The sequence below is a fragment of the Callospermophilus lateralis genome, unplaced genomic scaffold, assembly GCF_048772815.1.
Source record: "Callospermophilus lateralis isolate mCalLat2 unplaced genomic scaffold, mCalLat2.hap1 Scaffold_512, whole genome shotgun sequence".
In the NCBI taxonomy this organism is placed as follows: domain Eukaryota; kingdom Metazoa; phylum Chordata; class Mammalia; order Rodentia; family Sciuridae; genus Callospermophilus; species Callospermophilus lateralis.
In genome coordinates this window covers 704,498-776,586 of record NW_027514448.1, presented here as the reverse complement: position 1 = coordinate 776,586, position 72,089 = coordinate 704,498, and positions in this window count along the sequence as shown.

Genomic DNA, 72,089 nt, shown 5'->3' with positions numbered 1-72,089 from the left:
CTTAATTATGGCAAGGGTCTTTTGGTTGAGAGTATCTGGTGTGCTTCAGATACACATATCTTCAGACCACACATCAATCAGTATCACCCAAAAAGCAATCACACAAACACTCCCTCAGTAACTGAATGGAGCAAACAAATTACTTATTAAAATGACAACAATTTTTATTCTCAAATGAAAACATTTAAAATCACCTCTATGTTGCAAACATGCACATACACAGAATGCCTCAGAATATGAAGTTCAACAACAAATCTCAGATGTACAGACACTGCTAACTCCTCCTACATACTCATAAAAGACACCCCTCCATTCCCAAGAATAACATGATCATCTCAAAGCCCTAAACAAAAAAATACACAGCAGTCCACTTGAGACATTATCAACAGAATCTATACACATCTATGTTCCACATATACATAATTCCAAACACCCCAACATACCCCATGATTCCATTCTCTCCAAATCTCTGAACACCAAAGATTATGTCCCTAAATTCTGACCTAGACATCATGAACATACACATAAATTCTAAAATCTGAAAATGCACAGATCCAACACATAATAGTAAGACAACATCCTAACTCCTCTCAAATGCATTCACAATAGTCCACAATGCAAACAACACCTACAGATGCACCACTAAAACCCTAAACACATGTCCTGCCAGAAAGGTACTCAGCCAACAAAGACCAAAGAAATCACTCAGAAAATATTTACACATGACAACCAAACAGTCCCACACAGAAGAAATTATTGTGTCTTGTTTCATATGCTTTCCATACCTATACACATGAAACACATGAAAGCACAAAGTCCTGCTGCTAGAGGGACAAGTTCTTGTGTTCTCTCTCTCTCTCTCTGTCTCTCTCTCTGTCTCTCTCTCTCTCTCTCTCTCTCTCTCTCTCTCTCTCTCTGTGTGTCACACACACACACACACACACACACACACACACACACACAAACAAACACACACACACACACATACAGAACATTACATACATAATCTGAACACTGAAACACCCAGTTCAAGGATTTATCTTGTGGGCCCTGCACACAGAGGTAGAGGGATGAAGATGCAGATTTCAGGCACATACCTTGCTGTTGAAAATGTAAGAAAATATAAAAGTGCAAAGGAGAGAGCACATTCCCTCCTATAAAACTGAAAGGTACTTGCCAGCCACTCAATGACTCCTCAAAAAAGAGAAAACTCTTCAAATAATAAGAGATTACTCTCAGAAAATGCTTCTGGAGATGAAGGTACTCTGGGACATTTAAGAGGTTTCTAAAAGAGAGAATAACAACAAATAGATTCTTTTGAGTATCCACCATCAGTCCATATGGATTTCTTCTAGCTGGAAAGCCAGACCATTGTGCAATATGTGTTCAAATGTCAGGGCTGGGCTTGTTCACCTGGGCTCCCCCCGAAGCCACATCAGCTCCAATTTCTGAATAGGGTCTGCAGTGTTCTCACACAAGAGACCTTTGGCATCATTACATGCCCAAATTCTAACCTGAAGATATTACTGGCATGTTTGTTGGTCAAAAAATTAGTGAGTAAATTCTCAGCTTTTCTGTGTTACATTCAGACAGAAGAGGTGAATCTGGTTAGAGAAATGTCTGGGGCCTCTTATAGTTTGGACAGCAGCTGTCCTAATCACTTTCCAAACCTGTGATAATATACCTGAGATCACCACATTCAAAGGTGCAGTGACTTACTTTGGCTCATGGTTTCAGAGATTAGAGTCCATGGTCACTTGGCCCTCTTACCTCTGGACCTGTAGCAAAGCAGAACATCTGGCCAAGAGTGTATGGCATAGGAAAACTGACCACCTCATGGGTGCTAGGAGGCAGAGAGAGACAGAGACAGAAGTGCATTAGGGTCCCAGTACCCCATCAGTGGCACATCCTCAATGAGGTAATTTTCATCAAATGGGCCCCAATTTCCACAAGCTTCCAACACCTCCCAATAATGACTTCAGCTGGGAACCAGATGTTTAAGAGGTGAGCTTTTGAGGAACACCACATGTTAATGCCAGAACATCTATCCCTTGTCCCCAAAAGCTCATGTCTGTCTCACAGCAATAAATAATTAAAAATAAATACATAAACAAGCATTTGGACTCCAAGAGTCCACAAATATCAAGAGTGCATTCTCAATAGTTTTTGCCCAAAGTCTCTTCTGAGACTCAAGGGAACACAGTGACGCTGAACCCTGATTTGAACGTGTTTTTTTTCTGCCATTCTCTTCTTTTTAATTCATGAGTATAGCTTTCTTTTCTCCCCACACCCTCAACCCTATCTTAATGACTAACCATAGAGTCAGTTAAAAGCACGAAAGTCAGTTAAAAGGGCCCTTGCACTGGGCACTCCACCTTACTATGTCACAGGAAATGTCCAAATTAAAAGGTATTGGCAGAAGTGAACAGAAGACACTGACTAGGAGGGAAACCAGACACACACACCTTCAGAATTGCAAGCATATAAAAAATTACATTATCTTAGAGTCACAGGTCTGGGATGTGTCAGGGTCCACTGGACCCAGATATAACCCACAGAATCCCAACTTCTTTAAATAACAGTTTTTTAAGAGAGAGAGAGAAAGAGAGAGAGAGAGAGAGAGAGAGAGAGAGAGAGAGAGAGAGAGAGAGAGAGAATTTTCTAATATTTATTTATTAGTGTTGGGCAGACACAACATCTTCATTTTTATGTGGTGCTGAGGATCAAACCTAGCACTGCACACATGCCAGTCGAGTGCGCTACCACTTGAGCCACATCCCCAGCTCCTTAGTGACATCTATTTTTACTTGTCTATCAATATTTATTGATTTATATATGGTTCTAAGAATTGACCCCTGTGCCTCACACATGCCAGGCAAGCTCTCTACCACTGAGCAATGCCTCCAGACCCCTCTGAAGTAGAGTCTGTCAACACTAGTAAACTGTGCTTGTGTCCACCTGCCCAAGACTGCGAGAACAATTCCACATTACACACTGTATACACTTTCACTCAGGAGTACTAAGCAAGATGAAACCAGGAGCTAGCCATTCATCTCTGAAATGCTGAATTGTTGCCAATGAAGCGTTTTCCTCTCCCACTGAAGCCTTTTCCTCTCCCACCTCTCTGCCTCTTCAGTAACTGACTTTCATGAGTGGAAGCAGAGCAGCAGAATCAAAACTTTTGTAGCTGCATTGGCTGCAATCCTCATTAATAATAAAAAAAGTTAACACATTTCAAAGATACATCTACGCAGGGGAAACACAACTAACCCCAAAGGGAAGAGGAGGACAGCAGTAAAGAGAAGACTGAAAAAGCACAGCAGGGCACACGTTAAGTCTAGTGCTCCATTAAGTCTAGTGCTCCAGGTGTGAAACTAGGGCACCTGATGGTGTAATATGGGTGCCCTAAAACTTGAGCATCCTTACCCCTCCAGCTTGGTCTGATGTGGGACCACTCCCTAGAGCTTCTGTGCTCACTGACTTTCACTTACCTGAGCAGGTGTTCATAGGCCTGCCACTGCTAACCTCCACCACAACACTGGCTCCACTCTTATAGTTTGATAAATCACTGTTTCTGGGGTTACTGGGTTGCACTCTGAATGTGATATGCACATCCGGGTCACCAGCATTTCCTCTGAAGTATGAATGCAAACCTTCACAACCCCTCAACTCTTCACTCTGTAAGCCTGATAACTAGCATCAAATGGACAATAACAAGGTCAGCTGAGAATGAAGACAGTAGCCAGATCCACCTAGACCATGGCCTCTGTGAGCCCATATGATGTTAGTTACACAGCAAAATGAATCTGGACATAGGATTCTGAGGCTGCCTTTTGCATGCAGGGCACCCTGATAATCTCTCCACAAGTCATTGAGCCTGCTAAGGGTGGTGTCCTTCCCATTCCCAGAAGGTGGCTTCTGTGTAATGGAACTAATCTCTTTACCAACCACACCATCCTTGGCCCCAACATTACAAAGTTTTCATTTCTGGAAAACCTACAAGTATTTTAAATCTTTCTACCCTGGCTTTTGCTCCTGATCCCCATGGTATATCAGGCTGAAAGCAGCTAAATATACCCAGGCCATATCTCAAATGCTGTACTGCCTTTAATATTCCCTGCTGGATAAATTATTCTGTGTTTTAGTTGCCTTTTACATCACCGTGACCAAAAAAATCTAACAACAACAATTAGAGCAGGACAAATTTATGTAGCTCATAGTTTCAGTTCTCACTCCACTGACCACCAACTGCATAGCTCTGGGGCCAAGGTGAGGCAGAACATAGTGGGGGAAGTGTAGGGAGTGGGAAAGCAGCTCAGCATATGGCAATGAAGAAGCAGAGAGAGAACTCTGCTCACCAGGGACAAACTATGAACCCTGGATCTGTTTCCTCCACTTGATCCTCCTCTTTGTCCTCAGCCTTGGTGGGTTTATCTATCTGCCTGTGGTTGACTGGGAAGGCCAGAACAGGCCGATGGTGTGGCTTAACCTTTGTATTAGACCGCCTTGGGCCAGCTTGGGTTGACTCTCTGCCTAAGGCTAATGAGCGGAGCTCAGAGTCAAGGGATCTTAATTCTTTTAAAAATTGGATCTGTTCCCGTCTATGTTGGAGAGACTTGCGAAAGGGAGTCAGGTTAGGCAAGGTAAGTGGAGAAAAAATATCTGATGGGGCAGTTGGCCCCTGAAGGGCCAGAGCACAAAAGGCAGGAGGGATATAGGAGGGAGGTGGATGGGTAAGTCCTATAGGCTGTGGCAGGGTCCTGAGAGGTGGCGGGTCATCTGAATGGTAGCGAGCTGCTTCCTTCTCCAAGGTAGCCTCCTCCCCAGGTGTCAATGTGTCTCTGGGATTTAAAACTGGATAAAGGCGGTTGATAGCTGTTGGAGCCTTATTCATTAGGGTGGGATTTTGAGTGAGTCCAGGAAGGTTCCCAGCGTCCTGGGGAGACTGAGAAGGATCTATGTCTATACTAACTGAAGGGCATGCTGAGGGGGGACGAGAGGGATGAGAGGTCTTTTGCATAGCCTCTTCTCCAATCCTGACAAGTTTTAAGGTACCATTGTCAAAGGGTGAACTTTTAAGAATTTCATTTTTTTCCAGTAAGAAAAGGTGGGAAAAGGCACCTTTTCTTGGCCAAAGGATTCATAATAATCTTTTAAACAGTCTCCTACTCTAAGCCATCTTTTACTATCAATGGTCCCTTCAAGGGGAAACCACGGACACAATTCTCCTATGTATGAAAAGAATAATTTTAAGTCCTTTTTCTTAACAGGTGCCACTCGTGTCTTGAGGGCCTCCTTGAGGCCTGACAAAAACAAATCATGTGACAAAACTGCTTGTCCCATGGTGGGTCATTCACTGTGCGTTGTCCCCACTCTCCTCCTAGATCTGTTTCTCCATCGTGTCTGCCAAGACGATCGCGAGCTCCGCTTGGCCAAGTCTCCCCGGAGGACGGCGTTCCTTCTCAGTCAAAGGCTCGAGCCCCAATTTTTGGGCGCCAAATGTTCTGACCTGCAGGACACATCAACGTGGGCGGTGAACCTAGGTGGGGAGGAATGAAGGGACAAGAGACATGAAGGATGACAGCAAGACAGGTGTTCTGATCAAGCTGCAAACTTTTATTTTTCACACAGGGGTATTTATATGCTGGGGATGGGGAAGCTCTCTAAACAGCAATTGCTGGATGTGGGTGGTAAAACTGCCAGCTGCAAGATTTCTGATGATCCTGATAACCACAGGATGTTCAGGGAGATAGGTAGCTGCAGGATGTGTCCCAGGCAGGATGTCACCCAGGGGTCTGTTTCTTGTAAATGTCAGGCTATTCTTTGAAGGAGAATTTCCTTCTAGCCCCTGACACCATACCTCCCACAAAAACGAAAATGCATGAACAGAAAAGAGTTCACACTGATCCTTCCTGAATTCCCCACCCCACTCCACCCACAACATCCAAAAATGGCCTTAATAGTCATTGCAGCCACGTTGATGCAGCACCTCCTATGTGCTAGGGACTGCTCTGCATAAATAAACCCCAGGAGACACACCAGTGTCTCCATTTAAGAAAGAAACTGAGGCAAAGGGAGATTTATTAACTTACCAATGATCACACAGCTCAAAAGAGGTCCATAGGTGTTTTAAACCTGGGCCATTTGGTTTTACTCCAGACCCCTCAGACCAAAGATGCAGTAAATGGGAGGAGAACATCAGACATATGATCCACCTATGGCAGGAGGAGACTTGGGTGAGTGGAGCCTTCTGTGACACAGACAGTGTCCCCTCTCGGGGGATGCCTCACCTGGTCCTGAGAGGCCCACTCAGCCTGGGGGAGAAGAGAGCACCCTGCCAGCCTTTTGGTTTAAGAAAATGTTCACTTACCTGAGCTGCAATGTCTCCACTGCTCTCAGGCGGTGGGGGCCACGTCCTGTCAGAGATCGTTAAAGGTGACCTCATTTTAAGGAAACAAGCCTGTGGCCAATTGTCCGAGATTGATTAAGTCAGGGGCCAGCACAGGCAGCCAGCAGAGGGGACACCATTGAAGAGATGAGCTGGAGCAGGGTCCAGGGGCCTGGAGCACGGCCTGGGCATGGCCCAGTGGCTCCCAGCTGACATCCTCCCTGTCTGGGAATTCCTGGAAACTGCCTTCATGGTGATTTTCAGGTGCATGCCTGGGAGGCCCTGCTTGCTCCAGCTTCAGGGTAGGATAGGGAAGATTTCAGGCCCCATCAGATTATGGGCATGAGCAGGATGGTGGCCAGCAGGGGAAGACATCAAGGGCCTCCATCTCACAGCAGTTTATGCATTGTTTGTTGAGCCACTACCATGCATCATATGGATGTAGCTGGAAAGTGGATTTTTAGCATGTGTAAAGGACCTGAGGCAGCAGTGGGCTTGGTACATTTGAGGCTGTGTGGGGAGTTGAGGATGGCCTGAGCCAGGATGTGCCTGGGGATAGCTGCACCAGATGAGGCAGTTTGGGAACTGATTGACTTCTTTCCCTTGTGCTCCACCTGTCGAACAAGCAAGGCACAGAGATGAAGATCTTTCACATGACAGATGAAGAGTCTGAAGGTCAGAGTGGTAAAGGCATTTTCAGGTCCCGAAGGTAACACATGGCGGAGTTGGAATTCTCACCCAGATCTGCCTCTAGAGCAGTTTACGTGTCCCTTTTAGCATGACGTTCTGACAAGTCCAGACGCACCCAAACTCAACCTCCTGTATCTGGTTTGAAGAGTCTCAGGTACATGAGTCATATAAGGCCCTGATAAGTCCTTCTGCAAAGGAAGTTTCTAATATTTCTTTAACCCAGCACTTGCAACGTTCATTTGAACATAAGATCCTTATTAATGTGACTAGAATGAAGACATTTCAGAAGTGACCTTGGGAGACACTGGTCTTGGTAACCCACAGAAGTCTCAATTGGTCTTCCTGATCTTGGGGAAGAGAATTTTGGGTATATTTTGGAGACTCAGTAAGATTGTGAAGGGATGGAGAGAGATTCAAAGGACTAATGGGGGTATTTCAGAGCGGGAAGGGATCCCTAGGAGGACCCTAAGTGGGACTCTGGAGAGATTTCCTCCCTCGCTTCAGAGAACAGTACCAGGGCCCGTGAGGGTAGGATAGGAGTTGGAGACTGTACCTGAGGTGGGCCATCTTGGTCGGGAGTGAGCTCCCCACCACCAGCAGTGTGCAATTAGAAACTGTTGCATTACACTGCTGAAGGTCACTTCCTCTAGGATTCTGGGCTTCGGGGTAAAGAAAGCCACCCCACCTGGGCCATGCTCAGTCCCCCCTTCTCTCCAGAGTGGGCACAAAGAAGCCAGGCATGGCACATTCATGACATTAGGAAAATCCTTATAAATAAAATAGTTACTATGAAAGCTGATGAGCTCTCCACAGTCCATCTCCTCTCAACAGGAATAATGCCAAGCCCGTGACTCCAGTGTCACCTCCCGCCATCGACTAGAGGAAACTCTCATTTTAAGAAGTATAACAAGAAAAGTGAGTGACAGTCTATTGACATTTTAAAAAGTGTGTGAGCAGTGGGGGCATGACTGGCTGGAGAGACCCAGAGACAGGAGGAGAGAGGAGCCACACCAGTCCCTTCCATCTCCGCTCAACCTGGAGGGCTCAGGCACCTCTATCGCCCAAGGGCTGAAGCTCGGTGTTTTTTTCACCAAGAAAAAGGTCGAGGTGGGAAGGGGTGGGTGTGGGCCAGGGCCACGAGCCTGCTGTGCCCCAACTCCTAGGTCAGGGTCCCCCCTGGAGGGGCTCTGGTGGCTCTGTGGGACTGTCCTGGAAGGGCAGGCAGGGAATCTGGCCAATGGAGACCAGGGATCAGGTCCCCTCAGCTTTCCATCCAGGCTGCGGCTCAGGGACACACACGGACCTGCCTCGTGCTGGCACCACTGCCACCTGCCCCCACCGACACCTGCACCTCTGGAGTGAGCGCAGCCCGGGGTGGGGTGCAGAGGCATGGGACGGATGTCCACGGAGACCGTTCTAGGGAGGACATGGGGCCACCTCTACACCCTTTCCAAGGTGAGGGGCGAAGGTGATGGGCCTGGGGACTCGCTGGGCACCTACAGGGACAATGCCCTGGGGATTCGTGGGCTCCAGGACTAAAGCCAGCCTCGGGCCTCCACCGTGTCGGCCTGTCACACTGCGCTCCTAGTGCAGCACGCATACACACATGCATGCATGTGGGCCAGCGCACGCTCACTAGCGTGGATGTCACACCCCTGCACCAGCATCACTGCCCGAGCAGAAGGGACCGGCAGGGTCGGTCCACCTGCACATGCACAGACCATACGCACCTACTCCATGATGCATGCACCGACCCCCCCACGCCCTTTCTGTCTTACGCATGAGCCCACTTACGTGCACAAAGGGGGACAGACCCTCGTTCTGCCCTGCGTCCCACACTCCCAGCAGGTGCCCGTCCAGCACAGGCCAAACACACGGGGCGTAGCGCACCCAGTCACGGTGGCCTCCCCACTTCCCAGCACCCAACCTCGTGGTGCCCCACTCCCTGATCAGTGTTTGAACAGCTGTCCTGTGTCTCCTGAGTGCTGGGGGAGCAGGCCATGGATGGCCTCGAGGGAGAATGTCACCCTCTCCAGCCCCTCCTGCCCCCAGCCTGCCTTTGTCAACCAGGACAGCACTCGGGGGGACCCTGCTGTGCTGCCCTCCTAGCTGGCTTCCCCGCCAGGGCCCTGGGCAATGAATGAGCCTCGGGCATCCCTCCTGACCCCATTGTCCTTGCCCACGCCTTATCATTGGGCACGGGTAGAGTGGACAGGGGCTGCCACTCGGGGAGGCCTGTTCTAGAAGCATCCACCCATCCCTCCCCTTCCTCTCTACCCGCCCAGCCCCTCACATCCGCTGGTGGCCCCAACTCTCAGCCATTGTCCAGGCTGTTCCCCGCCCCCAACTCGCCCCTTAGCAAGCACCCCTAACCTCCCTCTCCAGGAAGCCCTCTGGGTTCCCTTCCCTCTTGGCCTCGAGGCGCCTGCACCTCACCCCTCCCACACCAAGATGTCCATTTCTTGCTCCCTGTACATGACCATGGGATGGGGAAGCGTGGAGTTGTGGGGAAGGTGGACAGCTAGGTTCCCATCATCCTGGCACCCCCAGAAGTGGGGGGGAGCCCTGGCCAAGGCCAAGACCTCTGCAGTAGGAGGGTGGACGGCAGGGAGAGACCCAGGGAGTATGGTGCCTCTATTCTCGGGCCTCCAGGAGTGAATCAGGTCCCTGGCCTTTATTCAAGAGTAAAGGATGCCACCACACACATGAGGAAGTTAGTAAATTCCCTCCCGTCCCCTCCCCACCCAGAAGGCTGCCAACTTCTAGATGGTAATGGTGTTTGGGATAGTGAAATCAGCATATCCATCAACACACTCCCTGCTCATCATGTACAGGGAAGGGCCAGTGGCTCCAGTTCCACATCATCATCCTCTGGAGGCTCCCTGGGCACCGGCTCCCAAATACCCAGAGGGAGGGACATCCCCCCAGTCCCCTCCTAGCTGCCACCAGGCAGCCCCCAGGAGCTCTAAGGGACCATCATGAAGGGGACTCCTTACTACACAGACTGCCTTTGATTTGGGCTACATTGAGTGGGACCTGTTGGTTGAACTTGGTGTGACAAGGGTGGGCATCCTGGGTCCACCCCCATAGCCAGAGGCCTGCTTAGGAGCCTCCCCAGTGTTCCTCCCACTTGTCAAGTGAGCATGTACAGACACGGGGAAGTAGGATGTGCTCCTAAAAGCATGTCTGAGGAGGTGAGGCTAAAGTGCAGGGCCCTCTGCTCATAGGAAGGGACAGACAGCACATGGCTTAAGAACTGGGGATTAGACTCAGGGGCACTCAATCATTGAGCCACATTCCTAGCTCTTCTTATATTTTATTTAGAGATAGGGTCTGGCTAAGTTGCTTAGCATCTTGCTAAGTTGCTGAGGCTGGCTTTGAACTTGCAATCGTGCTGCCTTAGCCTCCAAAGCTGCTGGGATTATAGGCCTGAAGGACATAGCCTTTTTGTTGGGAAAACCTGGGTTCTATTCCCTGCCCTGCCACTTGCTACCTTGGAGATCCTGGACATGTGGCTTGGCTCTTCTGAGTCTCACTCTACCTATCTGCAAAATGGGGGTGATATCTGTAGCCCCTCTTTCAAGACTCTTTAAAGATTCACATGGATTTTATGTGGTGACTATGTCCCACATAGCAAGCACTGGACTAATGCATGCCTTTTCATAAAAGTATTTCAGATTCAAAAAACACATTCCTGGTAATTCCAGTGAATCAGGAGTCTGAGATAGGAGGATCAAAAGATTCAGGTGAGCTTGGGCAACCTAGTGAGATCCTCAAAATAAAAAATAAAAATGAAAAAGTAAAAAGGGCCAGGGTTATAAGGCTCAGTGATAAAGACACCTGTGGGTTTGATCCCCAATTCTACAAAATAAAAAAAAAATGATTTCATGAAATTTCAGGCATATTGCAGAGATGCAGTAAATATTCTGTAGATTGATGCTTGGCTTTCAGCAAGAGTCAAGTTGCAGCTGCCTTTAGTCTGAGTATTTTGTAGGTGCTCCATGGTAGCCTAAGGTTTACCTTGTTTCCTGGGCCCTGGCAGCCTGGACACCCTTTGCCTCTTCACTGGAGGGCCAACAGGGGTTTTTGAAATGACCCTGTGGATGGGGTAAATGAAGCAGGTTCTGTCTAGGGTGAGGTCCCTGGGAAGCGTCTAGCAAGGTGTGTTAATGCAAGCTGGGAGGTCAGGAGCCCCATGCCAGCCAATGAGACCTGAAAGCTTAGTCCCAGCCTGGTAGAAGGTTAAGGGCAATGTGCCAACATGAGGCTGACCTGAGCTTAGTTCAGATGTTGCCATTTACTGGCTGTGTGACTACAGGCTCTTCTCTGGTCTGTGAAATTGGGCTCATGTTGTCTTCTGTGCTCATCAACAAGGTTGGGGTTGAGGATGCAATGACATAGAACGAATGTATAGATACAATGGAGTGTGGGACACAAGTGTCCTCGGAAATCAAATGAGAACTTTGAACATCTTTTACAGAAGGCAGCAGAGTAAAGAGGAAACCTTGAACTGGGGCTCAAAACTTGGTTCTGTAACTTTGGGGCTGTGTGACCTTAGGTAAGTTACGGAACATCTCTGAATCTGGTTCCTCATGTGAATGCATACTCTATTATCATGAAGGCATAATAGTCTTTCCCACCCGAGTGCCCACCTGGGACTCGCTGTGCTCCAGGAGAAAACTCCTCTGGCCAGAGCCTGCCACCACAGAACATGGTCTATCCTTCTCTGACCCCAATCCACAATGTCACTTGAAGCAGATGGAATGAGAGGGGCAAGCTAGGGAAGAGCTGTGGAAGCTTGGTTGGATGCCAGAAAGCAGTGACAGTAAAGTGAGGTCCTGCCCTCCTGGTGGTCGTGATCTGGCAGAGGGGTGCATGTTGGAACATATGCTACAAAGGGCAAACAGGCACGGGAGGGGATAGGTGTGGCAGGAGGCTGTTCTGGTTTGGATGTGAGGGGTCCCCAAAAAACTTAGCTGTGAGACAATGCAAGAGAGTTCGGAGGACAAATGATGGGGTTGTGAGAGTCTTAACCCCTCAGTGAATTAATCCACTGATAGTGATTGACTGAGTGGTGACTGAATTGGTGGGGTGTGGCTGGGGAGGAGGGTCATGGGCCAATTATTTGGGATATATATTTGTATTTGGCAAGTGGAGCCCCCCTCTGCTTCCTGATCATCATGTGAGCCCCTTCCCTCCACCACACTCTTCCGCCATGAGGTTCAGCTCACCTCAAACCTTGAGGAATGGAGCCTGCTGTCTGTGCATTGAGACCTCTAAAACCCTGAGCCCCCAAGGAAACTTTTCCCTCTCTACCATTGTTCTGGTTGGGTCCTTCCATCGTGCAGCAAAAAAGCTGACTAAAACAGAGACTATTTTCAATCAGGTGGCAAGGAAATCTTCCCATAAGGTGTCACAGGATACAGAGGAACAGACTGACCCAAGGTCAGCCAGCAAGGTTCTGGAACATTCCAGGGGTCTGCCCCTTCTCTCTGCACCACGCTGTGTCCAGGGTCCACTCACACTTTCTCCATGGCCTTGTCCTACTCGTGCCCACACCTCGGCATGGAGAGCTCAGCTGGCTAGCCCTTTCTTCTCTCAGGCAGCTGAAGCTGCTGAGAGGATCTGAACCCCAGCCAGCCACGGCACTCTCGGGTCCGTCCCTGCCCAGTCGTGGGGAGGAGGCTCAGGACCCTCTCCTCGGGGGGGGGGCATGTTGGGGGCCAGGAAGTTACAAAGGCAAATAATGTCTGGGTAAACATTGGCTGCTGATAGCTCCAGATGTGAGGGCCAATGATGTCCCCTTGGTCCAGATGTTGGCCTCTCCCACCTCCCTCCTGTGGCAGTACATTTGAAGAGGACCTTGGGGGCCAGCGGAGAGCAACACAGAATGCGGGGTGGGGAGGGGGCTGGTAGGACACCCAGCACAATCTGTGCACAGCTAGCCAGCATGGTCCTCTGCCTCAAGGGTTGTCCGGACAGCAGGGGTCACTCCTGGGCTGAGAGTGTACCAGGGAAGATGGGGCCACAGCCTCCCCTGTCCAATGTCTCAGATTCCCTGGCTGGGAATGAAAACTGAATCCAGAGGTGGAACCAATGCCTGGACCCTACGCTCTCCCAGGATAGAGTGAGCTCCTTTTCCCTGGAGGTTTGTCAGCAGGGTCTGCACCTTCAGAGCTGGCAAGAAGCAGGCTACTCAGGGCATTGGAGAGAGTTGGGACCAGAGCCTTCTCTGGAATCTTGCCAATTGCCCAACCCTTGATCCTGAAGCCCACAGGGTTCCCAGTCCACCCTCCCCTCCAGCACCAGGAGAGTCTAGAACTTCCTTCGTCAAATCTCCCTTCCCTGAGTGGGTCAATGTCTTGATGGGACCCTCCCCCGCCCCAGGTGTACACCGACACTTCTCCTAATGCATCCTGGCTGGCCGGCTGGGAGCCACAGACGGCACTGTCACATGAGGGGACATAAGGGGGCTCTCACATTTCCCACGCCTGGGCTCCTGGGCCCCCAGCATTTATGATGGCTGATTTCAACATGAAAGGGCCCCTTGAGAAGGAGAGCCCCCCTCCCTTTCCCCCTCGCCTCTGCTAAGCCCCACTCTGCAGCTAACCACTGTCTGAGCCTTCCTCCTTCTGGAGCACCATCTCACACACCTGCCAGGCCTTCCCCAGACTGCTGCAGCCTCACCTCGCAGCCTCCGCCAGCCAGAATGCGAATCCCAAGGTGGGGTGGGGGGCTCCGGGCTCCATACTGCAGAGGAGGAGGGGGGGCCTGTCTGTTTTAAAGGTATTAGCCATTTGGCCAACCATAGGCCAGAATGACTGAATAAATCTTTGTGGGTGCTTTAATGCTCTGAGGACAGGAGGTCTCCCAATCTCAAATCCAAAGACAGGCAGATCAGTGAAATTTCCCATGAGGCCTTCCAGGCATCTGCCCTAAATTTTCAATCTGGCAACTTTTTAAAACTTTTATTTTGACCTAATTTTAGATTTACAGAAAAGTTGCCAAAAATAGAACAGATAGCTTCAGTACACCCCTCACCTAGCCTTTCCTAATATTCACATCTTACATAACCCTAGTAATGGATCAAGCCTGAGAACTTATCCTTAGTTCAGTACTATCACCTGAACTTCACATCTTATTGGATGCTGGGTACAGTGGTGCATGTCCGTAATCCCAGCAGCTCAGGAGGCTGAGACAGGAGGATAGGGAATTCGAGGCCTGCCTCAGCAAATTAACAAGGCCCTAAGCAATTTAATGAGATGCAGTCTCAAAATTTAAAAAAAAAAATGAAAATAAAAAAGGGCTGGGGATGTAGCTCAATGGTAAAGCAGTCCTGAGTTAGACCCCCAGTACCTAAAACAAAACAAAATAGCTCTTACTGGAATTTCCCATTTTTCTACCAAGATCCTTTCCTTATTCCATCACCCCATTCTGGACCCCACACTGCATTTAGTTGTTATTTCTCTTTTGTGTCCCTGATCAATTGGTTGCCACAGTCCGGCTGCAGCAAAATAACGAGGGGGTGACGAACAACTTGTGTAGATTGATACAGCAGGAGTCGGAGCCATTTATTGTAGGACAGGAGGGGTATATATACATTCCACACAGCTTATCTTAATTAAAATAAACTAAATACAGCAGTCAACCAATAAGAAATCTCCACAGATAATGGCTCGCTGGCGCCACCTCACAAACCACTCCCTCTGGCAAAATGCCAGGCGCCATCCTGACTTGTTACAGACCTTAACATTGGTGACATTCCCTCAGTCTATACTCATCTTTCATGATCTTGACAGCACTGATGAACAAGTGTTTTGTAGAACTGTGGGTTTCCTTGTGTTTTCTCTAGATCAGAGGGAGGCTCTGCAGTTTTGGCAATATCACAGAAATGGTGGTGGCTCCTTTTCAGCTCACCATATCAAGAGGCTCATGTCTTCAACATGTTTGATTACTGGTGGTGATGACATTGATCACTTAGTTAAATTGATGTCTAAAGGGTCTATCCACTATAAAGTTACTATATTTTTCTTTTGAATTAATACATATCTTGGGGAAAATACTTTGATATATATGTGCAACTATTCATAACTTTATAATTTAATTTACACATATATCTTTTTTAATTTCTTTGTTTAGTTGTAGAAAATTTTTATATCCTTATTTATTTTATGTCGTGTTGAGGATTGCACACAGTGCCTTACACATGCAAGGAAAGTGCTTATCACTGAGCCACCACTCCAGTCTGACACAAGTATATCTTTATCATACAATATAGTAATTTGACACATATATTGATAATAATGGTGTAATTATTATTTTGCCTCCTCAAATACTTATCCTTTCTCATTTTGTTTATCACATTTACTTTTTTCTAGTAATTTTGAATTATATCATATATTGTTGTATATATAGAATAGAACACAAGAACAAGTTAATCCTACCGGTGTTGTGTCCATTTAAAAATTTGCCTACAACTACAGATTCCAAATGTTTGGCACGTTTTTTTAAATATTCATAAAATGTCAAATTATTTAAACATAATGAAAATGATGCCTGTAATCCCAGAAGCTTGGGAAGCTGAGGCAGGAGGATCATAATTCAAATCCAGCCTCAGCCACTCAGAAATGTCCTAAGAAATTTAGGGAGATTCTGTCTCAAAATAAAAAAAAGATAAAAGGGCTAGGGATGTGGCTCAGTGATTAAGTGGCCCTGGGTTTCATTGCAGGTGCAAAGGAAATAAATAAATAGAATAAATAAAATAAGTAAACTGCTTATCCACAGAAAAACATGGAAGAATAAAAACACTCTTTTAAACAAAAACGTAGACATCAAAGTGAATATTATGAGAGACTGGGATTTTTCCTCAGAGGTAGAGTAATCAACTAGCACATGTGAGGCACTGGGTTAAAACCTCAGTGTCACATATAAATTAAATAAAGATATTGTGTCCACCTACTTCTAGAAAATAAACATTTAGAAAATAAATATTTTTAAAAGTGTATATCATGATTTTTTTTAGCTAAAATGTTTCATTAGTGATTATATTAATACTTTGATCAAAATCAAAGCAAAGTTGCATATGGTCAATGCAGTTGAAAATTGAACTAGATTTTTTTTCATTAGTGAATATGACTCTCATGGTGAGGGTGTTGAATCCTGCAGAAGAGGAACAGTTACTGGTTTTGTTTGGTCTCTGATAAATTTTGGGATGATCTCCTGGTTTATGTTGTAGCTAGTGGATCCATGGTTACTTTGCAGAATCCTGTGGTGAATAGATGCCTTGGAGGACCTAAAATTGTCTTTGGAGATTGAATTTAGGCTAAAATATTACAAGCTTAGTGAGTTTACACTGAATTTATTTTCTCCCAATAATCTGAGGCAACAACTCAGTTGTTACACCTCCATAGAAGATGTAAGTAGGCCTACCTATCATCAATTTATTGGTATTTTTTTTTCTTTCTCAGCATAGCTCCATCAGTTGACTTGTAGGTATGATGTGAAAAGCAGTGTGAAGAAAAGTAAAACCTTCTGCATAGATTAAAAGAAAAAAAGGAACTCATGGACAAGCTGAATCCTGCTTAAAATAGTATGAAGGAACTGTCATTCTTAGAAAATGGCAGGATACAGAAAGTTCTTTTCATTATCTCCACCCTAATAAATGCTTAAAGAAAAGCAAAAATCACCCAGTCATTTCTAATGGAAGAATAACCTTCTCTGGTACAAAGAGAAAGTGAGTAAATATCCAAATATTGAACATGTGGTGATGGAAATGCTAAACATACTGACATTCATTAGAGGTCAGGAGAGTCACATTACAAGAATTTTTTTTGAACCTTCAAAAAAAAAAAAAGACAAATGCTATGTACTGATGTTTATGTGGGCTCTTTCTGGTCCAGCAAGGGGTTTCACGAAAAATTGTAGAAGAGGCTGTGTCTGTGAAGTCACTAATCAAGACCTCTGGACATCAAGCAGGAAGCAGGTCTCATTTTATTGTGAAGTTACCATGTATATATACTCAGGAAGTAGCTTATCAGATTACAGGCAGCCACCAATGCAATTTCTGCAGTGACCAATCAAGGAGTGAGCAATGGAGTAAGAGCAGGGAATTTAACACATAGCCTCATGCCCAGGGTTGTGCCTAAGGTATAAGTAGTTTGCTGTTCACACAACCTAGCATGGGATAGTGTGTTGCCACTCAGGCACTCTTAATGTATGCTATGAAGGCAGTATTCCATGAACTTGACTCTAAGACATTATTGTGGCCTTACCTCTCTAAGATTTCTTGAGGTTCAAGGTTGTGCCATACTCTGGTCTCTTTCAGATGAGATCATTGTGGTCGGGTGATGCAGGGGTGCATCAACCTCATGACAGGAGTTTTGCTACCTTTACATGGGGACACAGCAGCAAGTCTGCTTATAAATAATTGATGCTTGAAGTCTCCTTGGACTTGCATTCTTTAACAGAGATCATTAAGTTATCACTTTCTGGTAGTAAAATCTCATCTATCAGCAATAAGATAAATATGGTGTATTAAAGATTAAACACTTTCATTCAAAATTAAATTTAATTAAACTATGTCAAAGATAGCATTTTGTAATTATTAGTTTTATTACATGTATTATTTGGTAATTTATGATATATATTCTCCCCTTGTGACAGAACAGCTGGTTCAATGACCTTGTGGGCCTTCTTTGCCTCAGGAGAATCCAAGTTGGGTGCAGCTCTGACTTGAGACCATGTCAGCATGAGGAAATCTTTTGTCTGTTCTTGAAGTCTGTGAAGGGTCTTCGCCACAGCTTCATTAGAATTTTATGTTATAATCTAGCAAAAACGTGCTCACATTCTGTACTGTTTCCAAGTGGGTTGCTCTTTACTTCCTCAAAAAATATTTCAGAAAATATTCTTTTAAAAAACTGTTTATCATTGAGGGGTTTATTGGGCAGAAGCCATATGTAGATGTGATAATTTTTAAAAATTCAAGGTCTTTTTTAGAGAAAAAATCCCCACATGAATGTAGAGGGCTTTATGTTATTGTTATTGTTGTTGGTGGTGGTGTTTTTTGTCTTATTTCAGCAGCATTCCCAGCTTATAACTAATTGGGCTTGAGTCATGTTCTACTAGGACCTGTTATAAAAACTAGGACCTGTTATAAAAACAGAAAATTACTAATTTTCTAAGTGTGGTACCAATGACAGCAGCTTCATACTCCTAGGATGGCTATGAATTCCCAAGCACAAGAATTATCTGGAGTGGCGGGGGTAGTGGTTTATTGATTGGCTAGTTTCCTCATTAGCCTAGAAGGTAAGAGGGATTCTGACAAAGGACACCATAAGAGTCAATGGCCTTTACCAGAATGGGAGGGGGCCTTCAAAAGAGGTGCTTAAAATCCTGTGATTGGAAGAGGCCAGGTAAAACCTGGTGGATGCTCTAGAACAGAATTCATAAATGTAGCTCCTGATAGCTGTATCCACACCATTCTATTTTATTTATTTATTTATTCTTTTTAACAAAAAATTTATATTGGAACACAGTTGAAAGGTGTTAGATTTTAACTCCAAATAGTTCATATTATCCATAATATTTGCTCCTGCTGATTTATAGAGCATCATCATTCAATAATTTTTGCGATTATGGAAATGTTCCATGCCTATCCTGCCTAATTCAGTAGCTTCAAGCACATGATATTTTGGCATATAGATCCTGTGACAGAAAAAGCTGAGTTTGTCAATTTGATGAATTACATGGCCAATGGCCACAAGATTGGGGAGCACCATTCTAGGACATCAAGGCAGAAAATGGAAGCATTTCCTTTAAAAACTGGAAAAAGACAGGGATGCCCATTTCCACCACTTCTATTTAACATAATTCTTGAAACACTGGCCAGACCAATTAGACAAATAAAATTAATTAAAGGCATATGGATAAGTAAGGAAGAACTCAAATTAGCACTATTTGCAGACAATATAATTCTATACCTAAAAGACTCGACATATTCCATCAGGAAACTGCTAGAACTAGTAAATGAAGTCAGTAAAGTAGCAGGATACAAAATAAACACCCATAAATCAAAGGCATTTCTGAATATCAATAAAAAATCCTCTGCAAAGGAAATGAGAAAAACTACTAACTTTGAATAGTATAAAAATTATAAAATCCTGGGGAATCAACCTAACAATAGCTGAAAGATCTCTCCAATGAAATCTACAGAACCCTATGGAAAAAAGATCAAAGAGGGCATGAGAATATGGAAAGATCTATTTTTTTCTTAAATAGGCGGAATTAATATTGTCAAAATGACCACACTACCAAAAGCACTACACAGATTTAATGTAATCTCAATCAAAATCCCAATGACATTCCTCAGAGAAATAGAAAAAGCAGTCATGAAATTTATCTGACAAAATAAGAGACCCAGGATAGCTAAAGCAATTTTTAGCAAGAAGAGTGAATTAGGTGGCATCTCTATACTAGACCTTAAACTATGCTACAGATCAATAATAACAAAAAACAGTATGGTATTGGCAACAAAATAGACTTGTAGACTAATGGTATAGAATAGATATCACAGAGACCAATGCCCATAATTAGAGCTCTCTTATATTTGACAAAAAGCATAAAAAATGTACATTGGAGAAAACGATATCCTCTTCAAAAAATAATGATGGGAAAATTGGAAATTTATATACAATAAAATAAAATTAAACCCCTCTCTCTCACCATGCAAAAAACTCAACCCAAATTGAATCAAGGACCTAAAAATTGAACCAGAGACACTGTGTATATTAAAAGAAAAATAGGCTCAAATCTATCTGGTTAGTGCCTTACTTTCTTAATAAGACTTCAGAGCACTATGATTTATATTAAGCAACAATAAATACTATGGATCTAAATTGAAAAGGTTCTTTTCATCAAAAATCCTGGATTCTAAGGGTGGTGATTCTCCACCCCTTGGCCCAAGTGAATAGGTCAGAGGACATAACTTATTAAGGCTGTGTTAACCATTTTTATACTTACTGCATAGGTAAGTTTCTCCTCCAAGAATCTGGATGTCACACCAGCCTCATGTCTAGTGAGGCAACTAGAGAAATTACACACTCATCACAGAGTGGACAAGACAAAGAAGTTGGCTATAGGTCTTCTTGTACACATCCTGGGAATGGCTCTAGAACTAGGACCAGGTCCCTGTAACATAAAACCATCTACTCATGACATAGGGACCCTCTTCTAGCCTATGCATATAATAAAAACATCACTGTTCATCTGAGTGTGTGAATATATGTATATGTGTGCACCGTTATAAAGTGTGTGCCCAGCTATGCCTCCCATCCTGGCCTCCTGCCCTCCCCCGACCCTAGATGACCTTTACAAATCCTGCTACAACAAAAGCAATACCTATGTTTAGCATAATTTTCTTAGTTTGAAAGAAATGTTCTCAGTTATCCTGTCAATAGAGTATCCTTGGGCCTCAACTATATCTACATGTATGGCTTTCTAATTTTGTTTTCAAATTAAATGATATAATAACAGAAAGGGCCTCATTAATTGAAAAAAGGCTCACCTAGATCTCAGTGAGTGAGATGATTCTTGGAGTCTTGACCTTCCTCTGGAGAAATGTGGAAAATTGGATCAACAAATGGTTGCTTTTATGTGTGGTGGGAGAACACTTCCCCCTTAGATATGGGAAGGAAGTCCCCAGTTTGAAGAAAGTACACACTGAGTTGATGGGGAAATTCTCCACTATGCACTGCAAATGTGCACGGTGGAGTAAAATAGTTGTAGCAGAGGTTATAATGAGGAGGAGGAAGAAGATGGTGATGGTGATGGTGATGGTGATATACACACAGTTGAACTGCTGTGCCACAGCAGCAGCTGTTCTGATGACATTTCTACTATTGCTATTGGAGCAGAGGAAAGCATCAGTCTTGATTCCAGCATAAAATGTGGAGGTGGTAAATGCACCAAAATGTGTCACAAAAGTTTCTGTAGCCTGGACACATTAAAGAATAGCTATAGTTTATTCAATAGGCTCCACTTTCTATTAAAACACAAGGCTTAGAGACAGATTTTCATACTAAGACTCAGTTACAGGAAATACACCAGTGTCCCTCCATGCATGGGACAATAGTTGCCTCTCTGTGCTGTGCAGGACAGGGTGCAGCTGGCACAGCGAGGCAGTACTCCTATCCACATTATTTCAGGTGACAGAGGCTTTTGGTGTCATCTAGAAGAAATGGCAAGCTCTTGGCCTCCTCTATCAACAAATAGCAGCAGAGGTACTACTCCAGGTCAGAGGATAGAGTTGCCCAGAAAAGACAAAGAAGAGGCTAGGGTGGGGGTTCAGGACAGAATATTAAGAGTCAGGCATTGAACTGGAAGTCAGAACAGTTCATCCTATGCCCTGGACTGTAATCTGAGTCTGAGGGCTGAATCTTTGGGTCTCTCCAGGACATTCAAAGGAGCCCAGGACATAGAACAAGACTCACCTAAGAAAGGTCCTGTAGGAACCTGGCCTCAGGTATCAGCCTGAGTAGATTTTGTAGGGCTGAAAATCACACAAGAAACAAAGCTGAGGTGCAAGTACCTTAGAAGGGATCTCTGGAAGGTAGGTGTATAAATATCCCTTCAGCAAAGAGGATCCTTTCACTTTAGCAAGTTCAGGCCCATGATCATACCTTAGGCTCTGAGGCAAGTTAGATTGTAGAGCACTCTGCAGAGTCTCCTCAAGGAGTCTGTGCATGCTCCATCCAGGGAAGGGGCCAAGTATCCCCTCCCCCACCTGTTACTGAACATGATCAAAGAGCCTTAAGGGATGATGTGAGTGGAGATGGAAGGAGAGGCCAGGGAGGAGTGGGAAGGCATCTCTGCAAGTTCAGCAGCAGGCTTCCTGACTGTGTCTTCAGAGCCAAAAACACCTGGATCTTCTGTTCTATGGTGTCATAATTATCCAAAGAGCTGCTCTTCCCATTAGAGTGGGAAGGCACACTGGAGGAGCAGAAGCGTGTGCTCACAGATGCAGGCCCATTGCTGCCTTCCAGGGTGGTCTTGGAAACACCCCGGATTGCTTCAGTGCACATCAACTCAGCAAAAGTGTCTGCCCTGCCAAGGTCACTTCCATAGGCTCCCTCCTGGTGGTGGTGTTTCCTGGAGGTGCAGCAGCTGTGGCATTCTTTGGTGGCTTGGAGAGGTGGTAAGAGTCCAAGCCCCTTGGGATGAGGTCTGTGTCCCTGGGGACTGCTGAGTTCCTCTTGCTGGGTGTTCTCCTGGGGGCTTCAGGGAAGACACTTTTCATTGAGCTACCCAGGCTGCTGGCAACTTTCAGCCCCTTCTTGATGAGCCTGGCTCTTGTTGCTGGACTCCTTCCTGGTTTTCTCCAACTGACACAGCTGGATGGCCTCTTGGATGCCATCATTGCTGCTGGAGTCAAGACCTTGTGCTGGGGCTCCAGGGACCTGGAGCTGCTGCCCATCTTTTAAGCCCTGCAGTTCCTATTGCCCGCGCCCCTACTCTGTGCTGCCTGGGGCTTGGGGACAGCAGACCGTGTGCCGCCAAGGTTCTCAGCTCTGTGGTAACCTTAGGCCTGAGGCTACTGGGTGCTGTGCTAATCTTTTCTGATCTGAAAGTTCATGAAAGAAAAACTCCTAACAGGCTCCATCAGACTGTGGCTAGCAGCACCATGACAGGGGGCTCCTGGGTAGGTTTCAGTGTGGATTGAGGAGAATTTTCATTTGACTTTGTTTTCGTATCCACAGACCTGTCACACTTTTGGTTTTCATGTTGTCTTTTCTCATTCAGAAATAGTTCTATTTCTGCTTGGATGCTCTGCTGAAAGGAGTCATCGCTGCTCACCCTGACTGGGAAGTCTGAGCCCTGTTTCCCACCGGCCTCCAGGGGCTGCCAGGAACATTGCATGATGCCGGGGTAAGTTTTAGGGGAAACAGGGTGGGCAGAGTGCCACTGTGTGGAGGGTCTGTTTTGCCTCTGCTATCCTCCCTGCAGCCCTGCCAGGGTGGGCCAATTTGGGCATGGGCTATTGTTCTAAGGAGAGCAAGAACCAGAATCCTTGTACATAGCCCTGCCTAAATGCACACTAACATGATGTTTTTATTTAACAGATGTGTCCTGGTAAATATGATTTTTGTAGCTTTTTGTAAATTAGTTATACTGCTGTAAAAAATATTTTTGAAAAATGTTGTCTTTTGTTTTTGGAGGGTGTTCCTAACTGCGTCTTTCTGTGGTCCACTCAGGAGCTATTGCTGGACATGCAGTTTGACTCTTACCTTCACGGTGAGGGTCACCCTGGCTGGAACTCTGGTCAGTTGGTAGTTCAGATGCTCAAGTCTGAGGAGGCAGTGGCCGCCTTCTGGGAAGCACTAAAATGCCCTAGTGTCTGTCAGAAGCGCTCAGAACAATGCTTTTAATAAAAGACAAAATGGTCCCTAACAGCCAGAGCAGTTCCTCTTAAAATTGTAATCACAGCCTTTGATTAGTCAAATGTTTCTAAGCACAGTGATTAGAAAGCAAACTGACCAGCCAGTGTGTGCCTCTTGAGACCCCATTGAGACAGTGGCTCTCTCTGCAGCCTAGTCCTTCTGTGTCCTGTCTCCTGCAATCACTAGGTGATTCTAACATCTACAAAAAACTCTTTTTGTAGGAGACCTGCTGTTCTCCTCTTTTGATCATTATGCTAAGAGATCACACCGCATGTGCATTTTAACTGTCCTTTTCTTGATTTGTGCACACAAGTGAATAAGTATAGCAATTAGGTGGTTTGCTCCATAGACAATTTTGCCAGAGCTCAGTGCTACGGACAAGCCTTGCATACCTACATATCTGGCATCCAGGAGCTGCAGCCCAGTCAGGGCTCTGAATATTGACAGAGCCACTGCTGTTAATGCCTCCTTCCACCCACCTCCTGGGTCAGAAGGGTGCTGATTGTAGGCCATGGCCTCTGGTCCCCTGAGTCAAGGCCAGGTGTTGCTGCCTTGGTTTTCTTACCTTCTGCCCGGTGGTACTAAGTTATCCATGTTCGCTGAGGGAACAGGTACACTGGCCACTGATGTCCTCCAGCCACCCCATGTTCTGCAACTCTTATTCAGCTGTAAGGCAGAGTCTACCTTTTTGCCAGAGGATATTGTTGGTATTCTAATGTGGATGTGAGTCTTGTACAACTCCTGCACCCCTGGGTATAAACAGAAACCCAATTCTGTACCCAAGTGCAGACCCCCACCCACAGTGAGCATCAGCTGGGTTAAGCTGCAGTCCTGAGTATCTCAATGTGCCTGTGTGTCGCGACCCCTTGCCCGCAAGGAAGATGCAACTCAGGAATCATCTTTCAGCAGTTTATTCAGGCCCTTGATATTTCTTCTTCTCACCCCGGATGCCCCTCCCAGCCTTAATAAAGCATCTCAAGCCCCAATGCGAAGCTGCCACGTGGAACTTTCTCATAGGGTGTTGAAAAACCATGCGCCAACTCTCCCAAATAAGGAGTTGTTTGTCACAGACCACAGCGGAGCCAGCGCCATCTTGTAATGGCGACCATAATCTGCAGAAGCGGCTCACCACAGTTCCCCCTTTCTGTTTTCTGAAAACAATACAGGCGAGAGTAGAGGTCCTATCCCACTCTGCAGAAGTGGCTGCATAGTATGGCTCAGTCCTAAGGAGGGCCCTTCCCCAGATCCGAGGCCATATCAGCCAACACCTTTTTTCGTGGGGCGGGGCGTGGACATCAAACCCGCATGCAATAGGACATGCTCTCCTTGAGGTCCACTTCAAGGATCACTCAAGTGCAGTGCCTTGCCTCGCATCCTGTATCGTGATGATGGTGGACGAAGGGGGATAGCTGAGGCTGAACTGTGGCTGTTTACACCGACAAACAAGTTGACAACACCCTGAAAGAAAGGCATGGACTTTATGGCAATAGAGAAGCACTAGTGTGGAAACCCATCTGCGTGCAATGGCAGCAAGACCGGCAGAGTGCAAGGGCTTTCCAACACTAAGAGAATAATGAGGAAAGACATGCCAATCCCAGTGCAATGTTATAATAACTTGGGGTGCAACGACCATGTCAAAGATTTACTGTTTAAGATGCGCAAGCCAGACTTGAGGTGAATTGCCATTTTCTAAAGCTGCAAGAGCTTGGATGATCAGAGCCTTATCGTGAGCACTGCGGGCCTTGAGGCGACAGAGAAACCACAAACAGAGAAACATACCGAAGCAACACATTGCACCAAAAATGCCTACCCCCACCCACTCTTTAAAAAAGGAAAAGGCAGAAGATATCTAATCGGCGAATTGACCCAAAGTCACGGGATCAACACGGGTACTATTCAAGACAGCTATCTGGGTTAGTTGAGACTGGATCATGTCTTCCGCTTCCATGGACCAATTTCTGGCCAAATATTTGCCAGTGATGCAGGAAGCATTCCTGGAATCATTAAATCTGACAGAGGTTATGCATAAATGTGCACGTTGGTCAACACAACCCAAAAGCACCAAGTCAGCCAATTCTTCTACCTGAGCTTGGAGTAAATGTATCCTTTGGTTGGCAGCTAAAATCCCTGACAAAATATGTTGATTAATTGTATTTTGGGATTCAAATATAGTGGAAGTTTGTTGGACAACTTGATTAATGGTGGCAGCAGTTTGTACTTGATTGGCCATAGCCACTCCAGCCGTAACCGCTGCCGCAGCAGATACCGCCACGGCTGTCACTATAGCCACTGTGATTCCAAAATCTCTGCGGACTCTAAGTAGCTCAACAATAGGGAATTTATCAGGAACCGCAGTGACCGGGATTGGGACAAAAGTTGGAATTTTCATAACCACTGCTACAGTCCAGGAACCATTCCAACACTCAGATAAGAGACAGGTAGTATGAGAACAATCCAGCATCCCCGACGAGGTGGCATTAGCCAAAAGGAATAAGAACGGGGATTGGACACAGACCATTGTAGGGAGCAATGTGGCATTATACAACAGAGAGTTGAATGAAACAGATGTAAGTCTATTACCTCGTTCACTTTCCCTAACAGTACCAGAAACATTAGCCAGCCAACTTTTGGCTCCTAGCAACTGAGCCAGTGCAGAAATATCGGCTGAAGCCCCCTTTTCATTGAAAATCAGCCATTGAAACCAGGACCAACCTACTTCTGTAGAGGAGTTGGCACTGTTGTTAAAGCTATAAACATACCTCTTAAGAGAGGGGGGAAAGGGAGAAACCTTTAGCAACTTGATGTTTCTCCCAAGAATGATCTTGACAAGGCGTAAATGTTTGGGGGAAACCAAGATTAGGGGAACAGTAAGGAGAGGCCTTGAAATGAGTGGCATATCCAAGTCCTCTTAGGGATTGATCAGAAGTCTGCACTGGCCATCCCTTAGACCACTCCTTAAGGGCTATGATACTACGATCTGCTCCTATATCCAACAATCCCACAATAGATTTACCTTCTATGCTTAATTCCAAAGTGGGGCGATTGCTCATATTCAGTGACAAATAGGCATAATTCCCTCCGGTGGTACCAATCTCATTTCCCGTCCGTGACCTTGAGTCAGCAGCGAAGTAATTATGCAAGTTAGGCAAAATTAGCAATTGAGCAAACCGATCCCCTGGGGAGATAGGCACAATGCCCCTTGGAGCTTCCACCGTAACCTTTACTTCCCCTACAGTATCAGGGCTTATGACTCCGGGGAAAACATGAAGACCTTGTAGGATAGAGGATGCACGTCCAATTAGCAAACCTACAGTACCAGGTGGTAAAGGCCCTTTGAACTCAGTTTCCACCAATTGGACTCCCATCTTAGGTGTTAATATGAGTCTGGAGGTGGAACAGAGGTCCAATCCTGCGGCACCTGTAGTGGCTCTCCGCGTCTCGTGGGATGGCACAGAGAAGGCCATGTCTCGGGTTCAGGTGTGACATTCTCCACTGCCCCATATATTTGTGGGCCCTGGGGTCGGGGGCCCCTTCGGCCGTTTTTTGGCCCAGCTGAAATAGGCTGTCCATGGATGTCCCTCACTGATCTACACTCTTTTGCCCAATGCTTCCCCTTTTTGCATTTTGGACACAGCCCCGGTTGACGAGGGCCATTGGAAGGGCCACCGTGAGCAGGTCCAATAAAATTGTCTTTTTTGGGACAGTCACGTTTGAAATGGCCGGATTAACCAAAATGGAAGCATGTTCCGGCACCAGGACCGCCCCCTTTTGCAATCCGAAGGACAGCAGCTGCAAGACCTGCATTAGTTAAAGGCCCTCCAATCTCTCTACACACTTTCATCCATGCTTCTATGCCCTTGTTTTTATAAGGAGTGATTGCTGCTTTACATTCCTTGGTGCATTGCTCAAAGACCAATTGCTTGATAAGGGGCATGGCTCTATCAGGATCCCCAAAAATCTTTCCAGCGGCATCCACCATCCTTGCTTCAAAATATGAAAAAGGTTCTGTAGGGCTTTGTAGAATCTTGGTCAAATTACCAGACACCTCTCCTCTATTTGGAAGTGATTTCCATGCCCGAATGCAAATGTTGTTAATTTGATCATATGCCTCAAGAGGGAATCCTGTCTGTTGATTAGCAAATCTACCTTGTCCCAAAAGCATATCCTTGTCCCAATGGAGGTGTCCCGCCGCATGGTTTTGGGCGGCCTGCTCTACCGCGCCCTCTAGCACAAAGGCTCTCCAGTCCAAATATTTACCTGGAGAAACACAAGCCCGAACAAGGCTAGCCCAATCAGAGAGAGTCATACAGTATCTAGACAGACTCTCCACCTGAGTTAGTGTGAAGGCGGCATCCACCCCATAAGTGCGCACAGACTCCGCCAGAGTCTTCACAATTTTGAAATCTAAGGGCTCATGGAATCTTCCCCTATTGTCATCCTGGAAAACTGGATAAGCAAGACCCATCTCAGCGTTAACAGCCCTCCATGTTTGGGCATGGAAATCTCTCCCCAAAACACCCCCACTGTACGGCGGTAGATACGGAGGATCATTTTTCTTGAGCCCCTGTTTATTTTTGTTCCCTTCTCCTATAGCTAAACTCCCTGGCTGACGAGACAGCCTCCCGAGCTCTTCCTCCTCATCCTCCACTTCCTCTGACCCACTTTCGTATGGGGGTGTGTGCAGCATACTGAGATCTGGATACAATCATCTCCTCCCCTGTTTCACGCTTCGCACACTCCCATCCTCCTGAAATACCTCACTTCCTGCCATCTCTGATTTTTCCTCATGTAATTGCTCTAGAACTTCCTGTCCTTTAGTAAGTACTTCCTGACATCTGCCATCTGTGAGGCAACTATGGACCCTCTTCCAAAGGGGTATCACCCCACCCTCTAATATGCCTTGCTCATAAGCAAAGTCAAGATCTTTGCCTAACTTATCCCAGCTAGGTATAGTAAGGCTGCCCGAAAACACAAACCACGGTGCAGCAATATCTGTCTTCTGTAAAAATCTCTGTAAAGTACTGTTTCACTTCTAGGCCCTTGGAACATAACAGGCCATCTAAGGGCAGGAGAAGCGGACTTGAAGATGCGACACCCATGACACAACAAAAGACGCACAAAAAACAAAAGTGAAAGTACACAGTGCAGCTGCAATAAAATGTAACGCTCTCTCTTGCTTTACAGAGGAGCTGCCCCGCTTTGATCGCAGATCCCACTTACCGGGGACTAATCCCCGCTTTGATCACGGATCCCACTTACCTGAGACTAACCGGTGCACCACCCCTGACTACTGAAAGTTCTGGTTCCCGGGTCTCGGCACCACTTGTCGCGACCCCTTGCCCACAAGGAAGACGCAACTCAGGAATCTTCTTTCAGCAGTTTATTCAGGCCCTTGATATTTCTTCTTCTCACCCCGGATGCCCCTCCCAGCCTTAAAAAAGCATCTCAAGCCCCAATGCGAAGCTGCCACGTGGAACTTTCTCATAGGGTGTTGAAAAACCATGCGCCAACTCTCCCAAATAAGGAGTTGTTTGTCACAGACCACAGCGGAGCCAGCGCCATCTTGTAATGGCGACCATAATCTGCAGAAGTGGCTCACCACACCTGTGATAGCTTCCTTGTGGTGCATTCACTCACTTAAGTGCTTATGAGAAAAACAGTTCCATGTAATACATGTTCTTTTATTCAATTTACTTTTTTTATTAGTTGTTCAAAACATTTCAAAGCTCTTGACATATCATATTTCACACATTTGATTCAAGCCGATTATGAACTCCCATTTTAACCCTATATACATATTATTGCAGATTCACACCGGTTACACAACCATTTTTTACCTACTGCCATACTAGTGTATGTTATATTCTGCTGCCTTCCCTATCCTCTACTATCCCCCCTCTGCTCCCCTTCTCTCCTCTCCCCTCCCCTCCCTTCCCTTCTTCTCTCCCTATCCCATCTACTGTAATTCATTTCTCTCTCTTGTTTATTTTTCCCTTTCCCCCTCACTTCCTCTTATATGTAGTTTTGTATAACAATGAGGGTCTCCTTCCTTTATCATGCAATTTCCCTTCTCTCTCTCTTTCCCTCCCCCCTCTCGTTCCTGTTTAGTGGTGATCTTCTTCTGATGCTCTTCCTCTCCATTCTGTTCTTAGTAGCTCTCCTAATATCAATGAAGACATTTGGCATTTATTTTGAAGGGATTGGCTAGCTTCACTTAGCATAATCTGCCCTAGTGCCATCCATTTCCCTGCAAATTCCATGTCATTATTTAGTGCAAAGTATACGCCATTGTGTATAAATGCCACATGTTTTTATCCATTCATCTATTGAAGGGCATCTGGGTTGGTTCCACAGTCTAGCTAATGTGAATTGTGCTGCTATGAACATTGTTGTAACAGTGTCCCTATAGTAAGCTCTTTTAAGGTCTTTAGGGAATTGTCCAAGAAGGGGAATAGCTGGATCTGATGGTGGTTCCATTCCCAGTTTTCCCAGGAATCTCCATACTGCTTTCCAAATTGGCTGCACAAATTTGCAGTCCCACCAGCAATGTACAAGTGTACCCTTTTCCCCACATCCTCGCCAGCACTTGTTTTTGTTTGACTTCATAATAGCTGCCAATCTTACTGGAGTGAGATGGTATCTTAGGGTGGATTTGATTTGCATTTCTCTGACTGCTAGAGATGGTGAGCATTTTTTCATGTACTTGTTGATTGATTGTATGTCCTCCTCTGAGAAGTGTTTGTTCAGGTCCTTGGCCCATTTGTTGATTGGGTTATTTGTTATCTTATTGCTTAATTTTTTGAGTTCTTTGTATACTCTGGATATTAGGGCTCTATCTGAAGTGAGAGGAGTGAAAATTAGTTCCCAGGATGTAGGTTTCCTATTTACCTCTCTTATTGTTTCTCTTGCGGAGAAAAATCTTTTTAGTTTAAGTAAGTCCCATTTGTTGATTCTTGTTATTAACTCTTGTGCTATGGTGTCCACTTAAGAAATTTGGAGACCGAACCCAAAATATGTAGATCAGAGCCAACATTTTCTTCTATCAGACACAGAGTCTCTGATTTGATATCAAGCTCCTTGATCCATTTCGAGTTGACTTTTGTGCATGGCAAGAGAAGGAGATTCAGTTTCATTTTGTTGCATATGGATTTCCAGTTTTCCCAGCACCATTTGTTGAAGATGCTATCCTTCCTCCACTGCATGCTTTTAGCCCCTTAATCAAATATAAGATAGCTGTAACTTTGTGGATTAGTCTCTGTGTCCTCTATTCTGTACCATTGGTTCACCCGCCTGTTTTGGTACTAGTACCATGCTGTTTTTGTTACTATTGCTCTGTAGTATAGTTTGAAATCTGGTATCACTATACCGCCTGATTCACACTTCCTGCTTAGAGTTTCTTTTGCTATTCTGGGTCTTTTATTTTTCCATATTAATTTAATGATTGCTTTATCTTTTTCTAGAAAAAATGCCGTTGGGATTTTGATTGGCATTGCATTGAACCTATAGAGAAGTTTGGGTAATATCACCATTTTGATGATGTTAGTTCTGCCTATCCATGACGAGGTTATATTTTGCCACCTTCTAAGATCTTCTTCTATTTCTCTCTTTAGGGTTTTGTAGTTTTCATTGTATAAATCTTCCACCTCAATAAACTTAAAGATGAGGACCATATTATCATCTAGATGTGGGTTCATCTTTGTGTCTTGTATTTTTGTGTTATTGTTCCACTTGTGTCCTTTGGTACCAACAACATGCTGTTTTTGTTACTATTGATCCATAGTATAGTTTAAATTCTGGTATTGTGTTGCCTTCTGCTTCATTCTTCTTGCTGACGATTGCTTTGTCTATTCTAGGCCTCTTATTTTTACAAATAAAATTTTGGTTTCTTTTTCTAGTTATATGAAGACTATCATTCATTAGTAGAGATATAATGCTAATCAAAAGTACTCTAAGATTCTCACTCCCATCAGAATGGCAGCCATCAAGATTACAAACAACACTAAGAGTTGTCCAAGTGTAGGGGAAAAGGCACACTCCCACATTGCTTGTGGGACTGTAATTTGGTGTAGCCAAACTAGAAGTCAGTATGGAGAGTTCATGGAAACTTACAACATAACCACCATTTGACCATGCTATCCCACTTCTTGGCTTAGATGTAAAGGACTGAAAAACAGCTTACTACAGGAACACAGACACATCAATGTTTATTGCAGCACAATTTATAATAGCTAAATTGTGGAACAAAACCAGATGCCCTTCAGTAGATGAATACACAGAGAAACTTTTATATATATATATATATATATATATATATATATATATATATATATATATATATATACACACACACACACACAATGGAATATTACTCAGAACTAAAAGAGAATAAAATAATAGCATTTACAAGTAAATGGTTGGAGTAGGAGAATATAATTCTAAGTGAAGTAAGCCAATCGAAAAATATCAAAGGCCAAATGCTTTATTTGATATGAGGATGCTGATTCATAATGATGATAGCAGGGTATGGGAGAAATGGAAGAACTTTAGATAGGGCAAAGGGAAAGGAGGGGAATGGAGAGGGCATGGGGGTACAAATGATGGTGGAATGAGTTAGACATCATTACCCTAAGTACATATATGAAGACACGAATGGTGTGAAAATACTTTTTGTACAACCAGAGACTTGAAAAAAGGTGCTCTCTACATCTAATATAAAATGAAATGCATTCTGCCATCACATATAACAAATTAAAATAAATAAATATTTTAATAGAAAAGTGAAAAAATAAACAAGGGGAGGACATCCACATTGTTTTCATGAAATTAAGAAATAAAGGCCGCCAGAGCCATGAGAGTGGAATTTGGCGAGCATGCCAGTGGCTTTCTCCACAAGGAGGTGGTCCGATTCATTAATAATGAAGCTCTCCTGAACACTGGTGGCCCCGAGTTCTACATGGCCTTTCGCTCTTGTCCCTGGAACAAGGTAGAGGAGTGGATTTGCACTGTGGTGGTGAAATTTCAGGTGCCTCGAGACCTCAAGAGGGAATGCACCTGAAGTGCCCTTTCCCTGGGCATGCGAGTGGTGGCAAGGCAGCAGGAGCAGCAGGGGTATCGTGCCTGTCTGCTGCAGGACCAACTGGAGGAGGGTGAGCGGCTTGCTGGGATTTGGCCTCTGAGCTGCAGTGGCTGTGTGAGGACCGTGATGATGCTACTACTCAGCTGCACTTCACTTAGATTGTCTTTCAACAGGCAATGGATGAGCGTGAAGTGCTACGTGAGAGGCTACCTCAGGCTGAGAGGTCAGCCTTCGCAGATCCATTGCCCCCAAAGGTTGTACCTGTTATGGGAGCCCAACAGCATGGTGCTGTGGCATGGTCCCTGGAAGGAGAGGAGCAGGCAGAGGTGGTAGCACCTGGAACACAGGGCATACCACATTTGGAGGCCCAGATGCCAGCCCCAACACCTTTGCTTTATGTGCCAGGACACCCAGGTCATTGGCTCCAGGCACTGCAACCCCATGTGAAAATGTCTGTGCCCCATTCAGTGCCAATCCCAGTCGGATTCCCATACTAAACATCTCTACAAGCCCCTGTAGTAATGAAATCAGAATCAGCAGGAACAGCAGCCACAGCAGTGACAGCAATTGCACCCCAGGTGCCTCCTCTTGTCAGCTATCCACCTGGCTTGTGGGCTCCAGTGGGGTGCCAGGAGGAAATGGCTCTTCAATGTGTCCAGAGTTACCTGTGTGTCCAGAGTTCCCAGAGTTGCCTTGTCCTGAGTTGCCTGAGTTGCTGGGGCCAGGATGAATATCCTGAGAACCTTCCATGCAGATGCAACCTGGGAGATAGAAAAAGCCCCAAGCAAAAAGAAGGTCCTGAAGGTCCACATGGAATGACTTCCCTGAGGGAAAGCATAAGCCAAAGCCAAAAAGAGGGTCAGGAGAGACCCAAAGGGAAAGACCCCATGTGGGAGAGCATTAGCCTTTGCCTGGTGTTTTTAATTAAAAAACAAGAATGTCATTGGGATTTTAATAGGAATTGCATTAAATCTTTGTAAAAGTTTTGGTAGTATGGCCATTTTTGGCTATATTAATTCTGCCTATCCAAGAGCATGAGAAATCTTTCCATCTTCTAAGATCTTTTTCAATTTTTTTTCTTAGTGTTCTATAGTTTTCATTGTAGAGGTCTTGAACCTCTTTTTTTAGATTGATTCCCAAGTGTTCTATTTATTTGAGGCTAGAGTCAATGGGGAGGTTTTCCTACTTTATCTTGCTGTGGATTCATCGCTTATATATAGAAATTCATTTGATTCATGGGTATTGATTTTATATCCTAATTTGCTGAATGTATTTATTGGTTCTAGAAGGTTTCTGGAAGAATTTTTTGGATCTTCTAAATATAGAACTATGTCCTCAGCAAGGGGTGATAATTTGAGTTCTTATTCTATGCAAATCACTTTAATTTCATTCATCTGTCTGATTACTCTGACTAGAGTTTGAAAGAGGGCATCCCTGTCTTGTTTCTGTCCTTAGAGGGAATGCTTTCTCCTTTTCTCATTTAGTAATAATGTTGCACTTGGGTTTAGCATAGATAGCTTTTACAATGTGAAGACTTTGCATACATTGTTTGTATAGACCTCACCATGTGCATGTTCAACCATGAGTGTTTGTGGTATGAGATGACAGGTTAGGATGAGAAGCAAAAGAATGGATTCCACAGCAGGAGTCATGGAAGAGGAAGATTAATTCAAATGATTGGATTAAATCCTACTAAATAGAAAATAGTTTTGTTTTCAAATTTAAAATAAGGGGGATGTGATCTTAAAATTTCTCCTTCCTGAAAATTTCCTCAACTCTTAAAAGATAATACTTTGTATACATTTTCATTCTGAATCAAAAAGACATTTTAATTTTCTCTATCTACAAATGTTTGGAGGTTCAGAAAGATTGAGACATGTGTTGGTTTAGAATTACAAACCAGAAATGGAATCTTCTTTGATTCTCAAAACTATAGCTATGCATCCCTTTCATCCCATGATTTTTTGATCAATGAAATAATTTTGGGAGTAAATCCTTTTTTTTCTAATTTAACTTATTTTTATTAACAACAAATATTAATATATAGTTCTAGGTGTCAGTTTTTGAAGCAATACACAGACTATTCAACAACACACTTGGACATGAAAATACACTTTCTAATAGTAGCAGCTCAGAATGTGGCATGTGCTCACAATGAAAGTTCCATGTTGACCAGTCACCATGGTAATGTGGAATGCACATCTTACCTTCCATTTCCACTCAGTTGGTGTGGTGAGTGAGTTGGTGTAAGTTAAAGTTGGAGAAGAGTAGGGAGGTTTTGAGTTCCTGGTTGGCCATGGGAAATCTTAACTGCTGTGGGAAAGGTATGTTGTCTGATATTTTTAAGTGTGTTTCTTCAAAGGGCAGTTAATGTTTACTGAATATATTTTCCTCTTGATTTTTTCATCTTCAACACTGAATCTTCTCTCCTGAGATTTAAATATTTGGTGATATTGTTTTATCACTCAATTCATTTATTTGCTTGTTCTATTGACCTGGTTACTGAAAATGTTTTTCTAAATTTAGATAAATGAACCATTCCTAATGCCAATAACATGTGTGCCTTTAAAGTGAATTACAGGAGCAGGACACCCACCTTGCTTTCATGAAATGAAGAAATAAAGTGAGACATAGTATATGGATGCTAAGTAAGGCGATATATATACCATGAAAGGGCAATTAGAAACCAAACCCATCTCTATGTATATGAATATTTAAAAATAATGTTAGAGAAGTCTAAATCAAGACTTTTGTAAAAGAAAAGAGGACTGAAATTTCAGAAAACGTTTCCAATTGGTTGATAACTACAGGATCCCAGGTGTTTGGGGGCTACTGGGAAGAAGGCTAAAAGGACAGTGCCTTGAGGTCAGTGGAGTGAATGTCTGATAATTGAGGAAATGAGGGCCTCAGTGGTTTCAGGGAGGATTCATTGGTTGAGGTTCACAGGTTATAGTTAGTGGTGGTTCCATCTAGGCAGGTAAGTCTCTGGCCCCTGGCCATGCAGGGTCTAGAAAGAGGCTTGGAAAGCCAGGAGCAGGAATATGCCTTATCAGAGCTGGAGCATATGGAGAAATGATATTTCAACCAGGCCTTGTCTGACTGCTCAGATTATGGCTCAGAATATTAGACTGCAGACATGGGGCAGGCCAGCTTCTGACATGGAAACATCAAACCATCAGCCCAGAGTATCTGTTTCCCTGATTAATCCCCACTAACAGGCCATCCAGGAGGTAAAAGCTCAAGGAAACTTCATTCTTGGCACAGCCATAAAGTGGCAGTTGGTTTAGAATGTCCCAAGTTCTGAAACAGTTGGTGAGCCCCAGAGAACTCTGATGATTTAGATGGTCAACTGCTCATCAGGAAGGATCACTTGGAGGCAGCTGGAAGTGAGAAGACCCTGGGGGAGGATGGCTCCAAGTGTGGACTCTACCCTTTGTAAAGGTCGGGCAAGCGTCAGAGGAAGAGACCACCAAGAGACTGTCTCATGCAACAGCAAAGGGTTTATTGGGGGGTCCAGCATGCTGGGGCTCAGAGCTCACTTGAATAGAGCAGAGAGCCCTGGAAACAGCTTAAGCAGAGCTTATATACATTCCTTGGAGAGGGCAGGGACTTCACATACAGCATAGCCAATCATTGCATGGATTCTGGTAGGGGGTTTGTTTTCGTAGAGCAACCAGATGATCAGGGGAGATTTCAACATACATTTAGTGGGCATTTCCGGGAGTTGTTTTCAACTTCTACATGAGTTTCAGGTTCCAGGAAAACAGAACTCAATTCTTACATTCTTAACCTTTTCACCTTGACCTTCAGATAGTCTTCATTTACATGAATGATCATTTTTAAGTCAGTAATTGCAATGAAGAGACAGGAGCCCGGGGTTATAACTTGAACATTTCTCATGGTGTCTGCTACTGAAACCTCATGCCAAAGAGGCCTGAAGGAAGGAGTATTCAAAAAGCACTGAGAAGTGTTCTGGTTTCCTGGTTCTAGGATATCCACTAGAGGACTCAAGTGCTCAGGGATTTCTGGTCCCAGGTAAATAGCTACATTCCTGTCCCATATCCACTGCTCATCATTCTTGTGAATCTGGGCAAGACACATAAAATCTCCAAATTACAAACACCTAAACTCTAAATTGTGGTGGACAGACTCTGCTCCACCCATCCCTTTAGGCTGATATGGAGTCATAGGAGGTCACAGATATTCTCCATGAGCTTTACAAATATCCATCTGTAAAGAATGAGGAATAAACTTTCTTTACCCATTGCTCTGGAGGATGACCTCTGTTTGACACCTCTCTGTTCAAACACTGTCAACGATTGAGCTTATTTTTCCACACATTTAATGAAGTGTACTATTTAATGTCAGGACACATTAGCACCCATATGAAGCACCAGTCCGCTTAAGAATGCATGGATGTGATCATTGTCAGCCTTATACCATTACATGGATCAGATGCCACACTTTTTGCAACAATTGAGAAGGGGTTTATTTAACTGGACAGGTATTTAATTTTTGAGGTAGGATTTGAACAAAAGCCACATAACCACAGCCTCTGCTTATGGTCACTGTTTTCTCTGATTTCTATGATTCTGCTTCAGTGATTCTTTTTGACCACACAATATTGTGTTGGGTTGTAGACCTCACACATTGCATTGTTATCCTAAAGATCAATCTGACTCAGGTGCTTTGCTGGCCCAATGGTGAAAAATAAACTCAGTAGTGTGAAATCTAAGAGCATTCACATCCTTCCTTCAAAATTTATTAAACATCGATTTTGTTATTTTTTAAATTTTTTATTAGTTATTCATGGACCTTTATTTATTTATTTATATATATGTGGTTTGGGAATCAAACCCCATGCCTCAGACATGCAAGGCAAGCATTCTCCAAATGAGCCACATCCCGAGACCCAGATTTTACTGTTTTTAACTCTGTTAACAGACTGCAAAAATACATCAGAACTTTTTTTCTAATATTCAATTGTAACACTGTCTCCCTTTCTCTGCTAACTAACACTCTACTCTCACCTTCTATGATCAATTTTTCAGTTTCCACGAAAGAGTGATATTATGCAGCATTTATCTTTGTGTCCCAGACCTATATCTGATAAGATAATTATCACCTCTTGTTGTTGAAAATGACAGAAAAAAAACATACAAGAAATATTTAAGTTTCTGGGCATGCTATTAGTGAATAAATACATACTTGAATTCAAAGCTCAAATTATACCCCCAGATATTTACAATGATCACTTATCAATTAAAACTGGTTGAACTGTTATTTGAATTACTATTGATGACCCTATGTTTTCTTGCTAGCACATTGTCAACAGCTAACTGTTTTATCACATTTCCCAGGCTGTTGCCTCTGGCCTTGGTCCAGAGGAGATCTCCGGCCACCAAACAGTGCTGTTCCAAATGAGAATTCCAACGAAGGTACTGTGGAAATCCTGTCATTGTGTCCATTCTGCAATAAGGATTCTAGTTGATTAAGATTTCCAATTCTTCTTTTATTTAACATGTACAAATTTACATGCTTTGAGTCATTCAGCAGTGCTATAGCTCCAGAAGTAAAGATCTAGTTACCTTTTAATTCTGTACACTTGATTATTTCAACTGCTGGTGGACATCTGGGTTGATCATACAATGTATTTATGGTGAATGCTAGAGACATTGAAGTGATTGTATCACTATAGTATGCTGAGTTGCAGTTTTATAGAATAAGCAGGGAGGAATGTAATAACTGAGTCCTATGAGTTCCACTCTTGGGCTTGTCAGGAATCTGCACATTGCTTTCCAGAGTTGTCATAATAATTTACAAACCCACCAACATTGTTTCTGTGTACCTTCTTTCTCTCATCCTTCCTGGTATTTCTATGCTTATCCTGTTTCCCCAGCACCATTTGTTTAAACCGTAATGTCCTCTTTAACATGTATTTTGGTGCTGTTGTCCAGTATCAGGTGAATGTAAGTATCAGGTGTGTTGTCTCTGTGTGGTATATTCAATTCAAGAATCTTCATATCTATTTTCATTTCAATAAGATACTATTTTTGCTACTCATCTCTGTAGTAAAATATAAAATTTGTCATTGTGCTGGCTTTCACCTTACTTTTTCTTGCTCAGAATTGCTTTGCCAAATAATAATAATAATTATAATTATTATTATTATTATTATTTAATAAATATAATAATTAATATAATATTATATTATAATTATTATTATTATTACTATTATTATCATCATCATAATCTCAAATGAATTTCAGCGTTAGTTTTTCAATACTGTAAGGAATATCATTTGTAGTTTGAAGGGGATTGTATTGAATTCATTGAACCTGGATATTGTTGATATTATGGCCACTTTGACAATATTAATTCTGCCTATCCAAGAACACAGAACTATTTTGCCCCTTCTGAGGTCTTCTTCCATTTCTTTTTCAGTGTTCTATAGTTTTTGTTGTAGAGATCTTACATCCTATTTGGTAGATTTATCCTCAGGGGCTTTTTTACATTATTATAAAAGAAATTATTTTCTTGAATTCTAAATCAGTGCCATCAATGTTGGAGTATAGTGACGATATTGATTTATTTGTGTTCATCTTTTATCCTGCTACATTGCTAAATTTATTACTTCTAGAATTCTTCTGGTGACAATTTTTGGGCCTTCTAAATATAGAATCATGTCACCAGGTAATGTGGACAATTTGAATTTTTCTTATGGTATCCTATTAATTTCCTACTTTTGCCTGATTGTTCTGACATTTTTTCAGAAAAATATATTGAATAAAATTGGCAAAAGTAGACATTCTTTTCTTGTTCTTGATATTTGAAGAGGACAGTTCATTTTTATCTCTGTTCAGTGTGATGTTGGCTTTGAATTTCTCATGTATGGCTTTTATTATATTGAAACTAAGTTCCTTTTTTTCCAGGTTTCTCCCTTATTTTTGAAATGAATTGTTTCTCCTTTTTAATCAAGAGCTTTTCTACATCTATTGAGGTGATTTTCTGAATCTTGTCCTTAATTCCAACTATGGGTGTGCTAGTCAGCTTCTCCCCACCCACTCTGCTGCCTGTGGAGCGACCTTTACATGCTTCCTGGGCTTATGGTCTGGGCATCTATTCCCAGCAGCCCATTTTTACACCTGCTCCTTCAAATTCTCAATCCCTTTCAGCTGGTCCTGGGAGGCACCAGACTCAAGGAGGAAAGGACCAGAGCTTGCCTGCACATCTCTGACTTGAGTTCCCCTGGGGAGAATTCTCTCCTTGCCTTTTGCTCTAGCTCAGCCAGGCAAAGCCTAGGTGCTGTGGCAGGTGCCTTTCAGGTCCATTTGTGCCTACCTGCTCAGATCTCCCAGCTCCTGGCTCCTGCAGTGGCAGCATCAGCTTGGCTGTGTCAAGGTGGCTCCTGCCTTGCTCTCTGGGGACAGCATGAATCACAGATCTTTCTTCATGTACAGTGTGCAGTGCAAAGAAGCCTCTTTTCAGCCAAGAAAACGTTGCCTCTCTGATCTCAGGATTTTCACACTGAATCTTTCTATTTTGTTTCTGTCCATTTCCTTCTTTAGGTGATCTAGCAGTGCCACTAATCCTGCTGCTGCTACTGCTGCTTCTGCCACCATCAGCTTGGATCTAATGTACTTTCTTTTCTGTCTTTGTTTAATGTAGCCAAGTTTCTGATTTTCTAAGACTCCCTGAGTGTCCACTATTGAGTTTTTGTGAAACCACTCTTTTGCACACCTGAGAGGAAGAATTATTCGCACTGGTTGCATTACAGGTTGTGGAGCTGCAAGAAATAAAGGTTCTCTCTATCTTAAATTTGCTTCTGTCTTGTATTATTTCTTTTGCTTGAGTTTTTGACTTTATATTCCTCTATAATTTTTTCCATTCACTATTAAGTTTGGGTGACTTCCTTTAGTTCCCCTCTCACTGAGAAGCAGTCTTCTTGCCTTCTAAGTCTGGCACTGAAGAACTGTCGTGGGTGCATCCTTCTTCCATTTGCCAACTTCTCTTCTCCTGACAGCAAATTTGCACAATTTCTCAACATGCCAAGGAACGTTTTGGGCCAAAATATATTTTATCTTGATGAATACCTCATGTTAACTTGAAAACAAATTTTATTCTCTCACTGTCGTATGAAGTATTTGTACAAATGCCAAATAGATCTATGTGATTGATAATGGTTTTGGTAAATTCCTAAGGTTGCCATAACTAAGTACCAGCTTTCTTGGGTTGAAGTAATGTAAGTGTACTATCTTAGAGCTCTATTTCCTAGGAATCCCACATTGACCTGTTAGCAGAAACATGTTACTTCTGAAAACTTTAAGGAAGGATTTTTCCTGCCCATTCTTACCTGTTACTGGTTTGGTGGGCATCCTTGATCTGCTTGGTTTTCAACTGCAGCACTTTCCTCTCTGCTTGCATCACATGGCATTAGTCTCTCATGAATGTGCCCCATCTTCATGAGAACAGATGCCCTATTTGGAGAATGGGTCCACCCTGTTCAAAGAGGATACTTTTAATTGCTAAGATCACAATGACTCTCATTTAAAACCCAGTAAAATTTGGAGGTACGGTTTAAGTTCTAACTTAACCATGTTTAGAATTTAAACATGTATTTGTGTGGAAGTAATTTGACCCATAATAGAAATGATTGATTCAAAAGTATACTTTTTCTTTACTTCCTGATGGATCTGTCAAGTGTTATAAAGGAATGCTGAAACCTTCTAGTGTAACAGTAGAATATTTAATTTCTCATTGTAGTTCCTTCCATTTTTTGTCTATTTTGAATTTTTGTTTCCTGATCTGCTCCTTCTCTTGCCAATCAGAAACAATCATGTTCCAGCACTAATAGAACCTGTGTGTGTTAAACAACCGTCTCCATACACTCTAGACCCATGTCCACAGTTAGGAAACCCCTGGAGTGTTTCTTCAGCAAACCAATATACTGACAGTTACTCTATATTTCCCTAGATTGCTATCAAGTCATAATAGAGGTGGTACCCATTGTGGCAGAAGACCAAAAATATTACATTGCTAAGGTAATGTGACCCTTCTTTGTCTTAGATATAAGTGTTGTTTTCTTCCTTTTAATTAAAATTCCTTCATGAAAATATGACAGTGTTCATTATAGGTGACTCATAGGTGATGGAATTACAACTGCACATCTATTCCCTGTGAGAATGATTCAAGATGACATTCACATATGAGAACAACCATTGTCAAATAATTGTAGTGAGCATTTTCTTCAGTGGCACTTTTGCTTGATAGAATAAGAATTTTATGCCTGTCATCAAATTGTACCTGAGAAATCCCTCATGCAAAGCTCATGTATTTTCACAAGTGCCTTCTCTGCCTTACTTTGTGATCTTTGCCCCAACTGCTGTTTCCCATCTAGTTATCTAATGTCACCACAGCCAACAGTAGACTTGTGCAAATGATCTTCTGCTCATGCTGTCTTCCTTTCTGTAACTACAGGTAGCCTCTGCAACAAATGAGCAAAGTAAGTATTCTCAACTCCCTAACATGCTGAGCAAAACCTCTGTACTTAGATAGGTTACACATTCCTTCCTGTTTCTATGTAAAAAGTTATCCTGGATTTAGATTTTGTTTGGAAATGAGGATAGACATATGGTGACAAGTTGATAATCCAGTGAAGAATTGTGGCCCACTACCATGATCCAGAAACAGCTGTCTTTTGTGTGGTGTGCATTTATGTGAATGAGCATGGGGTGGTATCTCTGAGCATGTCCATGTGTAATAATTGTGTATGTGTTTGTGAGGCTATGGGAGCTTCTTCAGAAATTCTCTTCTAACATGCCCAGAACAAGCATTAATTTTCTAAAAATAAAAACACACACTAATGCATGATTTGCTTGATATAATTTTTTCCCACTTCATGACACCCAAATGTAGTTTTGGTTAGTAGGCCCTCTCTGTAGACAGAAATGTTGCTGAGCCAAAAGATCCAGGTTCTTCACTCTGTAAGTGAAAGAAGCATTAAGAGTTCAGGAAATTATCCTGATGGTGATGCTTTGGGTTAGGGAACTGTGTACATCACTTAGTGATATAACACACTTCAGGTTATTACAATATATTAGTAATAACTAATCTCCTACAAAGATGTGAAATATTTTGCATATTTTAAAGTGGTCTCAGTGGTCATCTCTAGAGAAAAACATACTCCTAAAGGTACAAAATACAAAAAAAATATATCACACCTGGTTCCAATCTACTGGAAACCCAAAGCTGTGTTTCCCATTCATTCTTGTTCTTTTTTATTGGTTATTCAAAATATTACAAAGCTCTTGACAAATCCTATTTCATACATTAGATTCAAGTGGGTTATATACTCTCATTTTAACCCCAAATACAGATTGCAGAATCACATCAGTTACACATCCACATTTTTACATAATGCCATATTAGTAACTGTTGTATTCTGCTACCTTTCCTATCCTCTACTATCCTCCCTCCCCTTCCCTCTCATCTTCGCTCTCTACCCCATCTGTTGAAATTCAATTCTTTCTCTGGATTTTATTCCCTTCCCACTAAAATTATCTTTTTTTTTATTGTTGGTTGTTCAAAACATTACATAGTTCTTGATATATCATATTCCACACTTTGATTCAAGTGGGATAGTAAGGATAGGAAAGGCAGCAGAATACAACAGACACCAGTATGGCAATATATAAATCAACAGAAGTGTAACTGATGTTATTCTGCAATCTGTATACGGGGTAAAAATGGGAGTTCATAACTTAAATTATCTTATATGTAATTGTGTATATCAATGAAGGTCTCTTTCCATTTCGATGCAATTTCCCTTTTCTCTCCCTTTCCCTCCCACCTCATGTCTCTGTATAAAGTTGATCTTTTCCTCCTGCTCTTCCTGCCTGCTCTGTTCATAGTTGTTCTCATTATAACAAAGAAGACATTTGGCCTTTGATTTTTTAGGGATTGGCTAGCTTCGCTTAGCATAATCTGCTCTAATGCCATCCATTTCCCGGCCAATTCCATGAATTTGTCATTTTTAGTGCTGCATAATACTCCATTGTGTATAAATGCCACTTTTTTTTAATCCATTCATCTATTGAAGGGCATCTGGGTTGGTTCCACAGTCTAGCTATTGTGAATTGTGCTGCTATGAGCATCGTTGTGGCAGTATCCCTGTAGTATGCTCTTTTAAGGTCCTCAGGGAACAGTCCGAGAAGGGCAATAGCTGGGTCAAATGGTGGTTCCATTCCCAGCTTTCTCAGGAATCTCCATACTGCTTTCCAAATTGGCCGCACCAATTTGCAGTCCCACCAGCAATGTACAAGAGTACCCTTTTCCCCACAACCTCTCCAGCACTTGTTGTTGTTTGCCTTCATAATGGCTGCTAATCTTACTGGAGTGAGATGGTATCTTAGGGTGGTTTTGATTTGCATTTCTCTGAATGTTAGAGATGGTGAGCATTTTTTCATGTACATGTTGATTGATTGTATGTCCTCCTCTGAGAAGTGTCTGTTCAGGTCTTTGACCCATTTGTTGATTGGGTTATTTGTTATCTTATTGTTTAATTTTTTGAGTTCTTTGTATACTCTGGATATTAGGGCTCTATCTGAAGTGTGAGGAGTAAAAATTTGTTACCAGGATGTAGGCTCCCTATTTACCTCTCTTATTGTTTCTCTTGCTGAGAAAAAACTTTTTAGTTTAAGTAAGTCCCATTTGTTGATCATAGTTATTAACTCTGTGCTATGGGTGTCCTATTAAGGAATTTGGAGCCCGATCCCACAATATGTAGATTGTAACCAACTTTTTCACTTTAAGGCGCAGAGTATCTGATTTGATATCAAGGTCTTTGATCCATTTTGAGTTAAATTTTATGCATGGCAAGAGAAAGGGATTCAGTTTCATTTTTTTGCATATGGATTTCCAGTTTTCCCAGCACCATTTGTTGAAGATGCTATCCCTCCTCCATTGCATGCTTTTATCCCCTTTATCAAATATAAGATAGTTGTAATTTTGTGGATTCGTCTCTGTGTCCTCTAATCTGTACCATTGGTCCACCTGCCTGTTATGGTACCAGTAACATGCTGGTTTTGTTACTATTGCTCTGCAGTACAGTTTGAAATCTGGTATCACTATACCTCCTGATTCACACTTCCTGCTTAGAATTGCTTTTGATATTCTGGGTCTTTTATTTTTCCATATGAATTTCATGATTGCTTTATCTATTTCTACAAGAAATGCTGTTGGGATTTTGATTGGCATTGCATTAAACGTATAGAGAACTTTTTGTAGTATCGCCATTTTGATGATGTTAGTTCTTCCTATCCATGAACAGGGTATATTTTTCCATTTTTTAATGTCTTCTTCTATTTCTCTCTTTAGGTTTCTGTAGTATTCATTGTATAAATCTTTCACCTCTTTTGTTAGATTGATTCCCAATATTTTATTTTTATTGAGGATATTGTGAATGCAGTGGTTGTCCTCAATTCCATTTCAAAAGATTTGTCACTGATATACAGTAATGTCTTTGATTTATGAGTGTTCATTTTATATCCTGCCAAATTGCTAAATTCACTTATTAGCTCAAGTAGTTTCTTTGTACAACCTTTTTGGTCTGTTAGATATATTATCATATCATCTGAATATGTGATAATTTAAGTTCTTCTTTTCCTATTTTTTAGCCATTAATTTCTTTTGTCTGTCTAATTGCTCTGGCTAGTATTTCGAGGACTAAATTGAAGAGAAGTGGTGAGGGAGGGCATCCCTGTCTTGTTTCAGATTTTAGTAGGAATGCCTTCAGTTTTTCTCCATTCAGAATGATGCTAGACTGAGGCTTAGCATATATAGCTTTTACAATGTTGAGGTAAGTTGCTGTTATCCCTAGTTTTTCTAGTGTTTTGAATATAAACGGATGCTGAACTTTGTCGAATGCTTTTTCTGCATCTATTGAGATGATCATGTGGTTCTTATGGTTAAATCTATATATGTGGTGAATAACATTTATTGATTTCTAAATATTGAACCAGCCTTGCGTCCCGGGGAGGAATCCTACTTGATCATGGTGCACAATTTTTTTGATATGCTTTTGTATTCGATTCACAAGATTTTTTTTGAGGATTTTTGCATCTGAGTTTATTAGAGATATTGGTTTGTAGTTTTCTTTTTTTGAAGTGTCTTTGTATTATTTCAGGATCAGTGATGTTGGCCTCATAGAATGAATTTGGAAGAGCTCCTTCTTTTTCTATTTCTTGAAATAACTTGAATAGTATTCGTATTAATTCTTCTTTGAAGGTTTTGTAAAACTCTGCTGTATATCCATGTCGTCCAGGGCTTTTCGTGGTTGGTAGTCTTTTGATGGCTTCTTCAATTTCCTCTTTTGTTATTGGTCTGTTTAAATTGTGTGTATCTTCCTGACAATCTGGGCAAATCATATGACTTAAGAAATTTATCAATATCTTTGCTATCTTCTATTTTATTGGAATATAAAGTTTCAAAATAATTTCTAATTATCTTCTCTATTTTTGTAGTGTCCATTGTGATATTGCCTTTTTCATCCCGTATGTTAGTAATTTGAGCTCTCTCTGTTCTTCTCTTTGTTAGCTTGGCTAAGGGTCTGTCGATCTTATTTATTTTTTCAAAGAACCAACTTTTTGTTTTATCAATTTTTTAATGTTTTTTTTTGTTTCAATTTTATTGATTTCTGCTCTGATTTTAATTATTTCTTGCCTACTATTACATTTGCTGTTGTTTTGCTCTTCCTTTTCTAGGGCTTTGAGTTGAAGTGTGAGCTCATTTGTTTGTTGTTTTTTTCATTTTTTGAGGAATGACCTCCAGGAAATGAATTTTCCTCTTAAAACTGCTTTCACTTTGTCCCATAGATTCCAATATTTTGTGTCTGTATTTCCATTCATCTCCAAGAATTTTTTGATTTCCTCCTTTATGTCTTTTGTAACCCATTGATCATTCACTAATATATTGTTCATTTTTCATAAGATGTATGATTTTTCCATCCTTCTTTTATCATTGATATCCAGTTTCATTCCACTGCAATCAGATAAGTTCCATGGTATAATCTCCACACCTTTATATTTACTAATAGTTGTCCTATGGCATAATATATGGTCTATCTTTGAGAAGGATCCATGTGCTGTTGAGAAGAACATTGTATCCACTTGGTGATGGTTGATATATTCTATATATGTCGGTTAAGTCTAGGTTATTGATTGTGTTATTGAGTTCTCTAGTTTCTTTATTCAGCTTTTGTCTGGAGGATCTGTCCAATGGAGAGAGCGGTATGTTGAAGTCACCCATAATTATTGTGTTGTGGTCTATTTGTCTCTTGAACTTGAGGAGAGTTTGTTTTATTAATGTTTCAGCACCATTGTTTGGTACATATATATTGATAATTGTTATGTCTTGTTGGTGGATGGTACCTTTTAATAGTATGTAGTGTCCTTCTTTATCCCTTTTGATTAACTTAGGTTTGAAGTTGATTTCATTCGATATGACAGTGGCCACTCCTGCTTGCTTCGGGGGACCATGTGAGTGGTATGATTTTTCCCAACCTATCACCTTCAGTCTGTGTATGTCTTTTCCTATCAGATGAGTCTCCTGAAGGCATCATATTGTTGGATATGTTTTTTTAATCCAGGTAATTAGCCTATGTCTCTTAATTGGGGAATTTAAGCCATTAACGTTTAAGGTTACTATTGAAATATGGTTAGTACTAGCAGTCATGCTTGTTTATTTATTTATTTTAATATGGATAGTTTTTTCTTTTTGGTTATTTTTTTTCCTTACTTTTACTGAGTTACCTCCCACTGTTAGTTTGGGGTGCTGTTTTTTAATTCCTCTTCTTGTAGTGTTTTGCTCAAGATGCCATGCAGTGCTGGTTTTCTGGATGTGAATTCTTTTAACATTTATTTATCATGAAATATTTTAATTTCATTGTCAAATCTGAAGCTTAATATTGCTGGATACAGTATTCTTAATTGAAATCCAATATTTTTTATCGTTGGAAATACGTTGTTTCAGGATCTTCTCGCTTTCAACGTCTGTGATGAAAAATCAGCCGTTAACCTAATTGTTTTACCCCTGAATGAAATCTTCCTCCTTTCTCTCGTAGCTTTTAATATTCCCTTTTTGTTCTGTATGTTGGATATCTTCATAATTATGTGTCTTGGAGTTGATCTATTATGGTTTTGAATGTTTGGGGTCCTGTAGGCTTCCAGGACTTGGCAATCCATTCCACCTTTCATATTTGGGAAGTTTTCTAAGATTATTTCATTCAATAAATTGTTCATTTCTTTGGATTGATGCTCTATGCCTTCTTCTATTCCAATGACTCTCAGGGTTGGTTTTTTTATGACATCCCATGTCTCTTGAATAGATTGCTCATGCCTTCTAAGCATCCTTTCTGTGTTGACAATATTCTTTTCAAGTTGATAAACTTTGTCTTCATTATCTGATGTTCTGGCTTCTACTTGATATAGTCTATTTGTAATATTCTCGTTTGTTATACTCTGGTTTCTCTTCAGATCATATAAATTTTTTGCCTTTTAATATTCTCGGTTTCCTGCATTTCTAAAATTACTGTTTGTTTTATTTTCTAAATCTCTATTTTGTGATAGAGCTCGTTCTTTGACATTTCAATTTGCTTATTTAATTCGTTTTCAAAATATACGTTCATTGTTTGAACTTGCTGTCTAAAGTCTTCTCTAAGATTCCAATCAATCTGAGTTAGGTATGCCTTGACTTCTTTGTCTGTCTATTTTTCTGGTGCCTCTAGGTTCTCCTTTGTATTTAAGTTGTCCTGCATTGTTTGTGCTCCTTTTTCCCTTTGTTTTTTTCATGGTGCTCAAGTTACTTCCCAACTCTGTTTGACTGCTGTGTTTCTGTTTTCTCCTTTAAATTTGTTTTGGTTTTTATATTTCCACTATCTCTCCTTTGTGTTAGGAGACAATGTTTCGAGATGTTGGATTTAATTGTGATATAAGGTAAATTCATTGGTTTCATCAAAGGCCTTCAGATTTTGATTGCATATAGAGAACTAAGGTTTGGACTTAAGATTTTATGTAAAGATTGGTTGATTTGATTGTATGGAGGTTAGGATACGTTAGCTTCTTTGGGGGGGTTACTCAAATGCAGTCGGATATTAACAAGAGAATAGACAGGAGTTCTTGGGGGTAGTTAAGGGCTTGGGTGGACTATACACCTATTCGTAGTATTCATCTATTTGCATTTAGTAAGTTATATGTAGTCTGGTTGTTCATGCTGTTTTATTGTAGCAATCTGTCATAACCTGGCGATGGTGACGTCAGTTTTACAAGATGTTGGCCGCTGGCTTCATTGGTGGACTTTAAGTTGTGGGGGATAGAACTGGACCGCTTCCTTCCTTCATCTCAAACCCCGAACTCATCCCAGAGCTCAGAGAGGGTACAGCCAGCAGGACTTCACAGAATCAGTAGTGCCATTTCTATCTGCTTGCTGGTCACTTCTCGGCGGCACCTCGCAGTCTGTAGCCACGGGGCGGGCCGCAGGGCGGGCGGCGGATCAGTCAGCCTGGATCTCTGGTCGCACTGGTGGCTCGCATTTGAGACTCAGTAACCGGTCCTTGGTGATGGAAATCCTTCCTCTAGGTTTCGGTGCACGCCAATATAGCTGGAAATTCCTAACAAGATATCTTTTTGTTGTTCTAACCCTGTATTCACCTGTGCAGTGATGTGTTACACGGGGTGTGATGCACTCTATTTGCGGCCATCATTCATTCTTGTTCTTATATTTGATGTATATTTTCACTGATGTCCATATCAAGAAATGCTCTGAACTATTCATAAGCCTTAAATCAGTATACTAATCATTATTCTGCATCCTCCTAGTTCACCCAAATGACATGGTGGAGTTCATTCCTGGAGAAAGCATGGATCAAGAGGCCCCATCAGAAGCCATGGTAAGGTTGCTTATCTTCCTCTGAAATTCAAGTGTTGCTCTTTAGTATCTCTTTCTCTTGTAATATGATATGGTTTCCTGGAGATGACATACACAATTTCCTGAGTGTGCAGATTCTCATTAGGGTGTCTGTTGCCAAATGAGACCTCACTGAAGGCAATATAACAAGAAAGAGTATAAACTACACACCGTATAATAACAAGCTTTGTGCCTGGATACGATTTTCCATCCTGGTCATCAAATTCCTTAATTATCACCTAATATATACCTGTGAAACAAATCCCCTAGAAAAGCTTGTGTCATTTGGTGCGAGTACATTTGCTATCTCTTCCCTTGATTTGCACACATTCTCATTGAATATTTGAATGTCACCAATAAACAAAAGACTTGTGCACACAGGTCAAATCATGGCTTGATGTTCATAGTGACTCCTTTTCTGTATTCACAGGAGGAATCAAAAGGATCCATAATTGGTATGTATCCTGGGCTCACTCTCTTCCTGTTTGAAAATGTACATAATGCCAAGGGTCAGAGAGTCTTCCTTCATTTTGAGTGCAGAGACTCAGTGATTCCACTACCTCCTTGAGAATGAGAAGTGAGGGGTTTGTGGTCTAAATTGATTTAAAAAATATCTATGGCCATTCTGCATATTTCCTTGAAGCACCTATGTGAGTTGAGCAAAGTGGTTAGGTCAATGAGAGTTTTATACATGTGTCTTTGTGTGCATTCACGCAACATGATTCTGAGTGTGACTTTGTGTTCGTTTTTGCACATTTGTTTGTTTCTCTAGATATATACATGCCATGAGGCCAACGTCCATATGTTTAAACAAAAAAAAGCTATCTCCATTAGATCATGATTTTGTATATGTGTAAATAGATCAAACTGTAAACCTTCCATATGTGCAGTTTATTCCACACCAATACCTCAATTAACATGCAAAACTTATCCCATGAAAACCCAGAAAATTTTCATGACACTCTATAAAGGAAAAACTCCATTTCAATCCTGTCACTGCACCAGTAGCAACTTCATTTAATAGCAAACTTTACCTGTCAGTACGTGCTATATTTAATCAGTGCATGTGATCGTTCACAATACTTCACTCATGAAATATTTTCACGTTCATATACATTTTTTGTGAGAGGTGTCAGAATTCATCTTCCAATCCCCATTCTAGGCCCAAGTTTCTGGACAGGGTCAATCCTTAACAATGACCCTCAGGTCCACCAATGCACTATGCTCACTTATGGTGGGCATCTGAGACAGAGGAGATGCACAGGCCACACATTACTGTAACTAATGAAGGTCTTACTTTGCATGTTCCAACTGACACTGAAAGCTACCTTATTGGGTTTTTTTGTAGACACTACTTTGTAGAAACATGTTTTCACTGGATGGATTTTAATGGGGCCTCATCAGCACAATTGCAGCTCATCTAGTTACACAGCAAAAGGTGGGCTGTAGTGAAGATCCAGCTCAGCACAGCAGTGGTGTCCGATCCCTAGTTTATGTCTGTGCTGCCCCCTGTGTGGCCTGCAGAATATCACATTGACATTATATATGATAGGTCTTCATAATGTCAGTCCCAAATTCTCTCTGGTTCCTTCTATTTATACATACATGGATACTGACACTGACTGGTCACTGTGAGGGTAGAACCACTGTGGTCATCATTCCTTCTCATCCCTGAACTCCTTCCTGTGCAGAGTGTCTTCATCTTAGTCCATGACATCTTTTGATAATTGCAACTTTGAGCTAAGATCTCACTTGTTCAGCATGTGGGGCTCTACAATGAACCAGGTATCCACCAGGGATCTCACCAGGACCAGCCAGAATCAGTAGGGAAGTGAAGAAGATAGCATTGTGTCCAAGCTTTTCACACACATTTCTCATGAGCTCTAGGTGGGTTGTGCTTGACTTTGAGGGGAGCCATCAGGATCCTTTTTTTTAATTGGTTGTTCAAAACATTACAATGCTCTTGACATATCCTATTTCATACATTAGATTCAAGTTGGTTATGACTCCCAATTTTACCCCAAATACAGATTGCAGAATCATATTGGTTTCACATCCACATTTTTACATAATGCCTTATTAGTAACTGTTGTATTCTGCAACCTTTCCTATCCTCTACTATCCCCCCTCCCCTCTCCTCCCATCTTCACTCTCTACCCATCTACTGCAATTCATTTCTCTCCTTGTTTATTTTCCCATTCCCCTCACAACCTGTTATATGTAATTTTGTATAACAATGAGGGTCTCCCTCAATTACCATGCAATTTCTCTTTACTCTCCCTTTATCTCCCACCTCATGTATCTGTTTAATGTTAATCTTTTCTTCCTGCTCTTCCTGCCTGCTCTGTTCTTAGTTGCTCTCATTATATAAAAGAAGACATTTGGTATTTTCTTAAGGAATTGGCTAGGTTCACTAAGCATAATCTGCTCTAGTGCCATCAATTTTCCTGCCAATTCCATGAATTTGTCATTTTTTAGTGCTGCGTAATACTCCACGGTGTATAAATGCAACTTTTTTATCCATTCATCTATTGAAGGGCATCTGGGTTGGTTCCACAGTCAAGCTATTGTGAATTGTGCTGCTATGAACATCGTTGTGGCAGTATCACTGCAGTATGCTCTTTTAAGGTCTTCAGGGAACAGTCCGAGAAGGGCAATAGCAGGGTCAAATGGTGGTTCCATTCCCAGCTTTCCCAGGAATCTCCATACTGCTTTCCAAATTGGCTGCACCAATTTGCAGTCCCACCAGCAATGTACAAGAGTACCCTTTTCCCCACAACCTCTCCAACGCTTGTTGTTGTTGGCCTTCATAGTGGCTTCTAATCTTACTGAAGTGAGATGGTATCTTAGGGTGGTTTTGATTTGCATTTCTCTGACTGCTAGAAATGGTGAGCATTTTTTTCATATACTTGTTGATTGATTGTAAGTCCTCCTCTAAGAAGTGTCTGTTCAGGTCTTTGGCCCATTTGTTGATTGGGTTATTTGTTATCTTATTGTTTAATTTTTTGAGTTCTTTGTGTACTCTGGATATTAGGGCTCTATCTGAAGTGTGAGGAGTAAAAATTTGTTACCAGGATGTAGGCTCCCTATTTACCTCTCTTATTGTTTCTCTTGCTGAGAAAAAAACTTTTTAGTTTAAGTAAGTCCCATTTGTTGATTCTAGTTATTAACTCTGTGCTATGCGTGTCCTATTAAGGAATTTGGAGCCTGATCCAAACATATGGTCTATCTTTGAGAAGGACCCATGTGCTGCTGAGAAGAATGTGTATCCACTTGCTGATGGTTGATATATTCTATATATGTCGGTTAAGTCTAGGTTATTGATTGTGTTATTGAGTTCTATAGTTTCTTTATTCAGCTTTTGTCTGGAGGATCTGTCAAATGGAGAAAGCGGTGTGTTGAAGTCACCCATAATTATTGTGTTGTGGTCTATTTGACTCTTGAACTTGAGGTGAGTTTGTTTTATGAATGTTGCAGCACCATTGTTTGGTGCATATATATTGATAATTGTTATGTCTGGTTGATAGAAGGTTCCTTTTAATAGTATGTAGTGTCCTTCTTTATCTCTTTTGATTAACTTAGGTTTGAAGTTGATTTTATTCGATTTGCATATGGCCACTCCTGCTTGCTTCGGGGGACTATGTGAGTAGTATGATTTTTCCCAACCTTTCACCTTCAGTCTGTGTATGTCTTTTCCTACCAGATGAGTGTCCTGAAGGCAGCATATTGTTGGATTTGGTTTTGTAATCCAGGTTATTAGCCTATGTCTCTTAATTGGGGAATTTAAGCCATTAACGTTTAAGGTTACTATTGAAATATGGTTAGTACTACCCGTCGTGCTTGTTTATTTATTTATTTTTATATGGGTAGTATTTTCTTTTGGTTATTTTTTTTCCTTTCTTTTACTGAGTTATTTCCCACTGTTAGTTTGGCTAGCTGTTTTTCAATTCCTCTTCTTGTAGTGTTTTGCTCAAGATGCCATGCAGTGCTGGTTTTCTGGCTGCGAATTCTTTTAACTTTTATTTATCATGAAATATTTTAATTTCATTATCAATACTGGATACAGTATTCTTGGTTGGAATCCATTATTTTTTATCGTTGAAAATACGTTGTTCCAGGATCTTCTTGCTTTCAACATCTGTGATTAAAAATTAGCCATTAACCTAATTGGTTTACCCCTGAATGTAATCTGCCTCCTTTCCCTCATAGCTTTTAATATTCTCTCCTTGTTCTCTATGTTGGATATCTTCATAATTATGTGTCTTGGAGTTAGTCTATTATGGTTTTGAATGTCCGGGGTCCTGTAGGCTTCCAGGATTTGGCAATCCATTCCACCTATAAAATCTGGGAATTTTTCTTGGATTATTTCATTCAATAAATTGTTCATTCCATTGGTTTGATGCTTTATGCCTTCTTCTATTCCAATGACTCTCAGGATTGGTTTTTTTATGACATCATATATATCTTGGATAGATTGCTCATGTCTTTTAAGCATCCTTTCTGTGTTGACTATATTCTTTTCAAGTTGATAAACTTTGTCTTCATTATCTGATGTTCTGGCTTCTAATTGATCTAGTCTATTTGTAATATTCTCGGTTGAGTTTTTAATTTGGTTTATGGTTTCTTGCATTTTTAGGATTACTGTTTGTTTTTTTCTAAATCTCTATTTCGTGATAGAGCGCGTTCTTTGACATTTGAATTTTCTTAATTAATTCTTTTTCAAAATATACGTTCATTGTTTGAACTTGCTGTCTAAAGTCTTCTCTAAGAACACATTCCATCTGAATTAGGTATGCTTTGACTTCTTTCTCCATCCATTTTTCTGGTGCCTTTAGGTTCTCCTTTGTATTTAAGTTGTCCTGCATTGTTTGTGTTCCTTTTTCCACTTGTATTTTCATTGTGCTCAAGTTACTTTCCAACTCTGTTTCACTGCTGTGTTTCTGTTTTCTCCTTTAAATTTTTTTTTGTTTGTTTTTTATACTTCCACTATCTCTCCTTTGTGTTAGGAGAAAATGTTTCGAGATTTTGGATTTAATTGTGATTTAATGTAAATTCATTGGTTTCATTACAGGTCTTCAGATTTTGATGGCATATAGAGAACAGAGGTTTGGACTTAGGATTTTATGTGAAGGTCCGGTGATTTGATTGTTTGGAAGTTAGGATACATTAGCTTCTTTGGAGGGGTACTCAAATGCAGCCAGATATTAACAAGAAAATAGACAGGAGTACTTGGGGGTAGTAAAGGGCTTAGGTGGACTATAGACCTATTCGTAGTATTCATCTATTTGCATTTAGTAAGTTATAGGTAGTCTGGTTGTTCATGCTGTTTTATTTTTGCAATCTGTCGGAACCTGGCGATGGTGACGTCAGCTTTCCAAGTTGTTGGCCTCTGGCTTCCTTGGTGGACTTTCCGTTGTGAGGGATACAACTTGACCGCTTCCTTAACCCATCTCAAACCCCGAAATCATCCCAGATCTCACTGAGGGCACAGCCAGCAGGACTCCACAGAATCCGTAGCGCCATTTTCCTCTGCTTGCTGGTAGCTTCTCGGCAGCACCCCACCATCTGTAGACTCGGGGCGGGCCGCAGGGCCAGTGGTGGATCAGTCAGCCTGAATCTCTGGTGGCACAGTTGGCTTGCGTTTGAGACTCACTAACCGGTCCTCGGTGATGGAAATCTTTCCCCTAGGTTTCGGTGCACCCCAATTTTGCTGGAAATTTCTAACAAGATAGCTTTTTGTCGTTCTAACCCTGTATTCATCTGTGCAGTGATGCGGTACACTGGGTGTGATACACTCTATTCGCAGCCATCTCTCATTCTTGTTCTTATCTTTGCTGTATATTTTCACTGATATCCATATCAAGAAATGCCCTGAACTATTCATAAGCCTTAAATTTGTATACTAATCATTATTCTGCATCCTCCTAGTTCACCCAAATGACATGGTGGAGTTCATTCCTGGAGAAAGCATGAGTCGAAGGACCCCATCAAAATCCATGGTAAGGTTGCTTATCTTCCTCTGAAATCCAGTGTTGCTCTTTAGTTTCTCTTTCTCTTGTAATATGATATGGTTTCCTGGAGATGACATACACAATTTCCTGACTGTGCAGATTCTCATTGGGGTGTCTGTTGACAAATGAGACCTCACTGAAGGCAACATTAACAAGAAACAGTATAAATTACACACTGTATGATAACAAGCTTTGTGCCTGGCTATGGTTTTCCCTCCTGGCCATCGAATTCCCTAATTATCACCTAATATAGACCTGTGACACAAATCCCCTAGAAAAAGCTTGTGTCATTTGGTGAGAGTACATTTGCTATCCGTTCCCTTGATTTGCCCACATTCTCATTGGATATTCGAATGTCACCAAGTAAACAAAAGACTTGTGCACACAGGTCAGAGCATGGCTTGATGTTTATAGTGACTACTTTTCTCTATTCACAGGATGATTCAAAAGGATCCATAATTGGTATGTATCCTGGGCTCCCTCTCTTCCTGTTGAAAATGTAGATGATGCCCAGGATCAGAGAGTCTGCCTTCCTTTTGAGTGCAGAGTCTCAGTGATTCCACTACTTCCTTGAGAATGAGAAGTGAGGGGTTTTTTGTCTAAATTGATTTAAAAATATCTATGGTCATTCTGCATATTTCCTTGAAGCACCTGTGTGAGTTGAGTAACGTGGTTAGGTCAATGAAAGTTTTATATATGTGTCTCTGTGTGCATTCATGCAACATGATTCTGAGTGTGACTTTTTGTTCATTTTTGCACATTTTTTTGTTTCTTTAGATATATACATGCCAAGATGCCAATGCCCACATGTTTAAACAAAAAAAGCCATCTCCATTAGATCATGATTTTGTATATGTGTAAATAGATCAAACTGTAAACTTTCCATGTGTGCAGTTCATTCCACACCAATACCTCAATTAACATGCAAAACATATCCCATCAAAACCCAGAAATTTTCACGACACTCTATAAAGAAAAAGTTCCACTTCATTCCTGTCACTGCACCAGTAGCAACTTCATTTAATAGGAAACCTCACCTGTCAGTAGGTCCTATATTTAATCAGTGCATGTGATTATTCACAACACTTCACTCATGAAAAATTTTCACTTTCATATACATTTTTTGTGAGAGGTGTCAGAATGCATCGTCCAACCCCCATTCTAGGCAAAAGTTTCTGGACAGGGCCAATCTTTAACAGTGACCCTCAGGTTCACCAATGCACTATTCTCACTTATGGTGGGTATCTGTGTCAGAAGAGATGCACAGGCCAGATATTACTGTAACTAAGGAAGGTCTTACTTTGCATGTTCCAACTGACACTGAAAGCTACCATTTTGTGTGTTTTTGTAGACACTACTTTGTAGAAACATGTTTTAACTGGATGGGTTTTCATGGGGCCAGATCAGCACAATTTCAATTCATCCAGTTACAGAGCAAAAGGTGGGCTGTAGTGAAGATCCAGCTCAGCACAGCAGTGCTGTCTGATCCCTAGTTTAGGTCTGTGCTGCCCCTTTTGTGGCCTGCAGGATATCACATTGACAGTATATATGATAGGTCTTTATACTGTCAGTCTCATATGCTGTTTGGGTCCCTCTATTCATACATACATGAATAATGACACTCACTGGTCACTGTGAGGGTAGAAGAACTGTGGTCATCATTCCTTCTCATCCCTGAACTCCTTCCTGGGCAGAGTGTCTTCATCTTAGTCCATGACATCATTTGGTAAATACAACTATGTGCTAAGATCTCACTTGTTCAGCATGTGGGGTTCTACAATGAACCAGGTATCCACCTGGGATCTGACAAGGACCAGTCAGAATCAGTTGGGACGTTAAGAAGATAGCATTGTGTCCAAGCTTTTCACACACATTTCTCATGAGCTCTATGTGGGAAGTGCTTGACTTTGAGGGGAGCCATCAGGATCGTTTTTTTTTTTTTATTGGTTGTTCAAAATATTTCAAAGATCTTGACATATCCTATTTCATACATTAGATTCAAGTTGGTTATGAACTCCCAATTTTACCCCAATACAGATTGCAGAATCACATCAGTTACACATCCACATTTTTACATAATGCCCTATTAGTAACTGTTGTATTCTGCAACCTTTCTTATCCTCTACTATCCCCCCTCCCCTCTCCTCCCATTTTCGCTCTCTACCCCATCTACTATAATTCATTTCTCTCCTTGTTTATTTTTCCATTACCCTCACAACCTCTTATATGTAATTTTGAATAACAAGGAGGGTCTTCCTCCATTACCATTCAATTTCTCTTTTCTCTCCCTTTCCCTCCCACTCATGTATATGTTTAATATTCATCTTTACTTCCTGCTCTTCCTCCCTGCTGTATTTCTAGTTGCTCTCATTATTTCAAAGAAGACATTTGGTATTGGTTTTTAAGGGATTGGGTACTTCACTAAGCCTAATCTGCTCTAGTGCCATCCATTTCCCTGCAAATTCCATGATTTTGTCATTTTTTGTGCTGTGTAATACTCCATGTTGTATAAATGCCACTTTTTTTGTCCATTCATCTATTGAAGGGCATCTGGGTTGGTTCTACTGTCTAGCAATTCTGAATTGTTCTGCTATGAACATCGATGTTGTAGTATCCCTGTAGTATGCTCTTTTTAGGTCTTCAGGCAATTGTCCAAGAAGGGCAATAGCTGGGTCAAATGGTGGTTCCATTCCCGGCTTTCCCAGGAATCTCCATACTGCTTTCCAAATTGGCTGCACCAGATTGCAAGGCCACCAGCAATTTTCAAGAGTACCCTTTTCCCCACATCCTCTCCAGCACTTGTTGTTCTTTGACTTCAGAATGGCTGCAAATCTTACAGGAGTGAGATGATATCTTAGGGTGGTTTTGATCTGAATTTCTCTGAATGTTAGAGATGATGAGCAATTTTTCATGTACTTGTTGATTGATTGTATGTCCTCCTCTGAAAAGTGTCTGTTCAGGTCTTTGGCCCATTTGTTGATTGGGTTATTTGTTTTCTTATTGTTTAATTTTTTGAGTTCTTTGTATACTCTGTATATTAGGGCTCAATCTGAAGTGTGAGGAGTAAAAAGTTGTTCCCATGATGTAGGCTCACTATTTACCACTCTTATTGTGTCTCTTGCTGAGAAAAAAACTTTTCATTTTAAGTAAGTCCAATTTGTTGATTCTTGTTAATAACTTTTGTGCTATGGGTGTCCTATTAAATAATTTGGAGCCCGACCCCACAATATGTAGATGGGAGCCAATTTTTTTTCTATCAGACGCAGAGTCTCTGATTTGATAACTAGCTTCTTGATCCACTTTGAGTTAATTTTTGTGCATGGCGAGAGGAGGGTATTCAATTTCATTTTGTTGCATATGTATTTCCAGTTTTCCCAGCACCATTTGTTGAAGATGCTATCCTTCCTCCATTGCATGCTTTTTTCCCCTTTATCAAATATAAGATAGTTATAATTTTGTGGATTTGTCTCTGTGTCCTGTAATCTGGCTATTGGTCCACCTGCCTGATTTGGAACCAGTACCATGCTGTTTTTGTTACTATTGCTCTGTAGTACACTTTGAAATCTTGTATCACTATACCTCCTGATTCGCACTTCCTGCTTAGAATTGCTTTTGCTATTCTGGGTCTTTTATTTTTCCATATGAATTTCATGATTACTTTATCTACTTCTACAAGAAATGCCATTGGGAGTTTGATTAGCATTGTTTTAAACCTATAGAGAACTTTGGGTAATATCGCCATTTTGATGATGTTAGTTCTTCCTTTCCATGAACAGGGTATATTTTTCCACCTTCTAAGGTCTTCTTCTATTTCTCTCTTTAGGGTTCTGTAGTTTTCATCGTACAAATCTTTCACCTCTTTTGTTAGGTTGATTCTCAAGTATTTTATTTTATTTTATTTTATTTTTGAAAAAATTGTGAATGGGGTTGTTGTCCTCATTTCCATTTCAGAAGATTTGTCACTGATATAAAGGAATGCCTTTTATTTATGCGTGTTGATTTTATATTCTGCCATTTTGCTCAATTCACTTATTAGCTCTAGTAGTTTCTTTGTACAACCCTTTTGGTCTGTTAGATATGTTATCATATCATCTGCATATGGTGATAATTTAAGTTCTTCTTTTCCTATTTTTTGTGCCATTAATTTCTTTTGTCTGTCTAATTTCTCTGGTTAGTATTTCGAGGACTAAATTGAGTAGAAGTGTTGAAAGAGGGCATCCCTGTCATGTTCCAAATTTTAGAGGGAATGCCTTCATTTTTCCTCCATTCAGAATGATGCTAGCCTGAGGCTTAGCATATACAGCTTTTACAATGTTGATGTAACTTCCTGTTATCCCTAGTTTTTCTAGTGTTTTGAACATAAAGGGATGCTGAACTTTGTTGAATGCTTTTTCTGCATCTATAGATATGATCATGTGGTTCTTATGGTTAAATCTATTTATGTGGTGAATAACATTTATTGATTTCTGTATATTGAACCAGCCTTGCATCCCGGGGATCAATTCTACTTGATTAAGGTGCACAATTTTTTTGATATGCTTTTGTATTTGATTCGCCAGAAATTTATTGAGCATTTTTGCATCTAAGTTCATTAGAGATATTGATCTGTAGATTTCTTTCTTTGATGTGTCTTTGTTTGGTTTTGGGATCAGGGTGATGTTGGCCTCATAAAATGAACTTGGAAGAGCTCCTTTTTTTTCTATTTCTTAAAATAACTTGAAAAGTATTGGTATTATTTCTTTTTTGAAGGTTTTGTAAAACTCTGCTGCATATCCATCTGGTCCAAAGCTTTTCTTGGTTGGTAGTCTTGTGATGGCTTCTTCAATTTCCTCCTTTGTTATTGGTCTATTTATATTGTGTGTATCTTCCTGACTCAATCTGGGCAAATCATATGACTTAAGAAATTTATCAGTAACTTCGCTATCTTCTATTTTATTTGAATATAGGGTTTCAAAATAATTTCTAATTATCTTCTGTATTGCTGTAGTGTCTGTTGTGATATTGCCTTTTTCATCTCATATGTTAGTAATTTGAGCTCTCTCTCTTCTTCTCTTCATTAGCATGGCTAAGGGTCTGTCAATCATATTTATTTTTTCAAAGAACCAACTTTTTGTTTTATCAATTTTTAATGTTTTTTTTGTTTGTTTTAATTTGGTTGACTTCCGCTCCAATTTTAATTATTTCTTGCCTTCTACTATACTTGCTATTGTTTTGCTCTTCCTTTTCTACGGCTTTGAGATGAAGTGTGAGCTCATTTATTTGTTAGTTTTTCATTTTTTGAGGAATGACCTCCAGGAAATGAATTTCCCTCTTAAAACTGCTTTCATTGTGTCCCATAGATTTCACTATGTTGTGTCTGTATTTCCATTCATCTCCAAGAATTTTTTGATTTCCTCCTTTATGTCTTTTGTAACCCATTTATCATTCAGTAACATATTGTTCATTTTCCATGAGATGTATGATTTTTCCTTCCTTCTTTTATCATTGATATCCAGTTTCATTCCACTGTAATCAGATAAGATGCATGGTATTATCTCCGCACCTTTATATTTTCTAAATGTTTTCCTATGGCATAATATATGGTCTATCTTTGAGAAGGATTCATGTGCTGCTGAGAAGAACGTGTAACCACTTGATGATGGTTGATATATTCTATATATGTCGGTTAAGTCTAGGTTATTGATTAGGTTATTGAGTTCTATAGTTTCTATTCAGCTTTTGTCTGGAGGATCTGTCCAATGGAGAGAGCTGTGTGTTGAAGTCACCCATAATTATTCTGTTGTGGTCTATTTGACTATTGAACTTGAGGAGAGTTTGTTTTATGAATGTTACAGCACCATTGTTTGATGCATACATATTGGTAATTGTTATGTCTTGTATGTGGATGGTTCCTTTTAATAGTATGTAGTGTCCTTCTTTATCCCTTTTGATTAACTTAGGTTTGAAGTTGATTTTATTTTATTTGACTATGGCCACTCCTGCTTGCTTCGGGGCACCATGTGAGTGGTATGATTTTTCCCAACCTTTCACCTTCAGTCTGTGTATGTCTTTTCCTATCAGATGAGTCTCCTGAAGGCAGCATAATGTTGGACTTGTTTTTTTTCATCCAGGTTATTAGCCTATGTCTCTTAATTGCGGAATTTAAGCCATTTACGTTTAAGGTTACTATTGACATATGCTTAGTACTAACCTCATGCTTGTTTATTTATTTATTTTAATATGGCTAGTTTTTCCTTTTTGTTTATTTTTTCCCTTCCCTTTACTGAGTTACCTCCCACTGTTAGTTTGGGGTGCTGTTTTTTAATTCCTCTTCTTTTAGTGTTTTGCTAAGGATGCCATGCTGTACTGGTTTTATGGCTTTGAATTCTTTTAAGTTTTTGTTTTTATAATGAAATATTTTAGTTTCATTGTCAAATCTGAAGCTAAATTTTGCTGGATACAGTATTCTTGGTTGGAATCCATTATTTTTTAGCAGTTGAAATACGTTGCTCCAGGATCTTCTCGCTTTCAACGTCTGTGATGAAATATCAGCCATTAACCTAATTTGTTTACCCCTGAATGTAATATGCCTCCTTTATCTCGTAGCTTTTAATATTCTCTCCTTCTTCTGTATGTTGAATATCTTCATAATTATGTGTCTTGGAGTTGGTCTATTACGGTTTTGAAGGTTTGGGGTCCTGTAGGCTTCCAGGATTTGGTAATCCATTCCATCGTTCATATCTGGAAAATTTTCTAGGATTATTTCATTCAATAGATTGTTCATTCCTTTGGTTTGAACCTCTATGCCTTCTTCTATCCCAATGACTCTTACGTTTGGTTTTTTTATGACATCCCATTTCTCTTGGATAGATTGCTCGTTTCTTTTAAGCATCATTTCTGTGTTGACTATATAATTTTCAAGTTGAAAAAATTTGTTTTCATTATCTGATGTTCTGGCTTCTGCTTGATCTAGTCTATTTGTAATATTCTCGTTTGAATTTTTAATTTGCTTTATCATTTCCTGCATTTCCAGGATTACTGTTTGTTTTTTTTTTTTTTGTTTGAAATTTCTATTTCGTGATAGAGCTCATTCTTTGACATTTGAATTTGATTATTTAATTTATTTTCAAAATATACTTTCATTGTTTGAACTGGCTGTATAAACTCTTCTCTGAGATTCCATTCCATCTTAATTAGGTATGCCTTGACTTCTTTCTCCATCCAATTTTCTGGTGCCTCTAGCTTCTCTTTTGTATTTACGTTGTCCTGCATTGTTTGTACTCTTTTTTTCCCTTGTTTTTTTATGGTTCTCAAGTTACTTTCCAACTCTCTTTGACTGCTGTGTTTCTGTTTTCTCCTTTAAATTTGTTTTGGTTTTTATAGTTCCACTATCTCTCTTTTGTGCTAGGAGATGATGTTTAGAGATTTGGATTTAATTGTGATTTAAGGTAATTTCATTGGTTTTATTAAATCCTTCAGATTTTGATGGCATATAGAGAACTGTTGTTTGGACTTAGGATTTTATGTTAAGGTTGGGTGATTTGCTTGTATGGAGGTTAGTATATGTTAGCTTCTTTGGGGTGTTACGCAAATGCACGCGGATATTAACAAGAGAATAGACAAGAGTACTTGGGGGTAGTTAAGGGCTTAGGTGGAGTATAGACCTGTTTTTAGAATTCATCTATTTGCATTTGATAAGTTATATGTAGTCTGGTTGTTCATGCTGTTTTATTGTTGCAATCTGTTGGAACCTGGCGATGGTGAAGTCAGCTCTTCAAGATGGTGTCCGCTGGCTTCCTTGGTGGATTTTCCATTGTTGGGGATAGAACTGGACTGCTTCCTTCTCCAATCTCAAACCCCAAACTCAGTCCAGAGCTCAGTGAGGGCACAGCCGGGAGGACTCCACAGAATCCGTAGCACCGTTTCTCTCTGCTTGCTGGTCGCTTCTCAGCAGCACCCCACTGTCTATAGCCGCGGGGTGGGCCGCAGGGCGGGTGGCGGATCAGTCAGCCTGGATCTCTGGTCGCACTGTTGGCTCACGTTTGAGACTCAGTAACCGGCCCTCGATGATGGAAATCCTTTCCCTAAGTTTCGGTGCACCACAATTTTGCTAGAAATTTCTAACAAGTTTGCTTTTTGTCGTTCTAACTCTGTATTCATCTGTGCAGTGATGCGGTACACTGGGTGTGATACACTCTATTCGCAGCCATCTCTCATTCTTGTTCTTATCTTTGCTGTATATTTTCACTGATGTCCATATCAAGAAATGCCCTGAACTATTCATAAGCCTTAAATTAGTATACTAATCATTATTCTGCATCCTCCTAGTTCACCCAAATGACATGGTGGAGTTCATTCCTGGAGAAAGCATGAGTCGAGAGACCCCATCAAAAGCCATGGTAAGGTTGCTTATCTTCCTCTGAAATCCAGTGTTGCTCTTTAGTTTCTCTTTCTCTTGTAATATGATATGGTTTCCTGGAGATGACATACACAATTTCCTGACTGTGCAGATTCTCATTGGGGTGTTTGTTGCCAAATGAGACCTCACTGAAAGCAACATTAACAAGAAACAGTATAAACTACACACTGTATGATAACAAGCTTTGTGCCTGGCTATGGTTTTCCCTCCTGGCCATCGAATTCCTTAATTATCACCTAATATAGACCTGTGACACAAATCCCCTAGAAAAGCTTGTGTCATTTGGTGAGAGTACATTTGCTATCTGTTCCCTTGATTTGCCCACATTCTCATTGGATATTCGAATGTCACCAAGTAAACAAAAGACTTGTGCACACAGGTCAGAGCATGGCTTGATCTTCATAGTGACTCCTTTTCTGTATTCACAGGAGGATTCAAGAGGATCCATAATTGGTATGTATCCTGGCCTCACTCTCTTCCTGTTGCAAAATGTAGATAACGCCAAGGGTCAGAGAGTCTTCCTTCCTTTTGAGTGCAGAGACTCAGTGATTCCACTACCTCCTTGAGAATGAGAAGTGTGGGGTTTGTGGTCTAAATTGATTAAAATAAATCTATGGCCATTCTGCATATTTCCTTGAAGCACCTTTGTGAGTTGATCAGCGTGGTTAGGTCAATGAGAGTTTTATACATGTATCTCTGTGTGCATTCTTGCAACATGATTCTGAGTGTGACTTTGTGTTCGTTTTTGCATATTTGTCTGTTTCTCTAGGTATATACATGCCAAGATGCCAATGTCCACATGTTTAAACAAAAAAAGCCATCTCCATTAGATCATGATTTTGTATATGTGTAAATAGATCAAACTGTAAACTTTCCATGTGTGCAGTTCATTTCACACCAATACCTCAATTGACATGCAAAACATATCCCATCAAAACCCAGAAAATTTTCACGACACTGTATAAAGAAAAAGCTCCACTTCATTCCTGTCACTGCAACAGTAGCAACTTCATTTAATAGCAAACCTCACGTGTCAGTAGGTCCTATATTTAATCAGTGCATGTAATTGTTCAGAACACTTCACTCATGAAAAATTTTCACGTTCATATACATTTTTTTTTTTGTGAGAGGTGTCAGAATGCATCGTCCAACCCCCATTCTAGGCACAAGTTTCTGGACAGGGCCAATCCTTAACAGTGACCCTCAGGTTCACCAATGCACTATGCTCACTTATGGTGGACATCTGAGACAGAGGAGATTCAAAGACCAGAAATTACTTTAGCTAAGGAAGGGCTTACTTTGCATGTGCCAACTGACACTGAAAAATACCTTATTGGGTCTTTTTGTAGACACTACTTTGTAGAAACATGTTTTAACTGGATGGATTTTCATGGGGCCTGATCAGCACAATTCCATCTCATCTAGTTACAGAGCAAAAGGTGGGCTCTATTGAAGGTCCAGCTCAGCAGAGCAGTGGTGTCTGATGCCTTGTTTGGGTCTGTGCTGCCCCCTGTGTGGCCTGCAGAATATCACAATGACAGTATATATGAAACGTCTTTATACTGTCAGTCTCAAGTACTGTCTAGGTCCTTCTATTCATACATACATGGATACTGACACTGACTGGTCACTGTGAGGGTAGAACCACTGTGGTCATCATTCCTTCTCATCCTAGAACTCCTCCCTGTGCAGAGTGTCTTAATCTTAGTCCACGACATCATTTGATAAATGCAACTCTGTGCTAAGATCCCACTTGTTCAGCATGTGGGGCTCTACAGTGAACCAGTTATCCACCAGAGATCTGACCAGGACCAGCCGGAATCAGTAGCGAAGTTAAGATAGCATTGTGTCCAAGCTTTTCACACACATTTCTTATGAGCTCTAGGTGGGATGTGCTTGAATTTGAGGGGAGCCATCTGGATCTTAATGTTGACTTTGTTTATGTCGATTCCTCAGGCCCTCAGAGAGTTCCTGGCACTTTTCACTTTTGCATGACACTGCAGTCTACTTATAAATGAGGAGTATGAGTAGTGAGAACATGCTAGCAAACTGACTCCACAGTCTACTTATAAATGAGGAGTATGAGGAGTGAGAACATGCTAGCAAACTGCTGTCCACAGAATCCCGGGGGAAGGAAATTCTTGTCTGCTTCATCTTTGAACTCCTGGTCTTGGCCATCCAAAATAACAGTATTTTTAATTTAATTTTATTTTTTATACAAAACTTTCAAAGTGGCCAGTAGACCCATGTGGATAAAGCAGAGGACATTCCCATTCTCTTCTGGACCGCTGCTCTGATGATGGCACAGTGTATGTTTTGTGAGTTTATATTCCTGAAACTGTTGGCATCACAGTTTGCATGTCAGCTTGGTCTGTTTCAACGAGAAAGGGATAATGTCCCAATGGAAGGAAGTAGTTAATATTTGACTCCTTACAGCTCCACTCTCTCATTAGAAGGTTTGCAATTGTTTGCAGCATCCTGTTTGAGGCCTCTGACTCCCCAGAACCCAGAGAGGGTCTGAGAACCCAGAACAGAGATGTAGATCATCCTGACTATTAATATTAGTATCACTATATTTTTCTTTCCAATAACGAAACCCAGAAACTGAATAAATTATACAGGTGGGTGTGTTTAGCTTACAGTTCTGCAGGTACAAGAGCATGGCACTAGCAAACACTTTTTTTTAGTGAATACCCTCTTAGCTGCATTGCGTGATTGGTGGTGTCTGCAGGGATGCAGGTGCAGTAGAGAGACATCACATGGCAAGACACGAAGCCAGCAGGTATCAGTTGATTCATTTGCTCTTCTTATATAACAGGATCTAACAAGGGTTTGAGAAATCTGTATTCTTACTTCTGACTCTTGTACCGTCAAATGTCCTCACCACCTCCAAGCAGACCATTCCTCACACAGATTTCACAAATCTCATTGTGGCCATACTGAGCACCAAGCCTCAATCACACAATCCAGTGTGGGATAAAAAACATCCAACCCTAGCAACCATCATAAGCTTAGTTGTGTAGAAGAAAGAATGAGTCAATCTTAAGTAACTCAGTTGATGATGTCTGTGTCTCTAAAGGTTGGACATGGATCAAAGATTATTATTCAAGCTGTGACGAGGGAGAGCCTGCAGGTAGGAACAGCACTTGGGGTATGACAAAATGGGAAAGGTTTCATGGTAAGATTTGAGTTCACCTACTCATGTGGGAAATAAGGAATGGGAATAAAATTGAGAAAACAGAAATATGTATTATTTTCATAAAAAGAAGGGTTAGTAGACCTTCTGACATCCTGTTCATAAGAAGACAACTTTTGCTTTGAAAGGAAAACACAATCTTCCATGTTAAGTCCCATTCTGTCCTAAATTTGCCTCTAATAAACATCAAGTAGCCTGGCTTTCATTATTGATTATTTTTTGGCATTGTGCATGAAAGAAATAAGATCTGCACTTTAGGTTTGACCCACAAGGGAAAGAATCTAGTGGGACATACTTTCTTAGAAGCACTTTGCAAACCTGTAATTGAAGCTCTCACTAGTGATAAGTAGTGAGTAAGAAGTCACAATTCCCCTCTGAATGTTATCTTTTTAGAGCAGCACTTTCTCTTCTGTGTTTTGTCTATTTCTGGTCGAAAATGAACTCCCAAATGTGGGCAACTTAAAGAAAATTGTTTCTGTGCTCCCTGGACAGGCCACTGTGTTCTCCTGTAAAAGAGTGGGGAGAAGTTCCTCCGTGAACATGTTTCTAACCTCCAGTCTTTGTCTAATTCCCAAGCACTTGAACTAGGGAAAATCTGAATTTGCTTGTATTTAAGAGGTCTAAGTCCAGAAAATCAGGAAGACTGTGGCTGTCTCTTGGAAGAACAGGATGACACAGAATCCCTACCAAGTACAATGGCAGAATGTGAACTGGTGGAAAAGAGCTCTTGGGATGCTAGATCTATTTCTCATTGCAGAGGTGAGGTGATGGAGACCACGAGACAGGAATGCAGACAAAAGGAAGAATGGAGAGCTTTGACTGTGCATTCTAGAACACCAGGAGCAGGAGCAACTTAAGTTCTCACCTTGAATTTAACTCTGCCTTTCCTTTTTTAAGGCCACATCATGACCATCACGGCAATAGTCCACAAAGAAAACATAGAAAGTGATTCAGAGGATGAGGAGGAGGACAAAAGGAGAAGAAATCTGCAAGTAATTGATTTTCTATTGGTTTCTCTTAATTATTCTTTCTTATGTAAAAACTCTGTAGATTTTCCATGTTTCATCTTTCCCAAATTTTATGACTTTTCTAAAGGTGCTTTCCTCATCCAGATCTTTGAGGTCCTTGGACCTTCAATGTCTGTTAAATCTCTCTGCACTAACATTCTTAGTCTTTCCCTACTTTTTTTTACCACAAGCAACACCACTGAATCATGCTGAGTAATACTGCATACCCATATAGTGAGTTTGAGTTGTAGGGAGCATCAGAAATACTGAGTTGTTGCCTGATACATGAGACACAAACAATCTGGTTCTGGTTTACTGACCACTGAATAGCTGGGTTCTGACTTTGCTGGCTCTGAGCATGCATGAATGTATCCTTCCTTTCCTAGGTCAAGATTACGCAATTGGAATGTAGGTCCCTTAACATGAATTGTTTCCAGGGGCCCTCTCCTGATTCAATATATGGGCTTAATGCAGCAAAGGCGATAAAGCAGTTCAGGAAGAGGAAATGTGAGTCTGGAAAGAATGGGAAGGAGAGCAGAGGTCAAATCAGTCCTCATATTCTCCTTTGCTTTCTCAAGTTTCTTTGTTGCACTTTTTTGCAATCCATCAGAATCAATTAGAGCACTGAAGATTCTATAGTTGCATGTGATCATGGCCATGCAAGGGAAGGTACAATTTGGTAAAAATCAGTGCAGGAAGCTCTCTGAGGAATGGCACTACAGAGGGTAGGGCTGGAGGAGCCAGGGTCCTTGCTTCACCCTGTGTCATCACAGATGCTGCTCTTCAGAATTCCAGATGTATGCTAATCAGCCTTTACACCCAGATGTCCTAGAGAACTCTTCCCATTGCCTCATGTTCACTCTCTAGGAAAGCAGCGTCAGAAGGTTCTGAAGGTGAATATCCATGAGAATTTCCTTCTGAGGACATTCATAGACACTCTTCCCACAGACAACACCCTCAGCTTAGGGCAGCATACCAGTCTCAGTGCTCCCTGCCCATACCCCAGGAGAGATCAGGGCCCAAGTTCATCTTGCATTTCCTGAGGACAATTGTGGTCCTGGCCACTCTCTGTGGCCAGCAACTCATCCCAAGTGACCTTTTTACCTTGTTCTGTTTTATAGACCCCATAGGACACCAGGGAGAGCAGAGACTTTGGCCCTGGAACACAGGAGAGATGATACCTGCAGTGCACAGCAGCTGAAATTAACCTGTAAGACTCGGAGCAGGAGCTTGTTTTTCATTTCCAATGACATAACTGTCTATATTATATGGAATTTGCAGACTTATATGTTCTTTGTTTAATAATTTTAATATTAGTATTTCATGTCAAATTTTTCTATTAAATTATATTTAATGGTAACAGTTGCTTTTAAAATTCATTCTGTATAATAAAACACACTTGGGAAGAGAGGTGGGGGGGAAAGTGAGGGAGAAGTGGAATTGCATGGAAGATGGAAGGAGACCCTCATCGTTATACAGAATACATGTATGATGATGTGAGGTCAAAAAAAGAAGGGTGTCACATTAGATTGGGTAGAGAGAACTGATGGGAGGGGAAGGGAAGGGAAGGAGGGAAAGGAAGGTCAGCTGAATAAAACAGACATTAGTATAGCTGTATGCATATTCATGACTGTATGACCAATGTGATTCTGCAACCTGTACACTCAGAAAAATGAGAAATTATACCCCATCTTATTCAAAATATGATATGTCAATATCATTGCACTGTCATGTTTAACTAATTAAAACAAATTTTAACAACACACACACTAAAAGAGGAATATGTTCCTGAGGCAGATCTTGATGAATTACAAAGATTTTACCTGGTAACTTCTTTCACCATTACTCCTCTCCTCCCATACCCCTCAGTTTGCTTTTCTGGTTGTTTTTTAGATTGGTATTATAACATTCACAAAATTATTGATGTGGGTGAATGGATGCAATAAAGAATCAAATAATTAAATTACAAGCTAAATTAAATCCCAACTAAATTTCATAAGTGTTTAATTAATTTATCCATTAATTAGCTAACTGAATCCCAAGTCAAAACGCCCAACATAAGAAAGGGCTGGGAAACAATTGGCAATATTCTTTATGAAAAATTGTGGTTTTACATTTTATATCCTTTTTTCAATTAAGAACAATATTTTTTGTAATGTATCACATACACATAAAACAAGTTGGAAAACATATGTTACAAACTTGTAACAATGGCTTTAAATACATTAACTGACATGTTTCTCATTGGAAATAGGTTGCTTGCTGTATATATATAGTGCATGAAAACTACTGATATAATAAAGTCTAGACAAAATATAATTGTCTGCTCTATGGTAACATATGAGCATCACTCTAATCTAACCATGCTAAAAGTTACATAATACTGTAAAAAATGTCTTAAAATCTATATACTTTAATAAGAAATAAATTCAATAAAGAATGATAATACAGGGACTGGGGATGTGGCTAAGTAGTAGAGTACTTACCTCACACATGTGAGGCCATGGGTTTGATTCTAAGCACCACACACAATAAACCAAATATATAAAGGCATTGAGTCCATTTACAACTAAAAGTATTTTTTTAAAAAAGAATGATGGTGTTGGGTTGTAGCTCAATGGTAGAGCACTCGCCTCGCATATGTGAGGCACTGGGTTTGATTCTCAGCACCTCATATAAATAAATAAAGGTCCATTGATAATTAAAATATATATATAAAGAATGATAATACTGAGAACCAAGGCATTCAGATTTCAAAATTCATGCTTCTTTTCAGGTGATCCGATATTTTGCCAACTAAGGTTTCAAAATTTGTTCTAAGCCAACATTACTCATATATGTTACACATCTATTATTTCATGAATTTACTTTCCTCATGAAAGACCTTTGATAAACATCCAAAATATTTAGGTTAATTATATTTGAAATGGAGCTGAAAGAAATTCTGTTATCAAATAAATATATTTGAAATGGAGCTGAAAGAAATACCGGTATGGTTTTTCACTGTGACCTCAAGTATTTAAGTATTACAAGTTATTCAACCAACACATCAAAGTTAAAATCATAATGGCACAGCATGTATTGTAAATAAATCAAAACAACAGAATGTGTAACACAAAGACAGAGCAGTGGCACATTAAAGGAGAACTAGCTGAATACAAATAATTGACTACTGCAGAGCATAAAATTAAAACAGTTCAAGTGAGACAAGGTGATGGAGAGGTCACCATGAAGGTGACAACTGATGATTCTGCTGACCACTGTTGTCCAGAATGGAAATTAAAAAATCATATTTTTAAAAACTTTGATAGGTGTACAATTATCTCCAGAATTAAAAAAATAAAGATTTCCAATGCATCTGCCTTCTCTGAATAGAATAAAGCTCTAAGTTTGTCTGTCAACTGGTGTTTTGATCACACATAATTTTTACCTCTGAATTTTTTGGGTTGACATTGATGACTGTAACAACCAAAATTAGTCCATGATTACATGTTGTTAAAAACTTTTTAAAAACTTACTTCTCAGATATTAGAACAATTATCAATTTTTTTACAATATCAAATTTGTCAAATTTTCATTGAGGTCATGTGGCACACATCATTTAATTCAAAGCCACAACTCATTTGTACCCGTGATATCTTCTTCACACACACACACACACACACACACACACACACACACACACACACACATACACACACACACACACACACACAAACACATTTCTTCATCAGCAGTCTTGTATAGTAAAAGTGTATAGTTTTTGTTCATTTTTTAATGCAATACACTTCTATCTACAATTTCATTACATGCATACAGCAAACAGGAAATTATGGGTTTTACATCCTTCATGATAATTTTATATACAGGGAGATTTAAAACAGTACTTCAACAGTTTGCCTAGTAATGTGACACAGAATGATTGTATCTT